The sequence below is a fragment of the Macaca nemestrina genome, chromosome 1, assembly GCF_043159975.1.
Source record: "Macaca nemestrina isolate mMacNem1 chromosome 1, mMacNem.hap1, whole genome shotgun sequence".
NCBI lineage: Eukaryota > Metazoa > Chordata > Mammalia > Primates > Cercopithecidae > Macaca > Macaca nemestrina.
This window is the reverse complement of record NC_092125.1, coordinates 201,473,545-201,534,492: the sequence shown is the minus strand read 5'-3', so window position 1 is coordinate 201,534,492 and position 60,948 is coordinate 201,473,545. Positions and strand designations below refer to the sequence as shown.

General features: G+C 45.9%; 1 protein-coding gene across 1 annotated transcript; it reads left to right on the top strand.

Moving 5' to 3' along the window:
• Positions 1-2,688: 2,688 nt before the first annotated feature.
• LOC105494643 (zinc finger and BTB domain containing 8B) lies at positions 2,689-31,555 on the top strand. The gene is made up of 6 exons (XM_011763259.2): positions 2,689-2,923; positions 3,808-3,898; positions 4,702-5,735; positions 15,182-16,210; positions 26,092-26,270; positions 30,904-31,555. Exons 4-6 carry the CDS (start codon positions 15,223-15,225, stop codon positions 31,219-31,221), a joined length of 1,485 nt encoding a protein of 494 aa, XP_011761561.1. The 5' UTR covers positions 2,689-2,923; positions 3,808-3,898; positions 4,702-5,735; positions 15,182-15,222; the 3' UTR covers positions 31,222-31,555.
• Positions 31,556-60,948: the final 29,393 nt, after the last annotated feature.

The following is a 60,948-nucleotide window of genomic DNA, read 5'->3' as shown; positions in this document are numbered from 1 at the left end:
AGAGGAACTGCCCTTTATAAAACCATCAGATCTCCTGAGACTTATTCACCATCATGAGAACAGCACCCTGCTCCCATGATTCAATTACCTCCCACTGGGTTCCTCTCACAACACATGGGAGTTATGGGAGCTACAATTCAAGATGAAATTTGGGTGAGGACATACAGCCAAACCGTATCACTCTCCTGCTATGTTTTCATGCAAAGCATTGCCATGAAAGGGAGCATGCTCCCCATCCTACTCAAGCACAACTCTTGGCTCTGTGCATATATTAGTGGGAGGACTGTTGTGGTTTGGTGAAAAATAAGTCAGCAGCATCCTATCCTGGGTCAAGTACTTGTACCATTAGGAACTTGGAGCCTGCTGGCATCATAACACTGTCCCTTTAACCAGTTAGAGCAAGTGCTTCTATAGGGCACTGTCAGGCCAGAACATGTCCTGGTGTTAGGGGTAGGGGGGTTGGTTTTTCCTTTTTAAATTTTTATTTATTTATTTATTTATTGAGACAGGATCTCACTCTGTCACCAAGGCTGGAGTGCAGTGATCCTGGCTTACTGCAACCTCCATCTCCCAGGTTCAAGCAATTCTCCTGCCTCAGCCTCCTGAGTCGCTGGGATTACAGACACACACCACCATGCCTTTTTTTTTTTTTTTTTTTTTTGGTATTTTTAGTAGAGATGGGATTTTGCCCTGTTGGCCAGCCTGGTCTCGAACTCCTGACCTCAAGTGAACTGCCCGCCTCAGCCTCTCAAAGTACTAGGATTACAGGTGTGAGCCACCACACCCAGCCTGTTTTTTGCTTTCTTATGTGCAAAAGTCACCCCGTGGGTATTCACAATTTGTCCCTAACCACTAGAGGTTTTCATGAATGTATCCTTTGTAGCACTCCAGAAGGTCAACTTCTTGACAGAAGCTATCTCCCAACATCAATCAGTACTCAAAAATGTGTCAGTTACCAGAGAAGGGGTTATACCCTGATACTTCAGTCAATTACTCTGGCATTGTAGAAACTAATAAACAGCTCCGAATATTCTATGATATCTTAAATCAAAACAATTAAGGAAGAGACAAGGGAAACAAATAGTGCCTGCTGCAATGCTTTCTCATTTCCCTTTGGGAAGATAGGGTTCCTTGTTTTGCAGGAAGTCATCCCTTAGAAATTTTTTTTTTTTTTTTTTTTTTTTGACAGAGTCTTGCTCTGTCACCCGGGCTGGAGTGTAGTGGTGCCATCTTAGCTCACTGCAACCTCCACCTCCCAGGCTCAAGTGATTCTCATGCCTCAGCCTACCAAGTAGCTGGGATTACAGTTCTGTGCTACCACACCCAGCTAATTTTTGTATTTTTATTTTTATTTACGTATTTTTTTTAGATAGAGTTTTACTCTGTTGCCCACGGTGGAGTGCAGTGGCACCATCTCTGCTCACTATAACTTCTGCTTCCTGGGTTCAAGTGATTCTCATGCCTCAGCCTCCCAAGTAGCTGGGACTACATGTGCGTGGTACCACACCTGGCTACTTTTTTTGTATTTTTAGTAAAGAGGCGTTTCGTGTTGGCCAGGCTGGTCTCAAACTCCTGACCTCAGGTGATCTGCCTTCCTTGGTCTCCCAAAGTGCTAGGATTGCAAGCATGAGCTACCACACCCAGCCTAATTTTTGTATTTTTAGTGGGCGGGGGGGGCGGTTCGCGATGTTGGCCAGATTAGTCTCAAACTACAGACCTCAGCTGATCCACCTTTTTTATCCTCCCAGTGCTGGGATTACAGGCATAAGCCACTGCTCCCAGCCAGCAATTTTTAATTCTCTATTTGTTGCTCTGGAGGTCCTAAGTTTTAAATTCAGTGACACGTTGCTGTGCCATTCATGCTGCTGGGTATTGTCGATTGGCACTCAGCATCCATTCCCATCTCCTTCTACTGTCCCTTCCTGTGCTGCAGAATCTGGAGAGTTAAAACGTCATGGCCAGGATTTGGAAATGAGGTGGAGGCCACCCGCCTGCTGCTTGCTGCTGATGTATGGCAGCAGAGGTATGAGGCGTGTCTGCAGCAGGGTTGTAGGGTCCAGTCACTAGCCATGTAGGGGTTGAGAGGCTGTTTCAGGGGCAGCAAGGGTGATGTTGACTTCCAGTCCCTGAATCACAGCCACGGCAGTGTGTTGTTGAGCTTAACGGGTACAGTGATGACATCCTCATTTCTTACTTTCCTGATAGCAGCAAAAATGGGTAGCTACCCTGGTGGGACAGTTTGGAGTCATCCTTGCAGAGTCATTCTCTAGCCTTCCTGACAATTTGTATTACCTAATTCCTTATAGGAATTCTTTTCTGTTTAAACTAGCCAGGTTGCTTTCTGCTTAAACTAGCCAGGTTGGTTTCAACTGAACTTTGAAAGATACACCGAAGTTCAGAGTGTCTAATACTAAAGGTTGTGCTGGTCTAGGTGGATAGAGTAAGTCCCACAGCAGACCACATCATATCTAGAGATCATAAGGCCTCTAGACATTTCCTATGCCTAGTTGTCAGGATCATGTCCTGTGCAGTCCACCCTAAAAAGCCCTTTTACGTTAGCAGTCTGGAATGTTACTAGGTCATCCAGCACAGGTTGCATGTGCCATAGTCATAAAATTTGGGACCTGAAACTTGGAGCCTGGGTGCAGGAAATGTGGAATGAATACTAGGCTGAGTTCCAGGTAGAGTCACAATTAAGGTGAAGGCATCAATGACATGACTTCGCAGGTGAGAAGATACAAAAGGCTGAGCCCAGAGAAGCTTGGTGCTCCTCACTTCTGATGCTTTCTCTGCTGCCTTGATGATCAAAAGTCCTCAGCACCCAAGATGGCCTTTGGGGACTGAGTGGCAAGGACAGCCACACTAAGAGGAAAGATGTAACTGCTGCTGTCCCTCTCTGGGTATCCAGCTTTACAAGAAATAGGTAAACTGCTTTTCTTTGATAGATAGTACAGTGGTGTTTGGCTGACATTTCACCACCTAAAATTATTAAGTTACCTTTAGAGTGAACTGCAATTACATTTTTGACAAGTTCTAAAATATATCCTAAACAAATCCCTCCATCTCTACCACCTCTACCCTATCCCCAGTTACCAGCATCTATCAGCAGGGGAGAGATCATATCTTATCTCTTCCCTGCTTAAGATCCTTCAAAGGTGTCCCTTCACATTTCTAAGAAAAAATCCAAACTCCTTAAGGTGGCCTACAAATTCCTATGTAATCTGGCCTTTGCTTCTCTATCCATTCATATTTCCTGTCACCTGGACTGGCTATATAATTTGTGGGGATCAGTGCAAAATGAAAATGCAGAGCTCCTTGTTCAAAAACTATTAAGGGCCGGGCGCGGTGGCTCAAGCCTGTAATCCCAGCACTTTGGGAGGCCCAGGCGGGCGGATCACAAGGTCAGGAGATCGAGACCACAGTGAAACCCCGTCTCTACTAAAATTACAAAAAATTAGCCGGGCGCGGTGGCGGGCGCCTGTAGTCCCAGCTACTCAGGAGGCTGAGGCAGGAGAATGGCGGGAACCCGGGAGGCGGAGCTTGCAGTGAGCCGAGATCGCGCCACTGCACTCCAGCCTGGGCAACAGCGTGAGACTCCGTCTCAAAAAAAAAAAAAAAAAAAAAAAAAAACTATTAAGAATTTTAAGAGGGCAATGGCAGAGCATTAAACCAGGTATCAGCCCTTTCTTTCCTTTTTTTTGAATTCTTAAAATATTTATTTAGACTTTATTATTTTTATTTGTTAGTAATTTAATTTTTCTTCTTCCTGGTCCTCCTCCTCTTCCTCTTCTTCTTTTTTTGAAACAGTGCAGTGGCACGATCTTGGCTCACTGCAACCTCCACCTTTCAAGTTCAAGAGATTCTCATGCCTCAGCCTCCCAAGTAGCTGGAATTACAGGTATGTGTCACCATGCCCAGCTAATTTTTGTATTTTCAGTAGAGACTGGGTTTTGCCATGTTGGGCAGGCTGGTCTCAAGTGATCCGCCTGCCTCAGCCTCCCAAAGTGCTGGGATTACAGGTGTGAGCCACCGCACCTGGCTCTTTTTTTGTTTTGTTTTGTTTTGTTAAGTAAAAAACTTCACCTGGAAGCACCAGCCCTTTCTGAGGATGCGGCCCTGTGCCACCACATGGGTTGCATGCCCATGAAGCTGGTCTACCTGCCATCCACTTCCTCAACCCAATGGCATCCTCCCGTTTTTTAGACATGTACCAACCGGTTTTCTGTTTCATCTTAGCATGGCTCACTACTTCTCATTAGGGTCTCTCAGTGGAGAGGGTAGTCTTTTTTTTGTTTTTTTTGTTTTTTTTTTGAGACAGAGTCTTGCTCTGCTGCCCAGGCTGGAGTGCAGTGGCCAGATCTCCACTTACTGCAATCTCCACCTCCCGGGTTCAAGCCATTCCTCTGCCTCAGCCTCCTGAGTTGCTGGGATTACTAGCACACACCACCCACGCCAGGCTTATTTTTGTATTTTTAGTAGAAATGGGGTTTCACCATGTTGGCCAGGCTGGTCTCAAACTCCTGACCTCAAGTGATCCACCCGCCACCACTCCAGCCTGGGCGACAGAGCGAGACTCCATACATTTAAAAAAAAAAAAAAAAAAAAAGTCATACTGGCGTAGAGTGAATCCCTAGTCCAATATGACTGGTATCCTTATAAAAATACTTAATTTTTATTGTATTGTATTGTATTTTTTTTTAGACGGAGTCTCTGTCTGTCGCCCCAGGCTGGAGTGCAGTGGCGCGATCTCGACTCACCACAACCAAAAGGAGACATTTTGACATGGAGACATATACAGGGAATATGCCCTGTGAACATGAAGATGGCCATATGTAAGCCCAGGAGAGAAGTCTGGAACAGACCGTTTCCTCACAGAAGGAACGAACCCTGCCAACATCTTGCTTTCAGATGCCCCCAGGATTGTGACACAATAAGATCTGTTATTGACGCCACCCGGTTGGTGACATTTAGGTAGAGCAGCCCTAGCAAACGAATACACCCCCATTAGAACTAAGCTCCCTGAGAGCGGTAAGCTGCCTTGTCTTGCTCACAGCTGTTCCAGAACACGCCTGTACGGTCACTTAGCACCTAGTACTGCCATTTAACCGTTTCACTAGTATGTACGAACCGGAGAGCCTGTCAAGGGAAGAGCTGAATCTTTTATCTTTTGTAACGACTACCCAGTAAAGGAAACCGCGGGTATGCAATAAAAACCTGTTGAATCGATTAAATCATTTCACTTATTTCCAGATCTTTGCGGAGAGCGCCAGTAGGTGAAATATGTGCTGACTGATGAGTCACAGCTCTTATTCCCTGGGCTGCATTAATACCCACGACGTGCTTTTCGCTCTCCAGACAAAGACACCGGTACTTGGCAGGTCCCTCAAGTGGGACTCAAAAGACCGAACCGAGCTGCAGCCTTTCGCTAGCACTGGTCCTCGCCCCTTTTGGCATCTTGGTACTTGTAGTTTTGTCCACTCTATCTTTACCAGAAAAGCCAGCGCTGAGACCACAACTCCCATCACCCTGCTAGCACCGGCGCCTTCAGAGCGCATCCTCCGAGGGGCACCAGCGCCATTGACCACCCTGCTGGCCGAAGGGCCCGCCTTCCCGAGGCCAGGCGCTCCCGCGATTGGCCAGCCGCCCCGCCTCTCATCGGAGGGCGCCAGGTGAATGAAAGGGGGGCGTGTCGGTGCGCGGAGCTCCGTGGCTGCGCTGCTGGAACCCGCTGGAAGGTGAGCGTCAAGAAGCGGGTTGGCGCTGCCGCTTTCGTTGGTTTGGGGAGGATTCCGAGCACCCGGGAGGCTGGCCTGAGATTGGGGTTAGGGAGCAGGATTGCCGCCACTCAGTCATCCTCCTTCGGACCGCTTGGCCCTGGCAACTCCTGGGACCTCCGCCCTGCGAGCCCTTCCAGCGTGGGGAGGGGCAGGCACGGCTGTGGGCTCCCAGCTTCCCTGTCATTGGGTGCTCTCCGCGTCGTCCAGCCGGGGGTCGCAGCGCCGACTTCTTCCACGGTGAATGGTACCCAGGCGTGGGGGCTCAGCCACACTGGGGAAGTGCCAGCCGCAGCGATGGCCACTTTGTCCGCGGGCCACGGGAGGGGCTAGGCCTCGGGGCCCCATCCTCGGGGGCCATGCCCTGTAGCTGGTTCTGGTGGCCTGTGCAGGTCGTCTGGTGCTGGGCGGGGGTCTGTCTTGCGAGCAATTTAGATGCAGTTGACCCTGAAATTCTTCGTGTGGAAATGGAAACTTCTCTAATGTCGTTCTCCTCCGATCCATGCCTAAAAGAAAGGAGTGACTTCCCCAACCTGTCGCATCGTGTCCTGGAGGGTTTGGAGAGGCCGGTTAGCATAGTGGTTAAGGATGTCAACCCGGGAGTCAGTCTCTCTGTTCCATTCCTAACTTGGTGATGTTATTTTTATCTTTGAATCTCAGTTCCTCCTCTGAAAAAGAGGATGTAGTTAGAGTATCTGTTGCACTGGGTTATTGTGAGGTGAAAACTAATGTGCTTGTAAAAGCCGGGCATGGTGGCGCGCACCTGTAGTCCCTGCTACTAGGGAAGCTGAGGTTGGGAGGATCTCTTGAGCCCAGGAGTTCCAGGCTGCATTGAGGTAGGATCGTGCACTCCAGCCTGGGCAACAGAGCAAGACCGTGCCTTTTAAAAAATTTAATTTAAAAAGTAAAATGAATATGCTCGTACTTTGCACAGTGTTTTATAAGGAATAGTGCTCAATATTTTGCTAAAATTGAGGAGCAGGTTTTTGTTATTCTCAGGTTGGTGGGACTGGAGGAGTCTTGTCAGAAAAGGTTGGGGGTGGAATTCAATGCTGCTTTTGGCCTCTGAACAGAGACAGTTGTGTGATCTGGCTAGGACTCCCTCAAGGGTATATGAGAGTTTGTATTGCAGGTAGCTGTGTTGGCATCTGCTGTCTCCTGGAGGACAGGCACTATACTTGGTTCATTTTTCTATTCCTGGCATCTTCCTTGTGTCAGGCATTGTATGTAGCTGGTAACCATTGAATTGAGTTGGAACCGTGGGGTGGTTGGGAGGTTCCCTGCCAGAGTGCAGATAAATGTGCTTCTGAGAGCGGTCTGCCCTCAGAGCTGCTTTTCTGGGAGAAGTGGTGATCCTCAGCATTTCCCGGGGCAGCAGAGCACTTCAGGCAAATGGGGGTGATATAAATAAATATATACACAATATATACCAAGTACAGGATTGGGGAAAATTTTGAAGAAAGTACTATATGGAAAGACTTTTGCAAATCAGGAAGTAGAATAAAAATAATTGCAATAGAATAAAAAATAATTTAAGTGAGAAAGCCAAAAGAAATTGGTTTTAGGTGCTATTGCTGGAAAGGAGGCTCTTCCAGTGAAAGACGGAAGTGCTCTGGGAAGAGCCCCTGTAGATCAGACCATACTACAAGTTAAGAAGTGTTGTACCTACTTACATGTTTATCTACCTGGCTTACCAACTCCTCACCCCTCTGCCCTGCCTCCTTTTTTTCTTAGTTAACAAAGAACAAAGCCAAGGCAGAAGGATCACTTGAGTCCAGGAGTTCAAGACCACTGAGACCAGCCAGGCAACATAGTGAGACCCCATCTCTATAAAAAAATGTTTTCAGAATTAGCTGAGTGTGGTGATGCATGCCTGTAGTCACAGCTCCTCAGGAGGCTGAGGCAGGAGGATTGCTTGAGCCTGGGAGGTCGAGGCTGCACTGAACTGTGATCATGCCACTGCACTCCAGCCTGGGTAACAAAGTGAGACCCTGTCTCAAAAGAAAAGACAAACAATACATGCACATAGTAAAACATTCTATCAGAAAGATTTAAAATTAAAGGCAAAAGTCCCTCCACACACTTTTTTTTTTTTTTTTTTTTTTTTTTTTTTGAGACGGAGTCTTGCTCTGTCGCCCAGGCTGGGGTGCAGTGGCCGGATCTCAGCTCACTGCAAGCTCCACCTCCCGGGTTTACGCCATTCTCCTGCCTCAGCCTCCTGAGTAGCTGGGACTACAGGCGCCCGCCACCTCGCCCGGCTAGTTTTTTGTATTTTTTAGTAGAGATGGGGTTTCACCGTGTTAGCCAGGATGGTCTCGATCTCCTGACCTCGTGATCCACCCGTCTCGGCCTCCCAAAGTGCTGGGATTACAGGCTTGAGCCACCGCGCCCGGCCCATACTTTTTTTTTTTTTTTTGAAACAGAGTCTTGCACTGTCGCCCAGGCTGGAGTGCAGTGGCACAATCTCTGCTCACTGCAGCCTCCACCTCCAACGCCTCCTGGGTTCAAGTGATTCTCCTGCCTCAGCCCCCCGAGTAGCTGGGATTACAGGTGCCCGCCACCACACCCAGCTAATTTCTTTTTTGTATTTTTAGTAGAGACAGGGTTTCACTATGTTGGCCAGGCTGGTCTTGAACTCCTGACCTCGTGATCTGCCCTCCTTGGCCACCCAGAGTTCTGGGATTACAGGTGTGAGCCACTGTGCCTGGCCCCTCCACCCACTTCTTAACTGTACTCCCTTTCCCCAAGGGTGCTGTTAATTCTCATATAGCCTTCCAGAAAAACATATATTTGCCAGCAAAAGCATTTATGCATAGGATCAACTATACATTTTGTTTTGCATCTTGCTTTTTTTTTTAATATATCTTGGTGACTTTTTCACATGAACACAGGCAATTCTACATGGTTGCATAATATTCCATTGTGTGATTGTAAAGTCATTGATTTAACTTGTCCCCTATTGATGGACATTCACATTGTTTCTACTTTTGCGCTAGTACAAAATCGTGGTGTAACAGACATCTCCGAACTTATTTTACTTGAGACGGGGTCTTGCTCTGTCTCCCAGGCAGGAGTGCAGGGATGCCATCACAACTCACTGCAGCCTTGACCTCCCAGGCCCAAGCGATTCTCCCGCTTCAGCCTTCGTGTAGCTGGGACCACAGGCATGTGCCACCAAACCTAGCAAATCTTTTAAATTTTTTGTAGAGATAGAATTTTGCCATGTTGCCTGGGCTGGTCTCAAACTCCTGAGGTCAAATAATCTGCTCACCTCAGCCTCCCAAAGTGCGGGGATTACAGGCATGAGTCACTGTGCCCAGCCCTGAACTTATATATTTTTTTTTGAGATGGAGTCTTGCTCTGTCGCCCAGGCTGGAGTGCAGTGGTGCAATGTCGGCTCACTGCAATCTCTGCCTCCCAGGTTCAAGCAATTCTCCTGACTCAGCTTCCTGAGTAGCTGGGATTACAGACGTGCACCACCACACCCGGCTAATTTCTGTATTTTTAGTAGAGATGGGGTTTCACCATGTTGGCCAGGCTGATCTTGAACTCCTGACTTCAAGTGATCTGCCCACCTCGGTCTCCCAAAGTGCTGGGATTACAGGCGTCAGCCACCATGCCCAGCCCTGAACTTATAATTTGATATATTTGGGGGAATGTATTCAAATGAGTAAATGTATCGCAATGAGTTTGCCAAGGCAGAAGGTGTGTACATCTGAAGTTTGATAAATATTGCCAAATTCTCCTCTGATGTGGTATTCCAAATTGTGTTCCCACCAAACTGGATATTATCATATTGAAAAATGTGATTTTATCAGTCTGATGTGTTTTTTTTCAGTTCTAAGAAAGAATAAAATGTAATATTTTTTTTCTGTCTCTTGTTTTTCCGTTAGTATTTTGATTGTCAAAGGCAACAGCAGACACTGCCAAGAAAGCTTGGTTGGAGCAGTGGGAAGGGGTGAGAATGTCAGTGAAACCTTAGTCCTGTGAAAGTTTTGATTGAATTTTTCTTTTTTTCTTTTTTTTTTTTTTTTTGAGACGGAGTCTCGCTGTGTTGCCCAGGCTGGAGTGCAGTGGCACAATCTCGGCTCACTGCAAGCTCCATCTCCCGGGTTCACGCCATTCTCCCGCCTCAGCCTCCGAGTAGCTGGGACTACAGGCGCCCGCCACCACGCCCGGCTAGTTTTTTGTATTTTTAGTAGAGACGGGGTTTCACCATGTTAGCCAGGATGATCTCGATCTCCTGACCTTGTGATCCACCCGCCTCGGCCTCCCAAAGTACTGGGATTACAGGCTTGAGCCACCGCTCCCGGCCAGTAATAGAATTTTTCAGATATCCGACAGTTCTCTTTTTTGACCAAAATGTTAACTTTAACTACTTTGGATGGGAAAAAAAATCCTAAAATTATGACATAACTTCCTTGAGTTTAAAATGAATATTAAGATAGGAATCTTTTTTTTTTTTTTTTTTGAGACAGAGTCTCGCTCTGTTGTCCAGGCTGGAGTGCAGTGGCACGATCTCCACTCACTGCAAGCTCTGCCTCCCAGGTTCACATCATTCTCCTGCCTCAGCCTCCCAAGTAGCTGGGACTACAGGCGCCTGCCACCACGCCCGGCTAGTTTTTTGTATTTTTTTTAGTAGAGACGGGGTTTTACCGTGTTAGCCAGGATGGTCTCAATCTCCTGACCTTGTGATCCGCCCGTCTTGGCCTCCCAAAGTGCTGGGATTACAGGCTTGAGCCACTGCACCCGCCATAGGAATCTTCTTAATACCTTAGGCCCATCGGTTATAGCCCTGGGCTTAATTTAGTGATGTCCTTAGGCCATTTTGAATATGTAGGAGTATTTAATACCCTTAGCTAAATGGCCTCCGGCTGATATCTTGAAAAAATTTCTAGATCTACCTTTTATAGCTTTTTAACTTTTTTATAGCTGTCAGTTTTCTCTTTTAGGTTTGTCAGTTTACTGTACTTACAGAGGCTTCTCTCCACTCTCCTCCTGAGTTGATTCTCTAGTTTCTAAACTTAACTCTATCATTTGTTATAAATACGTACAAAGTAGGTATAAGTTGCCATTTAATAAGGTTCCAGTAAGTCTTTTATGAGTAAAGTCTGCACAATTAATGCATAAGCCTTGGATTTTGCCAGTGGAGGAACCCTTTACTGGGGCAAGGGGCGCCTGATTTCTCACTGGGAAAGGTCTTGGTGTGTTCCATTTGTGGAGAGGAAGAGTGGTTAAAGAGCTATTGGCAGAGGTTGCCAGCTCTAGCTAACCCTTTTGTGATTCCAGTAGAGGGGATGCACTTGGCTATAGGAACCTCTCTGATCTCAATGGGTCAGTAGGTAAAGGGGTAATAGCTGATGGATGGTTATGTGATTTATGTGATGGAAGAAGATGGGGTAGGGGGAGTTGGGGAACAGGTCAGTGTCTCTGTCCTCCTCACTACCAAGTGGATTTTATCTATTTATTTACTTCTTTTGGAGATAGAGTCTCACTCTATCCCCCAGGCTGCAGTGCAGTGGTGCGATCTCGGCTCACTGCAACCTCTGCCTCCTGGGTTCAAGCAATTCTTGTGTCTCAGCTTCCTGAGTAGCTGGGATTACAGGCACCTGCTACCACACCCAGCTAATTTTTGTATTTTTAGTAGACACAAGGTTTCGCTATGTTAGCCAGGCTGGTCTCGAACTCTTGAGCCCAGGTGATCTGCCCACCTTGGCCTCCCAAAGTGCTGGGATTACAAGTGTGAGCCACCATGCCTGGCCCCAAGGGGATTTTAAACTTGATTTATAGTTTATCTACTAAGCAGTTAAGAAATGAGTATTCCTTTTTTGCTTAACAAATCTATTTTGTCGGTTGGGCACGGTGGCTCACGCCTGTAATCCCAGAACTTTGGGAGGCTAAGGTAGGCGGATCACAAGGTCAGGAGTTCGAGACCAGCCTGGCCAATATGGTGAAACCCCATCTCTACTGAAAATACAACACTTAGCTGGGCATGGTGGCGCATGCCTGTAATCCCAGCTACTTGGGAGGCTGAGGCAGGAGAATCACTTGAACCCAGGAGGTGGGGGTTGCAGTAAGCCAAGATCGCACCACTGCACTCCAGCCCAGGCAACAGAGCAAGACTCTGCCTCAAAAAGAAAAAAAAAAAAGAAGAACAAATCTATTTTGTCCAAAGCACTCTGCCAGATACTGTAAGGGATATAAAATTGAATAAGACATGGCTGATGCTTTCAAAGGGCTTGTAGTTCATTGACAGAAAAGGGCCAGGACATAAATAATAAGCAGGAGTTAACCAAGGGTAGTGGAATCAGTTAGGAGTCTCCCAGTTGCATGAAATAGAAAACCCAACTCAGAGGCCAGGTGTGGTGGCTCACACCTGTAACCACAGCACTTTGGGAGGCCAAGCCGGGGGGGGGCAGATCACTTGAGGCCAGGAGTTCGAGACCAGCCTGGGCAACATGGCAAAACCCTGTCTCTACCAAAAATACAAAAAAAATTAGCCGGGGGTGGGTACCTGTAGTCCCAGCTACTCGGGAGGCTGAGGTATGAGGATTACTTTAGCCAGGGAGGTGAAGGTCGGAGAGGGCCGAGATCACACCACTGCACTCCAGCCTGGGTGACAGAGTGAGACCCCCTCCCCCATCTCAAAAAAAATAAAAAATATTTAAAAAAGAAAACCCAACTAAGACCAGCTAAACCAAAAAGGAACTTAATTGGCTTCTGGTACTGCTTGAGTTGGGGCTGCGATGTTGTCCCCAGGCTCCATCAGCCTGAGCTGGGCCGTCATCTTTGTTAGGCTGATTTCCCTGGTGGTGTGGCAGCAACATCCCTCACATCCTGCATCCCACAGAGCAGAGAGTGCTCTTTTTTGAAATTCCAGCAAATGTTTCATTGCTTTTCATTGGCTCTGAAAGCCACAAGGCCGTCTCTGAGCCAATCACTGTGGTCAGAGGGTGGGATGCGTTAATTTTATGAGCCTACATTATAGCTTACACACCTGGTGCTTGAGGATGGCATCAGCTTTATGCAAAGCATGTTGGCCAAGAATGGGGGAAGGATGCTTCCATCAAAGCCAAAAAAGGCACTAGAACCAAAAGAATGTGGAATACATGCTGGCTAGCCCAAGAATCCACCAAATACTTCAGTGTAACGATGATAAAAGGAGACCAGTCTCGTTTGTGACCAGCCTGGGTAACACGGTGAAACCCCATCTCTACTAAAATAGAAAAAATTAGCTGGGCATGGCAGCATGCACCTGTAATCCCATCTACTCAGGAGGCTGAGGCAGGAGAATCGCTTGAACCCGGGAGGTGGAGGTTGCAGTGAGCCAAGATTGCACCACTGCACTCCAGCCTGGGCGACAGAGCAAGACTCCATCTCAAAAAAAAAAAAAAAAAAAAAAAGAGACCAGTCTCAAAGTTTTGGATTGGGATGCTGGAGGCTGGGTGTGGTGGCTTACTCTTGTAATCTCAGGACTTTGGGAAGTGGAGGCAGGAGGATCGCTTGAGGCAAGGAGCTTGAGACCAGCCTGGGCAACATAGCAAGACTACCATCTCTACAAAAAAAAATTTGTTTAATTGGCCGGGCACAGTGGAACACACTTGTAGTCCTAGGTCTTGGGAGACTGAAGTCGGAGGGTTGCTTGAGCCCAGGAATTTGAGGGTGTAGTGAACTATGATCATACCACTTGCACTCTAACTTGTGTGACAGACCAAGACCCTGTCTCTAAAAAAGAAAACCAGTTTCAGAGTGATACACTAAAGACTCAACTATAATTTTTTTTTTTTTTTTTTTTTTGAGACAGAATCTCAGTCTGTCACCCAGGCTGGAGTGTAGTGGCGCAGTCTCAGCTCATTGCATCCTCTGCCTCCCGGGTTCAAGCAATTCTCCTGCCTCAGCCTCCCGAGTAGCTGGGACTCATGTACCCACCACCACGCCTAGTTAATTTTTGTAGTCTTAGTAGAGACAGGGTTTTGCCATGTTGGCCAGGCTGGTCTCAAACTCCAGACCTCAGCTGATCTGCCCACCTCAGCCTCCCAAAGTGCTAGGATTACAGATGTGGGCCACCGCACCTGGCCTCAACTATAATTCTTAGATGTGAATATTTTCTGTATTTTGAGCCTTGAAGAAAGTAGAATGTAGTACATTAGAGCATTGGCTCTGGAGGCCAATAGACCTGATTTTGAGTCCCAGATCTGTTACAACTGGGTCATCTCCTACCCTCAATTTCCTTATCAGAACAAGGGAGACAATATTTACTTGTAAAGTTTTTATAAAAATTCACTGAAAGAATCAATGTAAAATAGTAAGCACTGTGCTCACATGCAGTTAGCTATAGTTATTTTTTTTTTCATAAATTAACCCAGTTGGATAACCTCTGATTTTTATTAGATCCAAAGCAGACCATATTATTATTATTATTATTATTATTATTATTATTGTTGAGATGGAATCTTGCTCTGTCAACCAGGCTGGAGTGCAGTGGTGCAATCTTAGTTCACTGCAGCCTACACCTCCTGGCTTCAAGCGATCCTCCCACCTCAGCTTCCCTAGTAGCTGGGATTACAGGCCGGGCTAAGTTTTGTATTTTTAGCAGAGAAGGGGTTTCACCATGTTAGACAGGCTGGTCTCACAGTGATCTGCCTGCTTTGTCCTCCCAAAGTGCTGGGAAGCCCATATCCTACAGATACTATTGGACCACTGGTTTTGGAAAAATTGTTTAAATTTTTTTTTTTTTTGAGATGGAGTCTCGCTCTGTTGCCCAGGCTGGAGTGCAGTGGCACCGTATCTGCTCACTGCAAGCTCCGCCTCCCAGGTTCAGGCCATTCTCCTGCCTCAGCCTCCCCAGTAGCTGGGACTACAGACGCCGGCCACCACACCCGGCTAATTTTTTGTATTTTTATTAGAGACAGGGTTTCACCGTGTTAGCCAGGGTGGTCTCCATCTCCTGACCTTGTGATCCGCCCGTCTCGACCTCCCAAAGTGCTGGGATTACAGGCGTGAGCCACCGCACCCAGCCTTGTTTAAAATTTTTAAAAGAAATATTATTGGCTGGGCGCGATGTCTCACGCCTGTAATCCCAGCGCTTTGGGAGGCCGAGGCTGGCGGATCAGGAGATCAAGAGATCGAGACCATCCTGGCTAACACGGTGAAACCCCGTACTAAATACACAAAAAATTTAGCTGAGCGTGGTGGCGGGCGCCTGTAGTCCCAGCTACTCAGGAGACTGAGGCAGGAGAATGGCGTGAACCCGGGAGGCGGAGCTTGCAGTGAGCCGAAATCGCGCCACTGCACTCCAGCCTGGGCGACAGAGCGAGACTCCGTCTCAAAAAAAAAAAAAAAAAAAAAAAAAAATCATATTTGTAAAGGTTGAGATTTGTGAATTAACTTAAGAAAAATCTTGACAGAGATACAGGTTTACTCTGGAGCAGCAGCAGCTGGCGGAGCAATGGAGATGCAATCCTATTATGCCAAGCTTTTGGGGGAGCTGAATGAACAGAGAAAGAGGGACTTTTTCTGTGACTGCAGCATCATTGTGGAAGGGCGGATCTTCAAGGCCCACAGGAACATTTTGTTTGCTAACAGCGGCTACTTCCGAGCCCTGCTCATTCACTATATCCAGGACAGCGGGCGGCATAGCACCGCCTCTTTGGACATTGTCACCTCTGATGCCTTCTCCATTATCTTAGATTTCCTCTATTCTGGGAAGTTGGATTTGTGTGGGGAGAATGTGATTGAAGTGATGTCGGCTGCCAGCTACCTGCAGATGAATGATGTGGTGAACTTCTGCAAGACATACATTAGGTCATCCCTTGACATTTGCCGAAAGATGGAGAAGGAGGCTGCTGTGGCTGCAGCAGTGGCGGCAGCAGCGGCGGCGGCTGCAGCGGCGGCGGCGGCGGCTCATCAGGTTGACAGTGGAAGCCCCAGTTCAGGCCGGGAGGGTACCTCCTGTGGTACCAAGAGCTTGGTCTCCTCTCCAGCCGTGGGAGAAAAGAGCGTGGACTGCCTGAGAGAGTCCCCTTGCGGTGACTGCGGAGACTGCCATCCCTTGGAACTGGTGGTGAAAGACAGCCTTGGCGGTGGCTCGGCTGACAGCGACCTCTCTACTCCACCCAAACGGATAGAGCCCAAGGTGGAATTTGATGCTGATGAAGTGGAGGTGGACGTTGGGGAACAGCTGCAGCAGTATGCTGCCCCGCTGAACCTGGCCCACGTGGAGGAGGCCTTGCCCAGCGGCCAGACGGTTGACTTGGCTTACAGCAACTACCACGTGAAGCAGTTCCTGGAGGCGCTCTTGCGCAACAGCGCTGCCCCGAGCAAGGATGATGCTGACCATCACTTTTCTCGGAGTTTGGAGGGAAGACCAGAAGGTGCAGGAGTAGCCATGAGTTCTATGATGGATGTCCAGGCTGACTGGTATGGAGAGGACTCAGGTGAGTTCCCTTAGCATTCATCAGCCCTGTCAGTCATTTAGTACACACTGTCTGTGCCTTGTGTTCTCCCATCATCATGATCATTATCACCATCATCATTGTCACTACCAACATCATCAGTACCATCATCACCAGTACCATCATCATCAGTACCATCATCACCAGTGCCATCATCAGTACCATCATCACCAGTACCATAATCATCAGTATCATCATCACTAGTATCATCGTCATTACCATCATCACCAGTACCATCATCAGTACCATTGTCATCACTACAATCATCACCAGTATCACCATCTCATTATGATCATCATCAGTCACCATTACTGCCACCACCACCACCAATATGCATTAATTGAGCACCTGCTGTATGCGGGGCATTGTTTCTTCTTGTATGTTTGTGTTTTACCTCTACAACTAGAATGTAAGCGTGTTGGGGGCAGTTTGGAGACATGGGAGGAACCCACTCTCTTCCTCTGACCGGCAGTGGGACCTTGGTTAAATCACTGAATCTCTTTGAGTCTGTTTTGTCATCTGTAAAATGGGGATAATCATCCCTGCCCTGCCTCTCTCACAGGTAACGGTTGTGGGGATCAAATAAGAGAGTTTTCAGAACTTTTTCTCATGTATCATCTTAGATTTCCTCTATTCTGGGAGGTTGATTTTGTGTGGGGAGAATGTGATTGAAGTCATGTCCAGAGATATATGCTCCAGAGATTTATACTTCTCTGTGTCAGCCAAGGTGCTTGGCATAGAATAGGCACCCAGCCTGGTGTGTTTGATGATGCCATCTACTTGAGACTATTTGACTGATTGATTGATTGATTGAGACAGGGTCTTGCTCTGACACCCAGACTGGAGTGCAATGGTGCAATCTCAGCTCACTGCAATCTCTGCCTCCCAGAGTTCAAGTGATTCTCTTGCCTCAGCCTCCCGAGTAGCTAGGATTACCATAGGCGCATACCACCATGCCCAGTATTTTCAGTAGAGACAGGGTTTCACCATGTTGGTCAGGCTGGTCTCAAACTCCTGACCTCAAGTGATCCTCCCGCCTTGGCCTCCCAAAGTGCTGGGATTACAGGCGTGAGCCACTGTGCTCGGCCGACTTGAGACTATTTTAGTGCCAGTGTTTGACTTCATGTGAGCTAACTTTTACATCCTTTGGTAGGCTTTTGCGTTTCAAGAGAACCTGGTTGTTTCTTTGAACAGTTCTGAGAGTTGAGATAATATGGTTAACTCCTCTTAGCAGGTGAGGTAATTGTGTTGCAAGGTGTCTTGTAGGAGACAAAAATAAACTTGACTGCCATCTTACTGACGAAACGTGGCTTCCAGAACCTCAAGCCAAGGCTGGGCGCAGCTGCATGCACCTGTAATCCCAGTTACTCGGGAGGCTGAGGCAAGAGAATAGCTTGAACCTAGGAGGTGGTGGTTGCAGTGAGCCAAGATCGTGCCACCACGCTCCAGCCTGGGTGACAGAGCGAGACTCCCTGCCAAAAAAAAAAAAAAAAAAGAAAGAGAAAAGAAAAGAAAAAAAAAACAGAACCTCAAGCCAAGAAATTCATGAATTGCAGTCTGGCAGTGAAATATTCAGTAGTAAAAGTCTTTTCCTTTTTTTAGCTTCTAATTCTCTGGTTGAAGTGAAAGTCTTTTAAATAAAGGGAGATCAGCTATTTTTATTCATTACTAAATGGCTGTCTTGAGACTTTTTTTTTCTTTTGAGACAGGGTCTCGCTGTGTTGCCCAGACTAGAGTGCAGTGGCACCATCACAGCTCACCGCAGCCTTGACCTCCCGAGCTTGAGTGATCCTCCCACTTCAGCATCCCAAGTAGCTGGGGCTACAGGCATACACCACCACACCCAGCTAATTTTTTGTATATTTGATTTATAACAGAGACGAGGCCTCCCTATGTTGCTCAGGTTGGTCTCAAACTCCTGGGCTGAAGTGATCCTCCCACCTCAGCCTCTCAAAGTGCTGGGATTACAGGTGTGAGCCATTGTGCCTGGCCTGTCTTGCAAATTTTTAATTTCTGGGAATTTTTGGTTTTGTTTTGTTTTGTTTTGTTTTTGAGGCAGAGTCTCACTCTGTTGCCCAGGCTGGAGTGCAGTGGTGCAATCTCAGCTCACTGCAACCTCTGCCACCTGGGTTCAAGCAAGTCTCTTGCCTCAGCCTCCCGAGTAGCTGGGATTACAGGCATGTGTCACCATGTCCGGCTAATTTTTGTAGTTTTAGTAGAGATGAGTTTTCACCATGTTAGCCAGGCTGGTCTTGAACTACTGACCTCAGGTGATCCTGCTGCCTCGGCCTCTCAAAGTGCTAGGATTACAGGGGTGAGCCACTGTGCCTGGCCTCAAATTTCATTTTTTAAAAGCAAGAGCACTCAGTATGTCTGATTAAAACTGGACTTGAAAAACTTGAAAATGGCCAGGTGCAGTGGCTAACACCTACAATCCCAGCATTTTGAGAGGCCAAGGTGGGAGGATCGCTTGAGCCCAGGAGTTCAAGACCAGCCTGGGCAAGATGGCAAAACCCCATCTCTACAAAAACAAAAAAAAAATTGAAAAATTAGCCAGGCCGGGCGCGGTGGCTCACGCCTGTAATCCCAGCACTTTGGGAGGCCGAGGCGGGCGGATCACGAGGTCAGGAGATCGAGACCATCCTGGCTAACACGGTGAAACCCCGTCTCTACTAAAAATGCAAAAAATTAGCCGGGCGAGGTGGCGGGCACCTGTAGTCCCAGCTACTCGGGAGGCTGAGGCAGGAGAATGGCGTGAACCCGGGAGGTGGAGCTTGCAGTGAGCCGAGATTGCGCCATTGCACTCCAGCCTGGGCGACTAAGCGAGACTCTGTCTCAAAAAAAAAAAAAAAAAAAAAAGAAAAATTAGCCAGGCGTCGTTGCATGTACCCATAGTCCCAGCTGCTTGGGAGGCTGAGGTGGGAGGATCACCTGAGCCTGGGAGGTCAAGGCTGCGGTGAGCTGTGATCATGCCACTGCACTCCAGCCTCGACAACAGAGTGAGACGTTGTCTCAAAAAAAAAAAAAAAAAAAAAAAAAAAACTTGAAAATGCTGTTTCTGGTTCTCAGAGACACTGGCTTCACCAGCATTGGGAAGATCGTGGCCGCTTCCATGAACAAACCATGGGAACTTGTTGAAATTCTCATTGCTGTGTGTACGATGGCATTTCACACACTGATCACCCTTTCATATCCACGAGACTCTCATGATGCCCCATGTGTTTGACAGAGGAAATATGGAGAAACTGCGACCCAGAAGGGTTTAGTGAGTTTCGTAAGAATGCAGTAGTAAGTGGCCCAGCTAAAACCACAAACCTGGAGTGGCTTCATTTCATTCATTAAACAAACAGTGAAAGCAACACAAGTAGATAGAGGATTTCAGTGCAATGATTTTTTCTTTGAACCCCTCTGCATGTAAGCACAAGAAGTATCATGAAATAGGCATTTGGCTCTGTGCCATTTATAATATATTCAGGTCCTGTCCTTATTGGTCTGGAAAGTCAGGCTTCTTGCTACAGGGTGCTGTGGCAATGCAGCTGCCCTGGCCCCTGGCCATGCCTGTTGTCTACCATGTTTTTATTTCATTCATATGGCTCCAGGGTATAGTTTTTCCAAGTGCTAAGGCACAGAGTAGGATTGATTTGTTTGGTTATTCATTTATTTGTTCAAATATTTGAGTACCTTTTGTGTGAAGACATAAAGATAAGTCAGACATGGATGCAGCCCTCAAAGAACTGATGGTGTCGTATAGGAGATAAGACACAAATGTGGGCCAGGCACAGTCGCTCATGCCTGTAATCACAGCACTTTGGGAGGCTGAGACAGGTGGATCACTTGAGGTCAGGAGTTCGAGACCAGCCTGGCTAACATGATGAAACCCCATCTCTACTAAAAATACAAAAAAAATTAGCCAGGCGTGGTGGTGAGTGCCTGTGATCCCAGCTACTCGGGAGGCTGAGGCAGGAAAATTGCTTGAACCCAGGAGGCAGAGGTTGCAGTGAGCTGAGATCGCACCACTGCACTACAGCCTGGGCAACAGAGCGAGACTGTCCCACAAAAAAAAAAAAAAAAAAAAGACACAAATGTAAATAACATCACATGCTAGAAAGGTACTAGGGTTGAAAGACACTCAGGTATGAGTTCACAGTAGTCCAGAAGGAGAACTGGCTTCCTACGGGGAGATCAGGGAGGCATCCTGGAAGTGCCATCTGAAGATAAGAAGAGGGGACAGGGAAAAATTGATTGGAGTCAGGAGTCAGATCATGGAAAACCTTACATACAAAGAGGGGAGGTTATATCTGTAGGCACAGGGGATTTTTCTTTTTTTTTTTTTTTTTTTAACAGTCTTACTCTGTTGCTCAGGCTGGAGTGCAGTGGTGCCATCTCAGCTGACGGCAACGTCTGCCTCCCAGGTTCAAGCAATTTTCCTGCCTCAGCCTCCCAAGTAGCTGGGATGACAGGCATGCATCACCATGCCCAGCTAATTTTTGTATTTTTCGTAGAGACAGGGTTTCACTATGTTGGTCAGGCTGGTCTCAAACTCGTGACCTTAAGTGGTCCACCCGCCTCAGCCTCCCAAAGTGCTGGGATTATAGGTGTGAACTGCTGTGCCTGGCCAGGTTTGTTTTGTTTTGTTTTGCTTTGAGACAGGGTCTCACGCTGTCACCCAGGCTGGAGTGCAGTAGCGCAATCACAGCTCACTGCAGCCTCGACCTCCTGGGCTCAAGTGGTCCTCCTGCCTCAGCCTCTCAAAGTATTAAGATTATAGGCATGAGCCACCACACCGGTCACAGGGGAGGTTTTGGTAGTTTCTTTTATTTTTTTAATTTTTATGCCCACCTGGATGCTCTGCACAAGCCTCAATCCCTGTAAAATCTGAACTGAACTCCCCTTTCCTCCTGTACCTGCTTTTCCTTCTGTTAATTTCACTCTTTCTCAGTGTGACTCCTCTCCACCTCCACAACCACTGCCTTAGCTCCTATCATCTCTCATCCAGACTCGTGGTCCCCTCCTACTTGGACTTCCTGCCTTTAATATTGCCTCTCTTAAGTCTTTTCCCTGAATTGTGCCCAGAGGGATCTTTTAAATTTGGCCATGAAAATTTGACCATGTGACCATTGTACCTTCCTTGCTTAAAATTCTAGCTGGCCAGGAGTGGTGGCTCAGGCCTGTAGTCTCAGCTACTCAGGAGGCTGAGGCAGAAGAATTGCTCGAACCCAGGAGTTGGAGGTTGCAGTGAGCTGAGATCGCACCACTGCACTCCAGCCTGGGCGACAGAGCGAGACTCCATCTCAAAAAAAAAAAAAAAAAAATCCAGGCTGCTTACAAGTAAAGTCCAAATTTCTCAGCATGTTAGTTCCATGAGGGGCAGGGACTTTGGTCTATTCTGTTCACTGTTATATCCCCAGGACCCTAGAACAGAGCCTGACCCATAGTGAGTGCTCAGTATAAATTTGCTGAAAGAATGAATGAATGAATGTGACCATCACAATCTAGTTCTTGTTCCTTCCTTGCCCTCATTCCTAACCCCCACTTCATACTTCATAGTCTCATTTACCTCTATGCCTAAGCACGTGTTCTTCCTCTGCCCGAGATACCTTTCTCTGTCTTGAACTCCCAGTGAACTCCTGTTCATCTTTTAAAACCTTGCTCAAAGTTAACCTCTTTTGTGAAATCTTTGCTGAACTCCTAAGGAAAATCATCACTTTTTATTTATATTTCTTCATCACTTTGAACTTTGCATGTGTGCTTCATATGGTATGAATATGTTTACATATCTTTCCTGCTAGACTTAACTTCTTGAGGGAGGAAACAGGTGTCTTACAATGGCCTGGCATGTAATAGGATTCAGGTGAACTGCTGTATTGGGGGAGTGAGATCAGGAAGGGGGAAGAAAGTGTTGAGACAATCCATACTTTTCTGATGGAGAAATAGTTAACAGTTATTTTTCCAAGGACTTATGCTGGACCTATTTTATTTTATGTTTTTGTAGATAATCAGGAAGAAGTGTGTGGTACAAAGCCAAGGTGATGGAGATAAATAACAAGGAAGTTCCACAGTGCCAGAGGAGTGAGCAGGGTGATGAGCTATGAGCTGCTGCTTTGATCCTAGGAAACAGGTTGTTATTCCTGGCCGGGTGCTGTGGCTCACACCTGTAATCCCGGCACTTTGGGACACTGAGGCATGGAGGATCCCTTAAGCCTAGGAGTTCAATACCACCCTGGACAACATAGTGAGACTGTCTGTCTCTACAAAAAAAAAAAAAAATTGTTAAATTAGCTGCCCGTGGCCGGGCATGGTGGCTCACACCTGTGATCCCAGCACTTTGGGAGGCCAAGGTGGGTGGATCACCTGGGGTCAGGAGTTCGAGACCAGCTTGACCAACATGGTTAAACCTCTGTCTGTACTAAAAATACAAAATTAGCCAGGCATAGTGGTGCATGCCTGTAATCCCAGCTACTTGGGAGGCTGAGACAGGAGATTCACTTGAACCTGGGAGGTGGAGGTTACAGTGAGCCGAGATTGTGCCATTGCACTCCAGCCTGCCCAACAAGAGCAAAACTCCATCTCAAAAAAAAAAAAAAAAAATGAGCTGCACGTGGTGGCACATGCCTGTAGTCCCAGCTACTTGGGAGGCTGAGACAGGAGATTCACTTGAACCTGGGAGGTGGAGGTTACAGTGAGCCGAGATTGTGCCATTGCACTCCAGCCTGCCCAACAAGAGCAAAACTCCATCTCAAAAAAAAAAAAAAAAAAATTAGCTGCACGTGGTGGCACATGCCTGTAGTCCCAGCTATTCGGGGAGCTGAGATGGGAGGATCTCCTGAGCCTGGGAGGTAGAGGCTGCAGTGAGCCATGATCATGCCACTGCACTCCTGCCTGGGTGACAGAGACCCTGTGTCAAAAAACAAAAAACAGGCTGGGCATGGTGGCTCATGCCTATAATCTCAGCACTTTGCGGGGCTGAAGCAGGTGGATCACTTGAGGTCAGGAGTTCAAGACCAGCCTGGCCAACATGGTGAACTCCTGTCTGTACTAAAAATACAAAAATTAGCCAGGCATGGTGGTGTGCACCTGTAATCCCAGCTGCTCTGGAGGCTGAGACAGGAGAATCACTTGAACCCAGGAGGCGGAGGTTGCAATGAGCCGAGATCGTGCCACTGTACTCCAGCCTAGGTGACAGAGTGAGACTCCATCTCAGAAAAAAAAAAAAAAAAAGATAATCATTCCTATTTTACTTGTATCTCAGTACCAGTGTGAGCAGTGAGAGATTTAATAATTCCACATATGTCAGCAGCGATGAGCTTTTGAGCTGCTACTTTTATCCTGGGAAACAGATTTTGGAGTCACTATAGATTATGCAAAATGTTAGGCATTATTAGGATGGGAACTCAATACCAAAGAGAGTTTCCACCCTTATGTAAAGGATGTTGGACTCTCACATTCAATTTAGTGTGCCATACTTTTCATAGCACCTCAGGAAAGACAGAGCCAGTTAGGTATCCCAAGCCAGCCCCAGAGAAAAGAGTTACTCCAGTGTTGACAGAGACCACAAGAGCCTGGACTGCTTACCCGGTAAAAAAAATTCTGAAGAGATGACAATGATGACAAACATGGCTGACATTTGCAAGTGCTTACTATGTGCCATGTGCTGTGCTTTATGTGTTACTTTATTTCATTCTTACCACAGTCCTGTGAGGTGGGAACTGTTATCATACCTGTTTTACAGATGAGGAAAGTAAGGCACAGAAAAGCTAGGTAAGATGTCGAGGGCCACACGGCTGGTCAGTGCTAGAGCCAGGACATGAACCACGTTTCTCTACTTGGAAAGCTTGAGTCACTAGTGCCTTCATAGGTGATATGATATGACCAAAATCTGTAAATCTGGAAGGGCATGGATAGAAAGAACAAATCTCAGGCCGGGCACAGTGGCTCACGCCTGTAATCCCAGCACTTTGGGAGGCTGAGGCAGGTGGATCACCTGAGGTCAGGAGTTGAGACCAGCCTGGCCAACATGGTGAAACCCCGTCTCTACTAAAAATACAAAAATTAACTGGGCGTAGTGGCAGGTGCCTGTAATCCCAGCTACTCCAGAGGCTGAGGCAGGAGAATCACTTGAACCCAGGAGGTGGAGGTTACAGTGAGCCAAGATCGTGCCACTGCACTCCATCCTGGGCAACAGAGTGAGACTCTGTCTCAAAAAGTAAAATAAATAAATAAAATAAAGAAGAAATCTCGGAATATAGTTGACCCTCTGTGTCCATAGCTTCTGCATCTGTGGATTCAACCAATCATGTATGGAAAATACGGTATTCACAGGATCCGCAGGGCTGACTTTGGGACTTGAGCATCCTTGGATTTTGGTATCCAAGGAGTATCCTGGAACCAATTCCCAGTGGATACCAAGGGATGACTATAGCAGTAAGTGTAACTCACAGAACTTGAGTGGAACAGTTTCTATACACATGAGTGATAATCACATTGTCACCTTAATGGTTATATGAGCAAGGTGAGGGAATAAATTGGAGAAAGATTTAAGTGAATTCCTGGATATTTGATGATTTCACATATGTAGAGTTAATATAAATTCCAAACAATTTAGGGTCTGCATCAAAGCAAGCCTCTTCTACGTATGCCTGGAAAATATTCTTAGGAACTACTGTCCAAGAAAGCATGAATTCTGGTCTAGAAATCTGATCCATTATAACAGCATTTTCCAAGTTCTGAAGGTAGTGAGATCAACTCAGAGGGTTGTATTAGTCAGCTCAGGCTGCCACAACAGAGTGCCCCAGACTGGGAAGCTTAACAGAAATGTATCCTCAAAATTCCAGAGGCTCAGAGTCCAAGATCAAAGTGTCAGCAGGGTTGGGTTCTGGTGAGGCCTCTTCCTGATTTGCAGATGGCAGCCTTCCCACTGTGTCTTCACACAGGCTTTCCTGTGTGTGTGTGCTAGGGGTGGGGGTGAGAGGAATGGCAGGGGGTATGCAGGGAGAAGGAGAGAGCAGTTGATCTCTGGTGTCTCTTCTTCATAAGAAAACCAGTCATATCATTAGGCCCCTACCTTATAAACTCATTTAACCTTCATTACCCTCTTAAGGGCTTTTATCTCCAAACACAGACTTCAAGGTATGAATTTTAGGGGTACACAATTCAGTCCATAACAGAGTCTCACCCAGCAGTCTTTTGTTTTGAGATGGGGTCTCGCACTCTTGCCCAGGCTGGAGTGCAGTGGCGCCATCTTGGCTCACTGCAAGCTCCGCCTCCCGGGTTCACACCATTCTCCTGCCTCAGCCTCCCGAGTAGCTGGGACTATAGGTGCCCGCCACCAAGCACGGTTAATTTTTTGTATTTTTAGTAGAGACAGGGTTTCACCGTGTTAGCCAGGATGGTCTCGATCTCCTGACCTTGTGATCCGCCTGCCTTGGCCTCCCAAAGTGCTGGGATTACGGGCATGAGCCACCGTGCCTGGCCCCCAGCAGTCTTAAAATGAAATCAAACAGAATAAACACTATCAGGGTAAGTATTGTTTTGGGAAACTTTTCCAGTTATCCACATAAGGCATGTGTGTTCTGAGGTTGTAATGCAAGCTGAGTTTCTAACTGTGAGTCACACAGAAGCGTGGAAGCTGGTGTCTTACAGCATTCCCGACCTTATAAGAAGTACACTTTACCCTGGGGCTGATTGGGAGCCAGACTGAGTTGGAATTGCAGACGATGTCTTGCTGTTGGCTGGTGGCGGAGTTGGTGTCCTCCTCCTTCATCTGGGCTGGTGGAATTCCCCAGCTCTGGATCCCATCCACCAGCGGGTAGCCAGGGTTGGTCACTGCGTACAGCACAGCTAAATGAAAGCATTTGGTTCCCCAGGTGATGTGCTGGTGGTCCCCATCAAGCTCCACAAGTGTCCTTTCTGCCCTTACACTGCCAAGCAGAAGGGCATCCTCAAGCGGCACATCCGTTCACACACAGGCGAGCGGCCCTACCCCTGTGAGACCTGCGGCAAGAGGTTCACGCGACAGGAGCACCTGCGGAGCCACGCCCTGAGTGTAAGTGTTCCAGCTGGCCATGCCCTCGTGTCAAGAGCGATTCATGATCTCATCTAATGGAAGGGTACAGCCAGCCTGTCTTTCATGTCTCTGTCTACTGGGATGTTTTCAGATAATTGTCAACATATATTTTTACTACTAAATTAAAGCTCAGGTGGTGGCACTTACAGAAAGCTAAAACTTTTTTTTTTTTTTTTTTTTTTGAGACGGAGTCTCGCTCTGTCACCCAGGCTGGAGTGCAGTGGCCGGATCTCAGCTCACTGCAAGCTCCGCCTCCCGGGTTCACGCCATTCTCCGGCCTCAGCCTCCCGAGTAGCTGGGACTACAGGCGCCTGCCACCTCGCCCGGCTAAGTTTTTGTATTTTTAGTAGAGACGGGGTTTCACTGTGTTACCCAGGATGGTCTCGATCTCCTGACCTCGTGATCCGCCCGTCTCGGCCTCCCAAAGTGCTGGGATTACAGGCTTGAGCCACCGCGCCCGGCCAGAAAGCTAAAACTTTATATGTTAGAGTTAAGTTTTAACTTCAAGTTAGACTAGTTTTCTCAGGGGAAGAACCAAGAAAGTTTAGATCCTGGTAAGAGGTGATGATTGTAATGTAGAGAACAACAGGGCTCAGCCAGGATTGTGAATCTCTTCCTACCAGTGTGATACCAAAGGTAAGCTGCATCCTCAGTTTCCCACCCAGCCCCAGCACCTGGGGGTAAGGGAAGGGTATACTGCCATGTATAGAGCTCCCTGTGGGCAGCAGACAAAGAGGGCTCCAGCCCAAGGAGACCCTCCCCTCTAATGAGCTGCCCCCTAGGATTTGTCTCCATGTGAGCTGGTGAGTCCAACCAGCTGAAAACCATTCAGGCCACTTAGAAAGATGTTACATTTATTTATTTATTTATTTAAACTTTTAGGTTTGTTACATAGGTAAACTCATGTCACAGGGATTTGTTGTACAGATTATTTTATCCTGGAATTAATTCTCTTTGCTCCTCTCCCACTTCCCACTCTCCAGCCTCCGGTAGACCCCAGGGTCTGCTGTTTCCTTCTTTGTGTTCACTAAGTTCTCATCATTTAGCTCCCACTTATAAGTGAGAACATGTTGTATTTGGTTTTCTGTTCCTGTGTTAGTTTGCTGAGGATAATAGCCTCCAGCTCTATCCATGTTCCCACAAAACACATGATCTCATTCTTTTTTATGGCTGCAGATGTTGCATTTTATGATCATCTTTTTTTTTGTTTTGTTTTGTTTGAGACAGAGTCTCACTCTGTCGCCCAGGCTGCAGAGATAGATCATAGCTCACGGCAGCCTTGACTTTCCAAGGCACAGGTGATTCTCTCGCCTTAGCCCCCACTTGGGTAGCTGGAACTACATGCAAACACCACCACGCCCAGCTAATGTTTGTTTGTTTGTTTTTTTTTGTAGAGACAGGGTTTTTCCAAGTTGCCCAGGCTGGTCTTGAACTCCTGGGCTCAAGCGATCTGCCTGCCTCAGACTCGCAAAGTGCTGGGATTATAGGCATGAGCCACCATGTGCAGTTATGATCATCTTTGAGCAAGACAATCAGTGTTTGGGAAATCTAACATACAAATAGCTTGACCTTCAATGGGCGCTCTTAAGAATACAAAAACTGGGCCAGGTGTGGTGGCTCACGCCTATAATCCCAGCACTTTGGGAGGCCGAGGCAGGCGGGTCACAAGGTCAGGAGTTTGAGACCAGCCTGGCCAATATGGTGAAACCCCGTCTCTACTAAAAATACAAAAATTAGCCGGGAGTGGTGGCGGACGCCTGTAGTCCTAGCTACTTGGGAGGCTGAGGCAGGCAAATTGCTTGAACTCAGGAGGCAGAGGTTGTAGTGAGCCAAGATCGGGCCACTGCACTCCAGCCTGGGAGACAGAGCGAGACTCCATCTCAAAAAAAAAAAATACAAAAACTGGCCAGGTGTGGTGGCTCACGCCTGTAATCCTAGCACTTTGGGAGGCCGAGGTGGGCAGATCACAAGATCAAGAGATCGAGGCCATCCTGGCCAACATGGTGAAGTCCTGTCTCTAATAAAAATACAAAAATTAGCCGGGCATGGTGGTGTGTGCCTGTAGTCCCAGCTACTCAGGAGGCTGAGGCAGGAGAACTACTTGAACCCGGGAGGCGGATGTTGCAGTGAGCGAAGATCGCGCCACTGCACTCCAGCCTGGTGACAGAGCAAGACTCCGTCTCAAAAAAAAAAAAAGAATACGAAAACCCTCAGAATGGGAGAAAATATTTGCAAGGGATATATCTGATAACAGTCTAGTATCCAGAATGAAGAACTTTTATAATGCAACAGTAAAAGAATGAATAACTCAATTAAACCTGGGCAAAGGATTTGACTAGACATTTCTTGGGAAAAGGTAGACAAATGGCCAATAAGCACATGAAAAGATGCTCAACATCATTAGTCATAGGGTAAATGCAAATCAAAGCCACCATAAGATGCCACTTCCCACCCACTAGGACTGCACTAATTGTGGGTGGTTCTCCTGTATCAGCCTCTCCTCATCTCTGCCTCTTGTGTGTATCTTGCATCCAGAGCTCTCTAAAACAGAGGCTGTGATTGGTTCACAGAGCCCCATTGGCTGGAGTTCCTGAAAAGTGTACACATAAAAAAGATAGTTCCTGGGCCCAGCGCAGGGGCTCACACCTGTAATCTCAGCACTTTGGGAGGCTGAGGTGGATGGATTATCTAAGGTCAAGAGTTTGAGGTCAGCCTGGCCAATGTAGTAAAACCCCTTATCTACTAAAAATACAAAAAAAAAAAAAAAAAAAAAAAAAAAAGCCAGCCTTGGTGGCACGTGCCTGTAATCCCAGCTCCTCAGGAGACTGAGGCAGGAGAATTGCTTGAACCTGGGAGGCGGAGGTTGCAGTGAGCCAAGATCAGGCCACTGCACTCCAGCCGGGGCGACAGAGTAAGACACCGTCTCAAAAAAGAAAAAAAAAACAAAAACAAAACATAGTTCCCAAAGCAGCTGCTGGCACATCTGGGGAATATAGCTGTCTACCCTAGCAAATCTGCCTTCCTAATAATTAAACAATCCAAAGTACATAAAAACTATGTCAGCATTGGGGGGATGGGAGATGGACAGCATTAGGAGAAATACCTAATGTAAATGACGAGTTAATGGGTGCAGCAAACCAACATGGCACATGTATACATATATAACAAACCTGCACGTTGTTCACATGTACCCTAGAACTTAAAGTATAATAAAAATAAAAATAAATAAAATATCAATTACCAAAGGTGTCCAATGAGAGGGGAAAAAAAAGCCATGTCAAAAATCCTAATGAGAGCCAGATGCAGTGGCACACACCTATATTCCCAACTACTTGGTAGACTGAGGCAGGGGGATCACTCGAACCCAGGAGTTCAAGTCTAGCCTGGGGAACATAGCAAGACAGCAAGACCCCATCTCCAAAAAAAAAAAATCCTGGCCAACTATGGTGGCTCACACTTGAAATCTCAACACCTTAGGAGGCCAAGGTGGAAGGATCACTTGAGGCCAGGAGTTCAAGACCAGTATGGGCAACATAGTGAGACGCCACCTCTACAAGAAATAAAAAATTAGCCAGGCATGGTAGTACATGGGTGCATGTGGTCCCAGCTGCTTGGGAGGCTGGAGGGGGAGGAACACTTGAGCCCAGGAGTTCAGGGCTTTAGTGAGCTATGATCGTGTCACTGCACTCCAGCCTGGGTGACAGAGCAAGACCCTGTCTCAAAAAAAAAAAAAAAAAATCCCTATCAGTTCACTTTCACTTGAGTGCTCTTTGTATGCTAAGCACTGGGCATATAGTAAGGAATGGGACAGACTCTGTCCCTGCCCTCTTAGAGCTTACACTCTAGTGAATTTTATCAACAATTTGTGAGATGTACAACAAAGGAAGAAGTATGGGTGAGAATCGCTAGCTGGGGGCCCTAACTGGCCTAGAGCATCAGGAGAGACCTCCTTCCAAGGTGTTCATAAGGGGTGAAGGGTTGATGATGAGGAGAAGGGAATGTCCCACATGTGTCCAATGGCTCTGGGGTAGAAAGAACCTTGGTAAGACGAAGACTCATATGGTTTGGATCTCTGTCCCCACTCAAATCTCATGTTGAAATGTAATCCCTAATGCTAGAAGTGGGGCCTGGTGGGAGGTGGTTGGATCATGGGGGCAGTTTCTCATGGTTTAACGCCATCCGTCCTTGGTGCTGTCATTGTGATAGTGAGTTCTCATGAGATCTGGTTGTTTGAAAATATGTGGTGCCTCCCCCTTCTTTCTCTCCCCTCTGCTCTGGCCTTGAGAAGTGCAGACTCCCTCTTTGCCTTCTGCCATGATTGTAAGTTTCCTGAGGCCTCCCCAGAAGCTGAGCAGATGCCAGCATCATGCTTCCTGTACAGCCTGTGGAACTGTGAGGCAATTAAACCTCTTTCCTTTATAAATTACCTAGTCTCGGGTATTTCTTTATAGCAGTGCAAGAACAGACTAATACAAAGACTATGGCAGAGAATGCAGGTGGAGTGCTAAAAAAGGAATCCGGAGGGTCAGGCAGGGGCCAGATCACATGGGACCTTGTGGAAAAGGCTCATCTCCTTTTCTGTGACATCTGCTGTGTCCGCTTGTGATTACAGGTCCACAGATCCAACCGTCCAATCATCTGCAAGGGCTGCAGGAGAACATTCACGAGTCACCTGTCCCAGGGGCTGCGGCGCTTCGGGCTGTGTGACAGCTGCACCTGTGTTACAGACACACCCGACGATGACGATGATTTGATGCCTATCAACCTAAGCTTGATGGAGGCTTCATCCGAAAGCCAAGAAAAGAGCGACACAGACAATGACTGGCCAATCTATGTGGAGTCGGGTGAGGAAAATGACCCCGCTGGAGATGATTCTGATGACAAACCACAAATTCAGCCCAACTTATCAGACCGAGAGACACTTACGTAGCAATAAATTGGTGGAGAAGAGGTTTTAGAACTTGCTAGTGCTCATTCTGTTGTTGAAAGATACCATTTGTTCAATTTTGTGGAACGCTGAGAGGAACATTTTTTCACTGTTATATGTGCATTTTTATTAGACTATCTGATAGAGGTTGGATTTTGTGACTCAAAGGACAGATAACCTTTTTGTGTGGTGCCCTTGGTTTCTGAGGGCTTTGCTGGCCACTCCTTAATTCTGAGTGAATCAATGCAGGCCCTGAGGTCTCCTGTTTTTCTTGCTGTGCATCCAAACTGTGGTTAGGAGAAAGATAAGAAAATCTCCACGCTTGTTTTTATATTGACTCAGCCCTCTGCATTCCTTTGTTATCATCCTCTTTCTCTAAAAACCATTAAGTTTTGGGATCAAGTTTACCTTTGCCAAGCCTTTCCTAATGAATTCCACATTAAATTTTCTGGCAACGTATTAAAGAGAAACCTTTATTGATATAAAGCAGGCAGGGCAGTCTAGCTACACGATCAAAAAAGGTACTCTCTAAATCTAGGACAGCAATTTTAAAGGCTTGGAATACTTACGGGCAGACAAACATGAGAATGATCCGAAAGGCTCATTATGGCATCCTGACTTGCCCAGTTGAATAAAATTTTAAGTTAGCACTGAGAAGGGAGGCTATGACCCCAAGTCTGGATGGTTTCCCTGTCTGGTTTGGCATTTGATGATTCTACACCTACAACCTGTTCTGTTATCATAAAACAACTCATTTGGGCAAAACTCAAAATGCTCCCCTACTTTTTCCAGCAATTTCCAAAAGTTGGAGCTGTGTAACTTGGAAATGTAGCTGCCTCTGGCATTCTTTTACTTAGTTTATACTGATGCAGGGCAGGCAAGCCCGAATATTGGGGCTTAGTCCAGGGGAGTTCTTGGCTTCACCCAGGAAAGAATTCAAGGGCGAGCCAGTGGTGTTAGACAGCAGCTTGTATTGAAGCAGCAGTGTGCTGCAGCAGCAGCAAAGGGGCCGCTCCTTGTGGACTAGGACTACCCCATAGGCAGTGTGCCCAGAGTAGCATCTCAGAGGCAAGTTGGCACTCATATTTATACCCACTTTTAGTTACATGCAAATTAAGGGGCAGATTATGCAGCAATATTTAGGAAAATGGTGGTACCTTCCAAGCCGCTGGGCGATTGCCAAGATAAGGGGCAGTGACTTCCAGGTGTTGCCATGGCAATGGTAATTGACATGGCCCAGTGATGAGCGTTTCTTATAAAAGCTGCTTCCCACACCATCCTCCCACCACCGCCTTGTTTTAGCTAGTCCTCAGTTTGGTCCGTGTCTGAGTCCGGCCTTTGGAGTTGAGTCCTGCCTTCTACCTCATTGCCTAGAACTTTAATTGGAGGGAAAGTATAAGCCCATAACGCCAAGTTACATTTCTAAAATGTTCATCTTTTAAAAGATCCTCATGAAGGAAAGGCAAGGTTAGTAGAAGAACAGGTTTTTAAAAGCAGTCTACCTTTCACCCACTTTTCAGCCACACAATTATTGCAACAAAAGAGGCTGAACTCTTTAAAGGGCTAAAGGGCAGGCAGTATTAGGAATTCGGAATGTAATTGAAGGCATTTTCCATAATTTTGTCTTACGTTAAAATATCCAAAATGGATTTTAAAAGAAATCTTCTTGTCTTCCTTTAAGTATAGTCGTCTTTCAAAAGATGGTAAAGTCACTTTTATTTCTACCTCTTGAGCAACAAAGAAGTCAAAAACATTATAAATTGGCTTGTAAATGTTAGCCAAAGCATTAGAAAGGTGTTCAAGCTGTACTTCTCAATTGTAGTTAAAACTGGAACAGTGCAACTCAAACTCTGGCCCACAGAGAGGCACTGTTCTGTAAATTGTTTTCTACCACTCTGCTACAAGGAAAGTCAGAAATTAAGTCTATGCATATAGAAATGTTGATAACACTTTGACATTGCTGTGACTCATGGCTTTGTCTTCCTTTTTTTTTTTTTTTGAGACAGAGTCTCACTCTTTTGCCTAGGCTGGAGTGTAGTGGCGCGATCTCGGCTCACTGCAAGCTCCACCTCCCGGGTTCACGCCATTCTCTTGCCTCAGCCTCCTGAGTAGCTGGGACTACAGGCGCCTGCCACCACGCCTGGCTAATTTTTTTGTATTTTCAGTAGAGACGGGGTTTCACCGTGTTCGCCAGGATGGTCTCGATCTCCTGACTTCGTGATCTGCCCGCCTTGGCCTCCCAAAGTGCTGGGATTACAGGCGTGAGCCACCGCGCCTGGCCAGCTTTGTCTTCTTGAGTGGGGTATGGACCAGTTCAGTTCTGGTCAGCTAGAGGGCCACATGGTGCAGAGGATGGATACCAGCCTGTAGAGCAGGACCACATATTGGTCTGCAGTAGATGGGAAAATTTAAAACTTCTTTTATCACAGGTAGTTCAATAAATATCATTCTTGGATGGGTGTGGTGGCTCACACCTGTAATCCCAGCACCTTGAGAGGCCAACGCAGATGGAACACTTGAGGTCAGGAGTTCGATACCAGCCTGACCAACATGGCAAAACCCCGTCTCTACTAAAAATACAAAAATTAGTTAGGAGTGGTGGCATGTGCCTGTAATCCCAGCTACTCAGGAGGCTGTGGTGAGAGGAACACTTGAGCCTGGAAGAGGTTGCAGTGAGCTGGGATTGCACCACTCCACTCCAACCTGGGCGACAGAGTGAGACACTGTCTCAAAAAAAAAAAAATAATAAAAATAATAATAAATAAAATAAAAATATTCTATATCAAGAGTTACACATTGAAAATGATCAGAAACCAGAGATACTTGTCTTATCTAAAATAAAAATACTAGCTGTGGCCAGGCGCAGTGGCTCACGCCTGTAATCCCAACACTTTGGGAGCCAAGGCGGGTGGATCACCTGAGGTTGGGAGTTCGAGACCACCCTGGCCAACATGGAGAAACCCTGTCTCTACTAAAAATACAAAATTAGCTGGGCATGGTGGTGCATGCCTGTAATTCCAGCTACTCGGGAGGCTGAGGCAGGAGAATCACTTGAACCCAGGAGGCGGAGGTTGCACTGAGCCGACATCACACCACTACACTCCAGTCTGGGCAACAAGAGCGAAACTGTCTCCAGATATATATGTTAGCTGTTATTTTAAAAGAGGGATCTCAGCAAAGAGGAAACTTAAATGAATGTGTAGAAAATGTACTTGGCCAGGAACAGTGTTTGATATTTTTGCTTTCTCTGTTTAAATGATCTCTGATGTTTTAATGACTTTTCTACCTCATAGTTCAACCTCTCTGCCTGCTTTCTCCAGTGGAGCTATGATCCTCTTCAGTGATTCCATGACCTATTCATATCACTGGGTAAAACATTTTACATTAGAGATTTCCCTGTAGGATAATGATTCTCAGTTGGGGGCGATTTCGTGCCTTGTAGGTGGCTATTGGCATCTAGTGGGTAGAGGCCAGGGAAGCTGCCTAACATCCTAAAATGCACAGGACAGCCCCACAACAAAGAATTCTCCAATTCAAAATGTCAGTAATACCAAGGTTGAGAAACTCTGTGGTAAGATAAAGTAGGAGTTTTTTAAGGATCTTTCATCAGTGGACTTAATTTTGTGTTATATTTTAAGCTACCTTTTACTTTCATAATATTTATTGATTGATTATTTTATTTTATGTATTTATTTATTTATTTTGAGATGGAGTTTCGTCCTTGTCACCCAGGCTGGAGTGCAATGGCACAATCTTGGCTCACTGCAACCTCCACCTCCCAGGTTGAAGCAATTCTTCTGTCTCAGCCTCTTTTTTTTTTTTTTTTTTTTTTTGAGACGGAGTCTCGCTTTGTCACCCAGGCTGGAGTGCAGTGGCCGGATCTCAGCTCACTGCAAGCTCCACCTCCCAGGTTTACACCATTCTCCTGCCTCAGCCTCCCGAGTAGCTGGGACTACAGGCGCCCGCCACGTCGCCCGGCTAGTTTTTTGTATTTTTTAGTAGAGACGGGGTTTCACCGTGTTAGCCAGGATGGTCTCGATCTCCTGACCTCGTGATCCACCCGTCTCAGCCTCCCAAAGTGCTGGGATTACAGGCTTGAGCCACCGCGCCCAGCCTCTGTCTCAGCCTCTTTAGTAGTTGGGACTACAGGCACACGCCACCATGCCTGGCTAATTTTTGTATTTTTAGTAGAAATGGGGTTTCACCATGTTGGCCAGGCTGGTCTCAAACTCCTGACTTCAAGTGATCTGCCTGCCTCAGCCTCCCAAGGTGCTGGGATTACAGGCATGAGCCACCGTGCCTAGCTGACCTTCATAATATTTAATAGGCCCTTATGTTCTCGCAAATTTTAGAAAATAGTGGATTAGTAAAATGAGGAGCTGAGGCCAGATGGTTCACAGCTTGTCCATGATCTGATTTAGGTTTATAATGTGAAAACTTAGAAAATTCTGACTCATTCATACACCCAGAATCATTACTAGGTTCTGATCATTTTGTTAATTTTTAAAGTAGCAGAATCACTGGGAAGAAAATAGAATGTGACACCTAATATTTAAATGATTCTCTTTCTTTCGTAATATCTGATTGTTGCATTTCTGGTGGACCGTTTGGAGTTTGTGTATAGGCATTGGCAGTAACTGGATCACTGAATTCTTTTTTTTTTTTTTTTTTTTTTTTGAGACAGAGTCTCGCTCTGTCGCCCAGGCTGGAGTGCAGTGGCCGCATCTCAGCTCACTGCAAGCTCCGCCTCCCGGGTCTACGCCATTCTCCTGCCTCAGCCTCCCGAGTAGCTGGGACTACAGGCGCCCGCCACCTCACCCGGCTAGTTTTTTGTATTTTTTTAGTAGAGACGGGGTTTCACCGTATTAGCCAGGCTGGTCTCGATCTCCTGACCTTGTGATCCGCCCGTCTCGGCCTCCCAAAGTGCTGGGATTACAGGCTTGAGCCACCGCGCCCGGCCGGGATCACTGAATTCTATCACTTTTAAAGGAGATACTTCCTTTGTCTAGACTATTAGATCATAAATTGGTCCTCTTTTAAATTTATGTTCACATTAGGTGGTCAGTATTTATAATCGCAGTGTCTTTGAGGTTTAATTTGTGGGGTTGGTGATATTTTTATACTAAGTAAATTTATAGTTGAGCCCAACACAGACCGTTAGTGGTTTAGTTTCTATTCTGGCACATTCCACCCAAGTTCACAAAGGGATATTTTTGTCTCATATTAGATATATTGCATGAATAGGAACAGGACTCTTACTTGTAATGGAATTCCAAAATGGCATTCTTGGGAAGTTATTTCTCTTGGGGGATGAGGACCCCCTTCTCTAAAGTTGAGAAGGAATGTAAATGGGACCTTACCTATTTCTTACCTAAGAAACGACATAGTGCATCATGATTCTGATCATTTGGCAGAAAGATGCCATTCTGATGTAAATATTTTGGTGGCCACCAGACTTTGAATATTCCTTAAGGAAGCTGCCGACCTAGTGGTCTGCAACATGTTGTGGAATTGAGTATTCTGGTGGTTTTGTTATTGTTCATTGATGTCGTGACAAACCCCAGGGAGAGAAAGGCAACAGGTAGGTCTGCATGCACTGATTCTGTGAGCCGTAGGAAAGAGTGGAGTGGCCTTTGGTTAACTGAACTCAGACTGTTTTATTTGGAACTCTAGATTTTTCTTGTGGGTGTCCTTTGTGCATTAAGAGAATGATCTCTGTGAAGTCTAGTGTAATGGGGTAGGGAGGGGCAAAGGGTTGGGGTGGGTGAGAAGTTCCTATTATGCTCTGTTTTGAGCATTCCCACTGTGCTTCCTGTTGTTGCTGGTCTCTTGTAGCTTGCCTTGTGTTTTGATGTGATCACACTGTCTTCTAACCTGATAAGGCGGCACTTTATTCAGGTGCATATGATGGGCACTGTTTTCCTGGATTTCTGTTGCTTTTGTAGTTCTCTCCACTCAACAGTACTGTGTTCCACAAACCTTTCATTGTAGTGCTGGAAATTTGAATTCTTTTCTTCAAATGATGCTTCTGTAGAGAAAAATGAAAAGTGTTTTGGGGTCAGGAGTAGTTTGGTTGGTTCCTAAACATGTCCTAGTTTTAAAAGGTGACAGTAACTCACACGACTGCATGATCGGATGATACGGAAACTTCGTAACTGAAGGAGAACATTTAGCATCTGTCTTGACCCTCCAGGTAGATTATTTTGCTACTGGCAATTCTTCATTGACAATTGTGGTTTTGTCGGGGGGGGGGGCAATTTTTATATCCATCATTTGATTTCTGGACCTTTGTCAGTTAATCAATAGAGGTTAGGGCAGGGATTATGTGCTCTGATGAGGAAGGTTTAGTAGTAACAAGCTTGGGGATTTTGAGGGAAGGCATCAATTTCATATACAGGTCTTGGTGACATGTAATGGATATGGATTATCTGTCATGCGGACAGTGAAGGGTATGATCAGGATTTTTTTGAAAGTAGGAAAACATACCAAACAGTTTCACATCTTTTACTATCCATAGGCCCTGAGGAGCATCTACTGCCATCAGAAAAACATGCAAATAGTAGTGCAATGCCCTCCAAGGGCCTTAGGCCCAGCTGAAGGTTTAGAAACATTCAAATTTGGCCGGGTGCAGTGGCTCACGCCTGTAATCCCTGCACTTTGGGAGGCCGAGGCAGGTAGATCACGAGGTCGGGAGATCGAGACCATCCTGGCTAACACGGTGAAACCCCGTCTCTACTAAAAATACAAAAAATTAACTGGGCATGGTGGCGGGCGCCTGTAGTTCCAGCTACTCGGGAGTCTGAGGCAGGAGAATGGTATGAACCCAGGAGGCGGAGCTTGCAGTGAGGCGAGATGGCGCCACTGCACTCCAGCCTGGGCAGCAGAGTGAGACTCCGTCTCAAAAAAAAAAAAAAAGAAACATTCAAACTTATAAACTGCCACAGTTGGCATCCGATTCACTTAGAAGGATATAGAATGGGAAGTGCTACTTACTAGCAAGGCAGAACCAGTTGCTCTTCTCTGAAAGTCTCTGCAGCTGCCTATGTGGCATAATGCAGGTGCAAGAAGACAGATCCACATGGGGCAAGTATGGGAGCTGCCCCAGCTTAAGAGACCCTTGCCCCACAGGAACAAGTATCTCTTATAACAGCTTCATAGACATGGCCTCCAGGGTCCCTGTAAAAGACATGCCTGTTCCAAGCATCACTGTACTTAGGGAAGCCCAGAGCTGAGGCTTCCTATCAGGCGTTTGTAGTTCTTCCAGTCCAGATGCAGTTTACCAGTTGGGTGTTATGTCTACCGTATGTAACATTGCCTAGCAGTTGACATATGTATTTTTATTAGGTTGCCAGGGGAACAGAGCTAGAAAGTTAACAAAAGGTAAAATTCTCATGCAGAAGGGAAAGAGGCTTTGTTAATCCTTTACCAAACACTATGCTAAGCAATTGCATAACAGATATTACACCTAATTCCTGTAGAATATAGCCAGAGGAATTTCCTAGTAAAATATAACCCACTCTAACTCATTTTTCCTTTCTTGAATAGTGTTCTTGGTGCTTAGTTGCTTGTGATTAATAGGCGGTTTGCAAGTTTTGGTAAGGTGTGTGTAAGAGTTGGCTTAACAGTCAAAATGATCCCAGCCAACGTACCATGTATCTTTTGGTGTCACTCATAGTAGGCGAGTATAGTATGTAGGGACATTATTGAATGGACATGTCTGAGTATTCCATCAGTCATACTTTGATGGGAGCCTTTATCCACCTGGGAAACACCAAACACAAGGCTCTTGGTAACCGTGACTCTTTTTTTTTTTTTTTTTTTTTAAGATGGAGTTTCGCTCTTGTTGCCAGGCTGGAGTGCAGTGGTGTGATCTCGGCTCACCACAACCTCCGCCTCCCGGGTTCAAGCAATTCTCCTGTCTCAGCCTCCCAAGTAGCTGGGATTACAGGCACCCACCACCATGCCCAGCTAATTTTTGTATTTTCAGTAGAGATGGGGTTTCACCATGTTGGTCAGGCTGATCTTGGCCTGACGTCAGGCAATCCGCGCAAAGTGCTGAGATTACAGGCGTGAGCCACCGCGCCCGGCCTGCTCTTGGAAATCATGCCTCTTACTCCTGCGTCACGTGGTCCTACTCTTGCCTGTTTCTGTGGCTCCCAGCAGATCAATGAGTGAAGATGGCTGGTTATTCATTCAGTAGTTATCAAACAATTATTTATGGAGTCCTTACCATATGTCAGGCATGAAGGGTACTTCGGAACCAGCACAATCCCTGCCTTCAAGGAGCCTGCAGTGTGTAATCACAGAGACTAGCAGTTAACCAGTTATAACAGCATGTTGGGTGTGACAATAGGAACAAGCACAGGGTACTCTGAGAATGCGTGAGTCGGGTACCTAGCCAGCCACAGAGCCTCACAGATGCTTTTTATCTAAGCTACTCTTCCTATCCAATAAAATTCCAGCTTTGGCATACTATATTTATAAGCAGTTTAAACAGTTGCTGAAATTTCTTGCCTTTTCCCAAACATAGTGGCTTCGGTCACTAACAGTGTTTAAATTACCTGTTTTATTCAGGTATGCAAAAATATACACTATACATAGAATATCAGAATATTGTAGTCTTTAGAAAATATGCATCAGGTTTTTTGTTTTGTTTTGTGACGGAGTCTTGGTCTGGCGGCAGGCTGGAGTGTGGTGGCGCGATCTCGGCTCACTGCAACCTTCGCCTCCAAGGTTCAAGTGATTCCCTTGCCTCAGCCTCCCGAGTAGCTGGCACTACAGGCGTGTGCCACCACGCCCGGCTAATTTTTTGTATTTTATTAGAGACGAGGTGTCACCATGTTGACCAGGATGGTCTCGATCTCCTGACCTCATGATCTGCTCACCTCAGCCTCCCAAAGTGCTGAGATTACACCAACTGAGTGGTTTTCTTATTTAAAAAATAATACGGTTTTCTGGCCGGGAGCAGTGGCTCACGCCTGTAATCCCAGCACTTTGGGAGGCCAAGGCGGGTGGATCACCTGAGGTCAGGAGTTCAAGACCAGCCTGGCCAACATGGTGAAACCTCGTCTCTACTAAAAATACAAAACAGGAGAATCGCTTGAACCCGGGAGGTAGAGGTTGCAGTGAGCTGAGATAGTGCCACTGCACTCCAACCTGGGCAACAGAGTGAGACTCCGTCTCAAAAAAAATAAAAATAAAAATAATATGGTTTTCTTATTTAAAAAATAATATAATATGTAAATTATTTTTCAAGTAAAAATTAAATAACAACAGATAACTTCTCATTATGTTGATCCAGTGTACTGTGACAGATGGGGAGGAGCCCCATTGCATCTGGAGTGGGTCTTGGCTGGCCATGTGAACTAATTAATACCTCAGAAATCAGGATACATGCCAGGCACAGTGGTTCACACCTGTAATCCTAGCACTTCGGGAGGATAAGGCGGGTGGATCACTTGAGGTCAGGAGTTTGAGACCAGCCTGACCAACATGGTGAAACCCCGTCTCTACTAAAAATATACAAAATTAGCCTGTAATTCCAGCTACTTGGGAGGCTGAGGCAGGAGAATTGCTTAAACCTGGGAGATGGAGGTTGCAGTGAGCCGAGATCACGCCACTGCACTTCATCCTGGGCAACAAGAGCGAAACTCCATCTCAAAAAAAAATTAAAAAAGAAAAGAAATCAGGATACATATAGGACAGAACCATTAAATCAAGAGATTTGAAAGTTAGAAGGGACAGGAGAGCTAGTCTAGTCCAACTCCATGTGACAGATGAAATGACGTTTCTAGTTCTTACACAGCTGGTTAGGATCAGAAACCGGGTCCTGTCAGGTCAGTGCTGATAATAGACAGACATGTTTGGGCAGGCAGAAAAGACCATTCATAGATAACATTTGTTTCCCTGGGTATCCCTCAGACCAGAGGCACAGGAGAGGAAAATGCTGTTTTGGCCTCATATGATAAAGTATGCATTGTGTGATAATGGTCTGCATTCTTGCAATGCTTAGACAGGGAGGGGGAAATCACATTTTGAGCATGGGGAGTTAATTTCTTTGTCCTGTAATACCCACACAGGTCTGAAACAACATAAACCACCATGGAGCACACTCCCACTCACACACAAAAGGCAAATTAAAATATTCATCGTGCACTTACTTAATATGTGTTCTGTATTGATTGTAATGTATTCGTTTTACTTGTAAAAAATTTCAAAAGTAAAAATATATATATTATTAACTTGAAGTGACTTTTTCCAATCGCTCTGATTTTTTTTTCTTTCTTTCTGTTTTGAGACAGAGTTCTACTCTGTCACCCAGGCTGGAGTGCAGTGGCGAAATCTCGGCCCACTGCAACTTCCGCCTCCTGGGTTCAAACAATTCTCATGCTTCAGCCTCCTGACTAGCAAGGATTACAGAGGTGCGCCACCACGCCCGGCTAATTTTTGTATTTTTAGAAGAGACGGGGTTTCACCATTTTGGTCAGGCTAGTCTCGAACTCCTAACCTTAGGTGATACACCCGCCTCAGCCTTCCAAAGCGCTGAGATGATAGGTGTGAGTCACCATGTCCTGCCTCTGATTTTTGAAATATAAATTGGGTATGATTCAGGGAATGTAACAAGAACAATCTTATTTGAAACGGAAAACCACATATTCTTAAGTCATCAGCCCACATGATAAGATGGTATTGAGTAAAAATGTATTCTTAGGTATTTCTTCACTCAGTGGACTTCAATCAGTCTACTGTAAAAGCTAGTTTTATTTAAAGGTCTGTAATTATATATAAGAATTATTAGCAAAACAGATTAGCCACTTAATCTAAAAATACCTGGATGCAGTATTCCCGATTTTTTTTTTTTTTTTTTTTTTTTTTTTTTTTTGAGACGGAGTCTCGCTGTGTCGCCCAGGCTGGAGTGCAGTGGCTGGATCTCAGCTCACTGCAAGCTCTGCCTCCCGGGTTTTTACGCCATTCTCCTGCCTCAGCCTCCCGAGTAGCCGGGACTACAGGCGCCCGCCACCTCGCCCGGCTAGTTTTTTGTATTTTTTAGTAGAGACGGGGTTTCACCTTGTTAGCCAGGATGGTCTCGAACTCCTGACCTCATGATCCGCCCGTCTCGGCCTCCCAAAGTGCTGGGATTACAGGCTTGAGCCACCGCGCCCGGCCATATTCCCGATTTTTAATGAAATATTTATCTGGTTTGGGATTAAAATGAACTCAGGGCCATCAAAAATGCAAATTATCTTTAATTTGGTTAAATCCACCTAGGTGTAAATGGAAACAATCTCAAGCTACATTTTTGTTTTGATTTATATAAAGTCAGATTGAAACATCCTAGTTACAAGTTTAGAATAGGAGGGGCCTCAGCTAGGTTCAAGAAAAAATCCTTTGTTCCTCTGTTGCTCATTTTGTCCTCAGAAACAAATACAATTTAACTGTTTTCTGTACCTTCCCAAATTTGAAGCTGACTTGAATTTGGTACCTGCAAATTTAAAATGGCTAAGGTCAAAACAGTTAAAACAGTTTCTTTTTTTTTTTTTTTTTTTTTTTTTTTTTGAGACGGAGTCTCCCTCTGTCGCCCAGGCTGGAGTGCAGTGGCCGGATCTCAGCTCACTGCAAGCTCCGCCTCCCGGGTTCACGCCATTCTCCTGCCTCAGCCTCCTGAGTAGCTGGGACTACAGGCGCCCACAACCGCGCCCGGCTAATTTTTTGTATTTTTAGTAGAGACGGGGTTTCACCGTGGTCTCGATCTCCTGACCTTGTGATCCGCCCGCCTCGGCCTCCCAAAGTGCTGGGATTACAGGCGTGAGCCACCGCGCCCGGCCAAACAGTTTCTTTAGAATGAGTGTGTTAGCTGGGTGTCGTGGTGTACACCTGCAGTCCCAGCTACTCAAGAGGCTGAGGCAGGAGGATTGCTTGGGCCCAGAAGTTCAAAGCTGCAGTGAACTAGGATCATGTCACCACAACTCCAGCCTGGGCAACAGAATGAGACCCTGTCTCAAAAACAATTTTTTTTTTTTTTTTTTTTTTTTTTGAGACAGAGTCTCGCTCTGCCGCCCAGGCTGGAGTGCAGTGGCGTGATCTTGGCTCACTGCAAGCTCCGCCTCCCAGGTTCACACCATTCTCCTGCCTCAGCCTCCCAAGTAGCTGGGACTACAGGCGCCCGCCACCTCGCCCGGCTAGTTTTTTGTATTTTTTAGTAGAGACGGGGTTTCACCGTGTCAGCCAGGATGGTCTCGATCTCCTGACCTCGTGATCCACCCGTCTCGGCCTCCCAAAGTGCTGGGATTACAGGCTTGAGCCACCGCGCCCGGCAACAATTTTTTTTTAAATTGAATGAATGCAATAAGGAATTGAGGATCTTCTCACATTAATGAGTTAATAACCCTTCATAATTTTAGTTAATTGTTTTTCTCAGGGCAATTATTTTATATAAAATTCTAGTGGATAATTTTATGGACAAGATTTTAGTTAAGGAAAAAAAAATAACCCCACAAAATAAAGAGAACTATTAGATAGAGCTCTAAACAGAAGAAAGTTCCATCAAACCATTTTTCCCACTTTTTTGTCCCCCGGTGTTAGGACCCACCATTTAGTTATATGAGACAATTTCTGGCTGACAGAATTTTAGATTCTGTAGAAGAAGGCTGACTAGGCCGGGCGCGGTGGCTCAAGCCTGTAATCCCAGCACTTTGGGAGGCCGAGACAGGCGGATCACGAGGTCGGGAGATAGAGACCATCCTGGCTAACACGGTGAAACCCCGTCTCTACTAAAAAAATACAAAAAACTAGCCGGGCGAGGTGGCGGGCGCCTGTAGTCCCAGCTACTCGGGAGGCTGAGGCAGGAGAATGGCGTGAACCCGGGAGGCGGAGCTTGCAGTGAGCCGAGATCCGGCCACTGCACTCCAGCCTGGGCGACAGAGCAAGACTCTGTCTCAAAAAAAAAAAAAAAAAAAAAAAGGCTGACTACTGTCTGATGAATGGGTAATTGATGATGCAACGTATGGAAAAAGTAAGGCAGACAACACAAAAATCACAGGAAGCGCAGCCATTCTACGTGCTGAGCTCTACAGTTGCACACTGTCCAACAACTCTTGGAATAAAAATAGAAACGGACTTTATCTTTGCCTGCCAAGTTTGCAAATGGATTAGTTCATTACAAAGGCACTTGTCAAAACATATTTATTGAAAAGAGAAGCCAGAGTTGGAAATCATCTTGACCATTAAAAAAATAGCAACTGATACCTTGTTTAAGAAGCAAGAAAGCTTCTGCGTTTTGGAATTGAAATGGTTTTTACGTTAAAGTGGCGATGTACCAGGTCTGTTTATATAGGTCAGTGTTGCCCAGCTTGTATTGTTTTGCTGTTTTTACTTTTTTATATATAAAGAACTAAAATTACAAGAGAAGAAATTCGCGGATATAATCTAAATCTGATTTCTCTTTCGGTTGTTTGGCATTCCATTTTTTATATAAATCTTTAAGACATATGCGCATATTTTTATTTTAAAAATTATTTCTGCTTAAACAACAGTTTCAAATATTTCTCTTTTGAAGACAGAAAGTTGGTTTAGTTTCAGCAATGTATTGATAAAATTCTACATTTTTTTAAATGTTGAGGCTGGGTTTATTTAAGATTAGCTGGGCTCGCTGCCTGCTCTTAAGAAAAACATGTATAGCCTATAAATTTTTAAAAGATTCCCATAATAATATAGAACTGCTAACACTAAATATGTTTTCCATCTGGTTAAAGACTCATTAACTTCATTTAGTAATAGGGAAAAAAGCTATTAGGTAGAACAGGGGTTAGGCTAAATCCTGCTTGCTGCCTGTTTTTTGTTTTTGTTTTGTTTTTTTTTTGGTAAATAAAGTTATATTGGAAGACAGGCACATCCATTCCTTTTTGTCATTGTTTATGCTGTCATTGACGAAGTTGAGTGGTTGCTACAGACACTTTTATCCACAAAGCCTGACATATTTACTATCTGGCCCCTCACAGAGAGTTGCCTACCTATGATGTTGCACGGGACAGGAGATCTTTTATTCCTTCGTAGGGATGATGGAGGTACAGTAAGTCCCTACTTTGGACCAATCTGTGAGCATCACTAGGATTTAAATATGTCTGGTATGTATGAAGGTCAGTGGAGCGGGCACCACTGATCTGTATGAAGTTTTTTTAGAGAAGTCACTAGAAGGATCTGGCCAGGAGAAAGATGGTCACTTGGTTCAGCTCCAAGGAAGTATGCCTGAGCCTTCCATTTGAGAGCTATATGCAGAAACTGAGCATGACCTATATAATCTTGGTGACATGCTGGGAGGTCAAACTGTACTGCTTTTTTTTTTTTTTAATACTGCTGCACTGCTTTAAACACCTGATGCCAGGTGGGAGAGCAGGGGCATTGCCCTGCACTTCCGCAACACTGCATGTCCTCAAGGTGTTCTCAGTAGAGGTGTGGCCCAGGCAGGGGCAAGAGAGGTTGAGTCTCTGCTGGATGGGCTCTAAGGGTGAACACTAGAGGCAGCTAGGATTTCAGTTTTCCTGACACCTGCAATTCAGCACCAAACCTCACAGACGGAATCCAGAGAACCTGTCTTGGTCAGGGCACATTTGGCTTCAAGGAACAGACACTCAAACAAGCTTAAAGCAATGATTCATAAAGTGTGGTCTCGGAACCAGCAGCATCGGCATCATCCAGGGAGATTCTGATGCAAACTAAAGTTTGAGAATAGGCTGGACACAGTGGCTCATGCCTGAATCCCAGTACTTTGGGAGGCCGAGGCAGCCTGATTGCATGAGCTCACCAGTTCAAGACCAGCCTGGACAACATGGTGAAACCCCGCCTCTACAAAAAATATAAAAATTAGCTGGGTGTGGTGGCACGTGCTTGTAGTCACAGCTACTCTGGAGGCTGAGGTGGGAGGCTCGCTTGAGCCCGAGAAGTCGAGGCTGCAGTGAGCCATGATTGTGCCACCACACTCTGGCCTGGACAACAAAGTGAGATCCTGTCTCAAAAACTAAAAATAAGGCTGGGCGCGGTGGTTCATGCCTGTAATCCCAGCACTTTGGGAGGCTGAGGCGGGTGGATCACCTGAAATCAGGAGTTCGAGACCAGCCTGGCTAACCTGATGAAATCCCGTCTCTATTAAAAATACAAAAAAATTAGCTGGACATGGTGGCAGGAGCCTGTAATCCCAGGTACTTGGGAGACTGAGGCAGGAGAATCACTTGAACCCGAGAGGCAGAGGTTGAAGTGAGCCAGGATTGCGCCATTGTACTCCATCCTGGGCAACAGAGCAAGACTGTGTCTCAAAAAAATAAATAAATAAAAATAAAATTTAAATTTAAAAAAAGCTTTGAGAATAGTTTTTACTTTTTAATGTATTTTTTTTGAGACAGGGTCTCGCTCTGTCACCCAGGCTGGAATGCAGTGGCATGATCTTGGCTCCCTGCAACCTCTGCCTCCTGGGTTCAAGTGATTCTCCTGACTCAGCCTCCCACAGAGCTGGGATTACAGGTGCCCACCACCATGCCTGGCTGATTTTTGTATTTTTAGTAGAGACAGTTTCGCCAAGTTGGCCAGGCTGGTTTTGAACTCCTGGCCTCAAGTGATCCACCTGCTTTGGCCTTACAAACTGCTGGGATTACAGGAGCCACCGCGCCCGGCCGAGAATAGTTTTAAGAGGATTTGTTTCTAATTAAAGTGAGTGACTTTATGAACATTCTGGGAGAGGAACTCAGCAGATGACCTGGAATTGGAAAGCAGCGGTGAGGCTGCTCCTGATCAGTCATGTGCCTTGCCCATGTTTCCTATCCACTTCTCTTTGTGCCTGTGTGGGGTCCCTGGCCACTCTCAGAAGACCACCTTTCTCCCACCCATTCCTCAGCTCAAAAGTGCTGCCCAACCCTGACCTAATCACTGTCCTGTCCTTCAGTCCAAATCTTCCAAAGGAAAACACCTCAGTTTCTGCCCAGCAAAAGACTGGTTCCCTCAGATCACACATGGCACCCCTTGGGTCAGGAAGCAGGGGGCTCTGACTGAGGATAAGTGGTGGCCATGGGGACAGGTCCCCTCAGAAGCGGCCCTGGAGAGGGACAGGAAAGTTGACCTGCGTGTCTCCTAAATAAATAAAATCATGCCTGGCAGGAAATTTGAGAGGAATGCACATGATATACTTCCAGGAGCTCCCAGAATTAATGGGGGAAAAAACTGCAGGTGGCTGTAGGGTTTTCCATTAGAAGGGGAGTAAAGTGTATTTAGTTATTTGAAAACAGGTGTTCAAACAGAAACTTGTATACAAAAGTTCATAGCAGCTCTGTTCACAATAGCCTAAAGGTGGAAATATCCAAATGTCCATCAACTAATGATTGGATAAACAAAAGCGCCACACACACACACACACACACACACACACACACACACACACACACACGGAATATTATTCATCCATTAAAAGGAAGTTCTGATGCCTGCTACAACATGGAGGAACCTTTAAAACATTGCTTCAGGTGAGAGAAGCCAGTCACAAAGGACCACATATTGTTTGATTCCATTTATATGAAACATCCTGGCCGGGTGCGCTGGCTCACGCCTGCAATCCCAGCACTTTGGGAGGCCGAAGCGGGCGGATCACAAAGTCAGGAATTTGAGACCAGCCTGGCCAACATAGTCTACTAAAAATTAACAAATTTAGTGGGGCCTGGGGGCGGGCGCCCGTAATCCCAGCTACTTGGGAGGCTGAGGCAGGAGAATCGATTGAACCAGGGAGGCGGAGATTGCAGTGACCCGAAATCGCGCCATTGCACTCCAGCCTGGCGACAGAGCAAGACTCCGTCAAAAAAAAAAAAGAAAAGAAAAGAAAAAGAAAGGAGGAAGGGAGGGAGGGAGAGAGGGAGGGAGGAAGAAAGGGAAGAGAGAAGAAGAGAAAGAAGGAAGAGAAGGAGAAAGATCCTGAATAGGCAAATCCATGAAGACAAAAAGCCCAGTGGCGGTTGCTGGAGGCTGAGGGAAGGAGGGAATGGGGAATGACTGACTGCTCATGGGTGCCGGTGCCTTTGGGGCGATAAGAAAGTTTTGGAACTATATAGTAGTGATGGTTGCACACCATGAATATTTTTAATGTCCCTAAGTTGTATTTTTAAATGATATTGTTACGTATTTTACAATTTTAAAATAATCTAATTATTGTTCTTGGGACGCCCGTAGGTCCCCCTGGCAGGAGGGGTGGAGGGGGAATGATTGTGGCTGCGCGCAGAGCTGGCTGAGGGCGGGAGGGCGTCGGGGCTGCCCGGGACCTGCAACCAGCCTGGCAGCGGGCGGCGGCGGCGGCGTTGGGATGCGGGCCACGGGCGGTCGGCCCCCAGACTTCTCCCGGCCGGGAGCAAAGCGGGAGACGCCAAGGCGAGCGGGCGCCATTTGCAGCCTGGGGCGCAGCAGCTACAGCGCCGGCTCCGAGGGGTTGGGAGCCGCCAAGGAGGCGGCGCGGGCGGCGGCGGTGGGCGTTAGCGGGCACTGGCTCCTGGCCGCCCCTCCCCGCCCCCGGCCCCTCCTGCGCACCCGAGAGGGGCTGCGGAACAATGGCCGCGCCGCCGTCGCCCCCCGGCCCTGCCCGGGGAAAGGCGGGAAAGCGCGCGGAGCCTCCTGCTGGCGGCGGTGGGAGTGTCTGGAGCCGTTCGGCGCCGCGGACTCCGGGTAGGATTGGTCTGCGCAACGCAAGGACAGCAGCCGCCGGGGGCGGGGCGCGGGCCAGCGGATTTGCAGAACTTCCCTCAGTTGGGCTTTGTCTCATTTCGACTGGATTCAGGTTCTGCATCCTAGACAGGACTGTCACAGAAGGGCTGCTGCGATCTTAACGCAGCGCGTCAAGTGGCACACGATTTCAACTTGTCAATTTGTCTCATCACTGATGATGCTCAGTTTTAAGATGCTGTCTGTAGGCTTCTCCGCTGTAAGGTCACGCTCACTTTGCAGTTATAATAAAAGTATTTTGTAGGGTGGTACTTTGAAATTTCATGAATCACCCATTTCTCATCAAACGTTTTCAACTTTATTTTTGTTTTTGAGATAAGGTGTCGCTCTGGCACCCAGACTGGAGTGCAGTGATGCGATCACGGTTCACTGCAGCCTCAACCTCCGGATTCAACTCCCACTTCAGTCCCCTGAGTAGCTGGGACTACGCGGGTGCCGCCGGCTTTGGCCTCCCAAAGTGCTAGGATTACTGGTGTGAGCCACCATACCCGGCCCATTTATTTTTTTCATACTTACGGACACATGGTTTTCTTTTTCTTTCTTTCTTTTTCTTCTTTTCTTTTCTTCTTTTTTTTTTTTAGCTAATGAGGAGTTCTCATTATATTGCCCAGCTGGTCTTGAACTCCTGGACTGCTGCCTTAGCCTCTGGCATAACTTGGCATTACAGGCACAACACTGGGCCTGGCTGTTAGGTTATAATATGTTGCTGTCATTTATTTTATTTTATTTTTATTTTTTGAGATGGAGTCTCGCTCTGTCGCCCAGGCTGGAGTGCAGTAGCGCGATCTCGGCTCACTCCAACCTCCACCTCTCGGGTTCAAGGGGTTCTCCTGCCTCAGCCTCCCGAGTAGCTGGGATTACAGGCGTGCATCACCATGCCTAGCTAATTTTTGTATTTCTAGTAGAGATGGGGTTTCACCATGTTGGCCAGGCTGGTCTCGAACTCCCGACCTCAGGTGATCCACCTGCCTCGGCCTCTCAAGGTTGCATGGGCAACCCTGTCTCAAAAAAGAAAAAAAAAAAAAAAAGCGCAAAAGATTTGAACTTCACCAAACAAGATATATGGATGACAAAGATAGCATTAATGATTGGGAAAATGTAAACTGAAACAGCAAAGCAAAATAAAACCACCATACCTACTAGAAAGGCTAAAAAACAAAAAACAAAACAAAAACCAGCAGTAGCAAGCACTGGCAAGGATTCAAAACAACGGAACTCTCACAAATTGCTGATAGGAAAGCAAAATTATACAGTTACTTTGGGAAACAGTTTGGCAATTTCTTATTTATTTATGAATGAATGAATGAATGCATGAATGAATGACAAGGTCTCACTCTGCCACCCAGGCTGCAGAGTAGTGGTATGAACACGGCTCACTGTAGCTGTGACCTCCCAGGGATTCAAGCAATCCTCCCACCTAAGCCTCCCGAGTACCTTTGACTATATGCATGCACAACCACACCCAGCTAATTTTTTATTTTTTGTAGAGGTGGGGTCTCCCTATGTTGCCCAGGCTGGTCTCGAACTGCTGGGCTCAACTCATCCTCCTGCCTCAGCCTCCCAAAGTGATGGGATTATAGATATAAGCCACCACCTGGCCATTTCTTACAAATTTAAGTGTATACTTAGCATATGACCCAGAAATCCCACTCCTAAGTATTTACCCAAGAGAAATGAAAACTTACATTTATACAAAAGTCTAGATATGAATGTTTAGAGTAGCTTTTTGCATAAATTCCCCAAAAGAAGCAATCAAAACGTTCTTCAACTGGCGAATAAACATCCACACAATGGAATATTACTCAGCAATACAAAAGAAAAAAATATTGTTACATGCAACAATAGTATAAATCTTTAGTGCATTATGTTAACTGAGAGAAACCAGACTCAAAAGAATATCTAGTGGTGGTGAAAATGGTTGCCACGGGATGGGAGAGTGTAAAGGAGGCTAACTACTAAGGTTCAGCACAAGGGAGGTTTTTGGGGGGCTGTGGGTAAGATAATTGTTCTGTATCGTGATTGTGGTATTGGTTACACAACTCTATGCCTTTGTCAAAATTCACAGAACTATACACCAAAAAGTGAATTTTACTGTATATAAGTTAAATAGTAAAAAATAAAAATTTATAGTGGCTATATTTGAAAAGAAAAAAAGACTGTTGATATTAAAATTAATGGAATAGTTTAGTATATTTTACTTAATGTATTTGAAATGTGGTCATTTCAATTGTAATCAGTATAAGAAATTACGAATGAGCTATTTTACATTCTTTTCTTTGTACTAAGTCTTGAGAATTTGGTGTGTATTTTATATTTACAGGACATCTTAATTTATGCTAGCCACATTTCAAGTGCTCAGTAGCCACATGTGACTAGAGACTATCATACAGGACAGTACACGTCTAGATCATGATTGGAAAAAAAGTAAGATGTTTCCAGCCTTGAGCAACAATCATCAAATACAGGGTAAAATTTTCCAACCAAGTAGAATATACTACTTAAGCCGGGCGCGGTGGCTCACACCTATAATCCCAGCACTTTGGGAGGCCAAGGCAGGCGGATCACCTCAGGTCAGGAGTTTGAGACCAGCATGGCCAACATGATGAAACCCCATCTCTACCAAAAATACAAAAATTAGTCAGGCACGGTGGTAGCCACCTGTAATTCCAGCTACTCAGGAGCCTGAGGCAGGAGAATCATTTGAACCCAAGAGGTGGAGGTTGAAGTGAGCTGAGATCTCGCCACTGCACTCCAGCCTTGGTGACAAGAGCAAGACTCCATCTCAAAAAACAAACAAAAAAAACCAAGAATACACTACTTAAAATTATCAGACTTAAAAAAAATCTGTAAACAATCATAAGGAAAAGGTATAAAAATATTAATTTTTGTATTTTTAGTAGAGATGGGGTTTTACCATGTTGGCCAGGCTGGTCTCAAACTCCTGACCTCAGGTGATCCACCTCAGCCTCCCAAAGTGTTGAGATTACAGGTGTGAGCCACCGCATCCAGCCGTCTTCTGCCCTCTTATCTCTTCCTCACTCCATACTTCACCCTGGTGAAAACTGACTTCTCCTTTGAGCCCAAGTCTCCATAGGCTTCCTTTTCCTGAAATCCCTGCTTGGTAGGGCAGGAACTGGGTCTTATTCTTTGTACAGTGGGCCCCCAACACTGTTTTCTTCTTCTTCTTTTTTTTTTTTTTTAAGACGGAGTCTCCCTCTGTCGCCCAGGCTGGAGTGCATGGCGCAATCTCAGCTCACCACAAACTCCGCCTCCTGGGTTCACGCCATTCTCCTGCCTCAGCTTCCCGAGTAGCTGGGGCTATACAGGTGCCCGCCACAATGCACAGCTAATTTTTTTATTATTATTATTTTTAGTAGAGATGGGGTTTCACCGTGTTAGCCAGGATGGTCTTGACCTCGTGATCCGCCCACCTCAGCCTCCCAAAGTGCTGGGATTACAGGCGTGAGCTACTACGCCTAGCGAAAAAGACTCTTGAATATATGTAAGTTTTTTTTGTTTGTTTGTTTTTGTTTTTGTTTTTTTTTTAAGAGGCAGGGTCTCACTCTGTTGCCCAGGCTGGAGTGCAGTGGCTACTTTACAGGCACAATCATAATGGGCTACATCCCTGACCTCCTGGCCTCAAGTGATCGTCTTGCTTCAGTATCCCAAGTAGCAAGGACTACAGGTGCCAGCCTCTACACCTGGCTTATATGTAAATTTAATATCTGGAAAAAGTGGCTTTTTAAATCTGAAGGAAAGGGTGCCTTATTAAATAAACATTGTTGGGACAATTGGGTAGCTATATTGGAAAAAAAAAAATTAGATCATATACAGCAAAATAACATTTAGATGGATAAGAGTCTTAAACATTAAAAAACATTAACATATTAAAAGAAAATAACAGGTAACATAAACTTGATGTGAGAAAATATTTCCTAAGGAAAAACATAAAACCCAGAGACCATAGAAGAAAAGAAAAAGTAAGGTTTACTGGGTCAATACAAAATATTTTGTAACATGAAAGATATTATAAACAAAGTTAAAAGATGAAAAAAGATTGGAGTCATATATTTGTCAAACATATAATGGAGAGAGTTGATATTGATAATACGTAAAGAGTTCCTTAAGAAAAAGCCCAAGACGCGGGGTGGTGGCTCATGCCTGTAATCCCAGCACTTTGGGAGGCGGAGGTGGGTGGATCATTTGAGGTCAGGAGTTTGAGACCAGCTTGGCCAACGCGGTGAAACCCTGTCTCTACTAAATAAACAAAAATTATCGGGCGTGGTAGCCCACACCTGTAATCCCAGCTACTTGGGAGCCTGAGGCAGGAGAATTGCTTGAGCCCAGGAGGCGGAGGTTGCAGCCAGCAGAGATCGCACCATTGCACTCCAGCCTGAGTGACACAGTGAGACTTCGTCTAAAAAAAGAAAAGAAGTCCGGGCGTGGTGGCTCACGCCTCTAATCCCAGCACTTTGGGAGGCCGAGGCAGGCGGACCACAAGGTCAGGAGATCGAGACCATCCTGCCTAACACGGTGAAACCCCGTCTCTACTAAAAATACAAAAAATTAGCCGGCTGTAGTGGAGGGCGCCTGTAATCCCAGCTCCTTGGGAAGCTGAGGCAGGAGAATGGCGTGAACCCGGGGGGCGGAGCTTGCAGTGAGCCGAGATCGCGCCACTGCACTCCAGCCTGGGCGACAGAGCAAGACTCCGTCTCAAAAAAAAAGAAAAGAAAAGAAAAGAAAAACTCCAAATAACAACAACAACAACAACAAAAGACAAAGGCTATTGACAGGAATTTACAGGAGAAGAAATGAACACCTAATACCCAATAACATATGAGATGTTCAGCCTCACTAGTGAGGGGAGGATGCAAGGCAAAACAATAGATAGTTGCTATTTTTTAACCAATCAAATTAGCAACAATTAAAATGATTCATAATATCCAGTTGATAAGGTATTAGGAAGAGGTTTTTTGTTTGTTTGTAGTTTTTTTTTTTTTTTTTTTTTTTTTTTGAGACAGAGCCTCACTCTGTCACCGAGGTTTGAATGCAATGGTGCGATCTCAGCTCACAGCAACCCCGGCCTCCTAGGTTCAAGTGATTCTCCTGCCTCAGCCTCCTGAGTAGCTAGGACTACAGCCACCCACCACTATGCCCGTGGTATATTTTTAGTAGAGATGAGGTTTCACCATGTTGGTCAGGTTGGTCTCAAACTCCTGACTTCAAATGATCCACCTGCCTCGACCTGCCAAAGTGCTGGCATTACAGGCATGAGCTACCACACCCAGCTGGTAGAATATGAATATGTATATATACACATATATATATATATATATATATATTTTTTTTTTTTTGAGATGGAGTTTCACTCTTGTTGCCCAGGTTGGAGTGCAATGGTGAGATCTCGGCTCACCACAGCCTCTGCCTCCTGGGTTCAAGCGATTCTCCTGCCTCAGCCTCCTGAGTAGCTGGGATTACAGGCATGCACCACCACTCCCAGCTAATTTTGTATTTTTAGTGGAGACGGGGTTTCTCCATGTTAGTCAGGCTGGTCTCCAACTCCCAACCTCAGGTGATCCACCTGCCTCAACCTCCCAAAGTGCTGGGATTACAGGTGTGAGCCACTACACCCAGCCCCGGTAGAATATTTTAAAAGGCAATTTGTTGGCCAAGTGAGGTGGCTCATGCTTGCAATCCCAGCACTTTGGGAGGCCGAGGCAGGCAGATCACTCGAGGCCAGGAGTTCGACACCATGGCAATATGGCAAAACCTCGTCTCTGCTAAAAATACAATAGCTGGGTGTGGTGGCACACACCCATAGTCCCCACTACTTGGGAGGCTGACATGGAAAATCACCTGAGCCCGAGCAGTAGAGGCTACAGTGAGCCGGGTTTTTTTTGTTTTTTTTTTGAGACAGAGTCTCGCTCTGTTGCCCAGGCTGGAGTGCAGTGGTGTGATCTTGGCTCACTGCAAGCTCTGCTTCCAGGGTTCACGCCATTCTCCTGCCTCAGCCTCCCAAGTAGCTGGGACTACAGGCACCCACCACCATGCCCAGATAATTTTTTGTATTTTTAGTAGAGATGGGGTTTCACTGTGTTAGCCAGGATAGTCTCGATCTCCTGACCTCGTGATCTACCCGCCTCAGCCTCCTAAAGTGCTGGGATTAAAGGCGTGAGCCACCGCACCCGGCCAGTGAGCCATGTTTACACCAGTGCACTCCAGCCTGGGTGACGGGAGACCCTGTCCCCTGCCAAAAAAAAAAAAAAATTGTTAGCACAGTATGTCAAAATTTAAAATATAAATCCCTTTTGACCTAGCAATTATACTTCTAGTGAGTCTCTTCTGCAGAAATGCAGGCAGGCAGCTGGGCGCAGTGGCTCATGCCTGTAATCCCATCACTTTGGGAGGCAGAAGCATGTGGATCACTTGAGGCCAGGAGTTTGAGTCCAGCCTGGTCAACGTGGGAAAACCCATCTCTACTAAAAATACAAAAATTAGCTGCGCATGGTGGTGTGCACCTGTGATCCCAGCTACTCAAGAGGCTGGGGCACGAGAATTGATTGAACCCGGGAGGCAGAGGTTGCAGTGAGTTGAGATCATGCCACTTCACTCCAGCCTGGGCAACACAGGAAGACTCTGTCTCAAAAAACAAAACACAACAAAACACAAAAATTAGCTGGGAATAGTGGTATGCACCTGTAATCCCAGCTGCTTGGGAGGCTGAGGCAGGAGAACCCCCTGAACCTGGGAGGTGGAGGTTACAGTAAGCCGAGATCATGCTACTGTGCTCCAGCCTGGGTGACAGAGCAAGACTCCATCTCAAAAAAGAAAATAAAAGAAAAAGAAACACAGGCAGGCAATGAGGCAGGGAGGATGGATGTAAGTGGGGAGATGAGGAGCAGGCTGGGACCCACAGGTGCAAGTGGGAACCCCACCGAGATGGACTGGAACCCATGTCAGTTTACACTGCTTCCAATCCAACCTTGCTAATGTGGGTGTCTCACAGAAGTCAGGGCCCTTTGTCGTAGAGCAAAACATGTTCACCTGGCTCATGAGTCAGAGAAGCTGAAGGAGGATCTAGGAGAAGGTAGAGAAGTTTCAGGTCCAGCTGCTGCTTCATATCCAAAGGATGTGAGTCAGCAGATTTTCTGCCCTTCAAATATCCCCTAGACCTCCCTTATGGTCCACCCTAAAGGAAACATGCAAGAAAGGAAATTCTGAGAAATGTCATTTAGTCCAGCCAAGTTGATGCACTGCAAATTGAACATATGTGCAGATACATGTCCATTCATCATTGTTCGTAATAGGAAAAATAAGAAATAGCTTTAATGTCCACTGATAGGGGAATAGTCAAGAAAATTATAGTGTATGGTATATACACACACACACACAATGCATACTATGGAATCCTATGGTAAATATATCCTATGTATATATATACTGTGATATAAATATATTCCATACTATGGAATGATATGGTATGCGCGCGCACACACACTGCATACTATGAAATACTATGCAGACTTTACAATGAATGAGATCAGCTTTTTTTTTTTTTTTTTTTTTTGAGATGGTCTCATTCTGATGCCCAGGCTGGAGAGCAGTGATCACTGCAGCCTCAACCTCTGGGGTTCAGGTGATCCTATCACCTCAACTTCCTGAGTAGCTGGGACTACAGGTGTACACCACTATGCCCGGCTAAATTTTTGTATATTTTTGTAGAGATGGAGTTTCGCACCATGTTGCCCAGGGTGATCTCAAACTCCTGGGCTCAAGCAATCCACTTGCCTCGGCCTCCCAAAGTGCTGGGATTACAGACATGAGCCACCATGCTCAGCCTAGATCTGCCTTTAAAATGAACATGACTACACACCTACCACAATGGCTAAAATGAATAAAACTGACAACACCAAATTTGGAAAAAATGTGTAGTAACTGGTACTTTTTTTTCTTTTTCTTTTTTTAAGTGTAAAATGGTACAGCCACTTTGGGGGAAGAAATGTGGCAGTTTCTTTTTTTTTTTTTTTTTTTTTTGGCTTTTTTTTTTAATGTGGCAGTTTCTTATAAAACTAAACATATGCCTACTCTATGAACCAGCAATTCCACTCTTAGATATTTACTCAAGAAAAATGAAAATATGCATGCATAAAAACACTTGTACAGAAATGTGCATAGCAGCTCTCTTCATAATAGCTAAAACCTGGAAGCAGATCAGGTGTCCATCAATAGAATATATATAATCTTGTATATTCATACAATGGAATACTCAACAATGTAAATGAATGAACTACAGCTACAAGCAACAACAGGGATGATTCTCAAAAACATTACACTGAGTAAAATAATCTTTACACAAAAGAGAGCATGTTTGGCCAGGTGCAGTGACTCACATCTGTAATCCCAGCACTTTGGGAGGCTGAGGCGGGCAGATCACTTGAAGTCAGGAGTTCAAGACCAGCCTGGCCAACATAGTGAAACCCCATTGCTACTAAAAATACAAAAAGCCGGGCATGGTGGTGGGCGCCTGTAATCCCAGGGAGACTGAGGTAGGAGAATTGCTCGAACCCAGGAGGTGGAAGTGAAAGAAATCAGGCACATTCCTCAGCCCCGGGCTCAACACAAACAGGCCCAGTACAAACACATCCCACCATATATCTCTCAATTTCCTGAGCCCAGTACAAACACCATATATCTCTCAACTTCCTGAGCCCAGTACAAACACATCCCACCATATATCTCTCAATTTCCTGAGCCCAGTACAAACACCACCTGGAAAATCCCCGATAAGGACACAGCCGTTTGTAGTTTTACTGAAAGCGCGGGAACCAATAGAAAAACTAGTAAATGTATAACTTAAAATGTAAACCAATTGTAATGCTGTAACCAAAAGAATTCCCTTGTTCCCCTGTAACTTTACTATCCTATTTACCTCGGGCTATAAAAGGCAAGCACTCGCATTGTTCGGGGCCCTCTTGTATGCTGTGGAATGGAGGGACCAAGTTCAAACTTGCAGTAAAAGATCCTTGCCGCTTGGCTTTGACTCTGGACTCTGGTGGTCTTCTTTGGGGAACAAACGGTCTGGGCATAACAGAAGTTGCAGTGAGCCAAGATCACACCACGGCACTCCAGCCTGGGTAACACAGTGAGACTCTGTCCCAAAAAAAAACAAAACAAAACATGTTTTATAGTTCCATGTATATGAAGTTCTAGAACAGGCAAAACTAAACTTTGTGGAATCAAAGTTGAACAGTGTTTGCCTATAGGAAGTTAAGGAAAGACCTGGTGGGGCATGAGGGAATTTGCTGGGGTGATGATAAAGTTCTGGGCTAGGTGTAGTAGCTCCCATCTGTAATCCTGTGGGGAAAAGAAAGAGATCAGCCTGTTACTGTGTCTATATAGAAAGAAGTAGACATAAGAGACTCCATTTTGTTCTGTATTTGAGATGCTGTTAATCTGTGACCCTACCCCCAACCTTGTCCTTGCAAGAGACATGTGCTGCGGTGACTCAAGGTTTAATGGATTTTGGGCTGTGCAGGATGTGTCTTTGTTGAACAAGTGCCTGAAGGCAGCTTGCTGGTTAAAAGTCATCACCATTCTCTTAATTTCAACTACCCAGGGACACGTACACGGCCAAAGGTCGCAGGGACCTCTGCCTAGGAAAGCTAGGTATTGTCCAAGGTTTCTCCCCATGTGATAGGCTGAAATAATGCTAAAAGGTTTATGGAGATGTTTGCATATGCATCTCAAGGCACAGCATTTTCCTTTAAACTTATTCATGTCACAGAGGTTTTTGTTCATATGTCTTACTGCCGATTTCCTCCCTACAATGATCCTATTGTCCTGCCACTCCCTTATCTTTAAGATGGTAAAGATCTTATCTTTAAGATGGTAAAGATAATTATCAATAAATACTAAGGGAACTCAGAGACCGGTGCCGGCGTGGGTCCTCTGTAAGCTGAGCGCTGGTCCTCTGGGCCCCGGCTTTTCTCTATACTTTGTCTCTGTGTCTTATTTCTTTTCTCAAGTCTCTCGTTCCACCTAACGAGAAACACCCACAGGTGTGGAGGGGCAGGCCACTTCTTCAAATCCCAGCACTTTGGGAGGTCGAGGCAGGAGGACTGCTTGAAGCCAGGAGTTCAAGACCATCCTGGCCAACATGGCAAAACTCTGTCTCTACAAAAAAAAAAAAAAAAAAGAGCCAGGCATGGTAACACATGCCTGTAATCCCAGCTAATGGGAGGCTGAGACACAAGAGTCTGTTGAACCCAGGAGGTCAAGGCTGCAGTGAGTCATGATTCTGCCATGCACTCCAGCCTGGGCAACAGAGCAAGACTCTGTCTCAATCAGTCAATCAATCAATAAAAGGTTCTGTGTCTTCATAGAGGTTTTGGTTATACGGGTATATGGATTTTTAAAAACTCAGCAAAAGTTGACTTAAGATGTGTGCATGTCATTGTATGTAAATTTTACCTTGAAAGAAAATATATAAACATTGAACTTTAATTAATTATATATGTGCCTTTTTTAAGGGGGAAGTATACTGATGCCTGCAATTTGCTTTGCATCAAATTGTGTCAAATTTACAATGCATCAAAAATGAAAATGAATGGATGAATGGACAGAGTGATAGACAGATATGAGATAAAACAAACTCACGCCTGTAATCCCAGCACTTTGGGAGGTTGAGGCGGGCAGATCACCTAAGGTCAGGAGTTCGAGACCAGCCTGGCCAACTTAGTGAAACCCTGTCTCTACTAAAAATACAAAAATTAGCCAGATGTGGTGGTGGGCGCCTGTAATCCCAGCTACTTGGGAGGCTGAGGCAGGAGAATCACTTGAACCTGGGAGGCAGAGGTTGCAGTGAGCTGCAATTGAGCCACTGTACTCCAACCTGGGCAACAAAGCAAGACTGCACTTCAAAGAAAATAAAAAAGAAAAAAGAAAAAACACAACAACAATAAAACAGAAACATAATAGTTGTTGTGTAATACTTTGTAACCAATATAGTATAGAAATAAATAAAATGAATTGGGGAAACACTAGCCTAATATTACATTACCAATAATTTTGGGCAAGATATTTTAGCTAAAACAACATTAGATGAAACGAAGTGACATTTAATGTGATTCCCTTTGTGAAAGTTTTCATGAAAATAAATATAGGCTGGGTACGGTAGCTCACACCTGTAATTCCAGCCCTTTGGGAGGCCAAGGTGGGAGGATCACTTGAGCCCAGGAGTTCTTGTTGGAGGTGACTCTCTGAAGAGTCTATAGGCAGCACAGATCTCACTGCCACCCTGGAAACATAGTTAAGACCCTATCTCTACAAAAAAAAATTTAAGGCCAGATATATATGTGTATATATATATGAGAATGTATATTCTACCAGCTGGGTGTGGTGGCTCACACCTGTAATCCCAGCACTTTGGGAGGCTGAGGCAGGCGGATCACTTGAGGTCAGGACTTCCAGACCAGCCTGGCCAACATAGTGAAACCTCGTCTCTACTAAAAATACACAAAATAGCTACTTGGGAGGCTGAGGCAGGAGAATCGCTTGAACCCAGGAGATGGAGGCTCCTGAGTGAGCCGAGATCATGCCACTGTACTCCAGCCTGGGTGATAGAACGAGACTCTGTCTCAAAAAAATAAAAAATCGTCAGGCATGGTGGCACATGCTTGTAACCCCAGCTACTTTGCAGGCTGAGGTGAGGAGATCGCTTGAGCCCAGGTGGTTGAGGCTGCAGTGAGCCATGATCATGCCACTGCACTCCACCCTAGGTGATAGAGCAAAAACCTGTCGAAAAAAAAAAAAAGGAAAATACAGTCTATTATCATTTAACAATGGGATACATTCTGAGAAATGCATCATTAAGTAATTTCATCTTTGCATGAACATCATAGAATGTACTTACACAAACGTAGATAATATAGTCTATTATACAACTAGGCTATATGCTATGGCCCAGGGGTCCACAACCCCTGGGGC

What these genes read in the sequence shown, in the direction of transcription:
- LOC105494643 (XM_011763259.2), top strand. Translation starts at nt 15,223, where the DNA reads ATGGAGATGCAATCCTATTATGCCAAGCTTTTGGGGGAGCTGAATGAA. An exon ending in CTGGTATGGAGAGGACTCAG is followed by an intron (nt 16,211 to 26,091) that starts GTGAGTTCCCTT and finishes TTGGTTCCCCAG; the next exon opens with GTGATGTGCTGGTGGTCCCC. An exon ending in TGCGGAGCCACGCCCTGAGT is followed by an intron (nt 26,271 to 30,903) that starts GTAAGTGTTCCA and finishes TTGTGATTACAG; the next exon opens with GTCCACAGATCCAACCGTCC.